Genomic DNA, 72,089 nt, shown 5'->3' on the forward strand with positions numbered 1-72,089 from the left:
TTCAGACACAGTGATTGCTGTACCGTTCATCATCTGCTCACCACATACCCTCCTCATCGTCCTCTCACCGAAGAGACACGTTACTGTGTTTTTGATTCAAAGTAAATAAATAAATAATACACACAGGATTGCAGGGATTGCTAATTAATCCGACGGGAGCCCGGGTGTCGTCCCTCACGAGTGAGTGACAAAAAAAATCCAAAAGACGAGCAAACACATCTACGGATGCCCTTTCTGTTCTTTGCCTCTTAATGAGAAACATTTCATCAGGCAGGATTAACGGGTCGTCTGCTGTGCTGAGTGGTATCTTCATGCTTTATACTTTGATATTGGCCACAGTGCTGTCCAGTGTGTGGGCCGTATACCATCACGCAGAGACAGGGCTCACACTCACAAGTAAATCTTCCTCTTCTATGTCTGGAGCATTCCACTTTCATTACGCGCAGCTCTCGTTCCCCCTGCCCCGTAATCAAATCCTCATTGACCGAGCTAAAATTCTCTTACTAGCGCTGCAAATAGCTCACTAAAAGACATGCACTCAGGCGTGTGTGCATGTGCCTGCACTGTACAATAGGTCACGCAGACGATGGCCTACAAACATAATGGAAAAACATAACCCAGTCCCCAGGATATGTTGGCGTTGTTCATTTCTGGAAATCACAGACACAGATAATGTCATAAAGTCATGTTTTTGTACTTATTTACACTTTTACGCATCAGAATCAGAGTTATTATAACCATTTCCTGGATATGGATGTGATTTGAAAAATGTCTTTTCTGCATCGTCAAGAGCTTCTCCGGTAAAAAAACAAAAAAAAAAACAAAGCATTAAAGGAATCATGTTCTGACAACAGTATAGAAATCAACAAACATCATGTTGGAGCGTGAAAAATAATGGCCATGTTGACGCTTCACATTTTTTATCCCACGTTACGCTCACACTCTCTAAATCAGGGATGTCAAACTCAAATAACCTGGGGGCCAATGAGCATCGAGTACGGTCAAGAGGGTGGGGAAAAAATAACTAGGTAGGCAATATGACCTTAAAATTCTAACGCAACAAAGATATTTATGATTATATTTCACTGAATTTCAAAGTAAAAGTTCTTGTTTTACTCTGGAATGATGCATACTTCATAGTTATGAGATTTATGACGCAAACTAAAACCAAGTCAATAATAATAATGTGGACTGCGAACTGTAAATGAAATGCCAAACAAGCTTGTGTGTGTATAAGTATAATTTCATGCTGAATGCAATACATTTAATAATAAGACAGTTACAACCAAATATCTTTTAAGATAGTAATATTATAAAAAATATATTAAATATCACATTCTGTCTATATTCTATCACTTCACTGTGTTTTAAAGAAAGAGGAGGTCATTATAACAAGATATTAGGGGTGACCGCATGTAATTGATTGGGGGGTTGCCAGTTTGACACCTCTGCTCTAAATACTACCATAATCCCACAAATACGAGAAAAATGTCGCCTCAAAGGTGTGAACACAACTTGCGTGAAACTACTTCCCAGAATGAGACATTCTAACATATTTCTGTAGAGAATTTACAAATGTAACATTTATCACGATTCACAGAAGAGTAAAATAGCAGAGTAGTGTGAAGCAGGTGTTGAGCACATTAAGTCATTATTCTGAAAGGTATTATCATGCTGTTTAAAATGTGAATCTGGCGACGCTTCTCGTTTTCACTTCTCAGTCTGACGTTGCATTATTTCTCTCAAATGCATGGACAAAAAGGCACAATCTGCAAACAGACAAACGAGAGGCCACATTAGAGAACACACATACAAACGGTCTCTGGTACTATAAGTGACGTTTATGCATTTATGCATCTTCTGGCCAACTAAAGAGTGAAAGTCTATCTTCCAGCCACTGAGATAGTGCTGTGTAATGTGGTTTAGACAAAGGCAGAGCAGCTCCAGAACCAGCTGATGACCTAATTAAGAGCCTGTTGTTGACATTTACATTAGTATAAGTACTGAACACAGACATGTAATGCCTGCATAGTATTTCACATAGCTCGAGGCGTAACATATTACACCAACACACACATGCACCAGTTCTCTAATGAGCAGAAACAAATATTGATATTCAATTATTTCCATATCTCAGCAGCTGAAAACTAAAATAAACTGCACAACACAGATGTCCTGTGTCCATCTGCTGCCTGCTGGGATCTTGGCTTCAACTGAAGGTTGGGTACAATGTGAATCATTTGTGAGGAACTTTGAGTGTGTGTGTGTGAGGGGAAAAATATAACAGACATATCTCCTTATTTTATTACATTAGAGAGAGTCATTAATATGAAAGTATCACCATGTAATAATAAGAGCCACACAAATAAAACCAGGTGTAGAACAAGGGTGGGTATTTATAGACTTTGAAAAGTGTTAAAGAACTTCAAAAAAAAGAAAATCAATGCAATGAGGGCACTGATTAGATTCAACGTGAACTTGGATAATAGAAAATGATTGTTTTTTTCCTGCAACTAAGCCATGCCACTCAGAGCAGGGGATTTGCCAGCAACTGCCCGGGGCCCCTGGATCACAGGAAGCACGCACAGTTAATGTATTGTGTCAGTAAACGGCAATGACAGTTTTGTGAAAAGACCCTTCTTATACTTATAACCTAAGGACAGATGAAAACAATGATAAACCCCCTAATTAGGCTAATGCTATTAGCATCAATGTAGGACTTGTAGGACATACAAATACCTTTTTGAAATATCCCAGGCTCAAAAATAAGGATTTGACAAAAAAAAGAGAACAAAATAAGCCTATGTTTATAATAATCCACTACCTTTCCTCTCTTTGTCTTGTTTCCATCCACTTGTTTTGGTCCCAGAGGCCACGAGTCTCAGCAGGCAGGTCCAGACACTTCTCTCCCTGGCCACACTCGCCAACTGCTCCAGGAGAATACTGAGGTGTTCCCAAGCCGGCTGAGACATGTAATCTCTCCAGCATCTGCTCCAGGGCCTCCTCCTGCATCCAAAAGACCAGATGTGAAAACCACCGCATCTGACTCCTCTTGATGCAGCTCTATGGATGTACGAGCTCATCGTCCTGTCTCTAAAGTACAGTTCACGCCACATCAATGGTTGATGAAGTCGTAGTCAATCCAACTTGTTTAAATTCTTTGAGCCCACTCTGGACTCAATCAGGTCGTGTGTACTGATTACCAACCAAACTACAAACACGTGTTTCCAACAGCCAATGAAAAAGAGTAGGTGGGACACAGGAAATGGTGTTGAGGACAACAGGAAGTAGCAGGAATACTAAAACTGTTGCTGTTGTAGACATGGTCACTCTCGCAAGGGTTTGATGTGCTCAATTGGTTTGACATCATGTAATCAGTTGTCAAATGTGTGATCCCCATTCTTACAGTCGTCATAAAAAAATCTGTGGAAAACAGTCGGTTAGTGTGTACTCCTGTGAAAGTTGTGTCGTGTGTCCCCAGCTTAAGAGGAAACTACTTTCCCTACCAGCAGATTGTGGTCGTCCATAAATAAAGTGAACCTGTGAGTAGTATCCAGCAGCAGGTGTTGCACATTCAATGTTTGTTTATCTTGGTTGGTCATCACACAGATGGACTTTGTGTCCGAACTCATGGAAGACGGTTGATATATGAGCTACTGCTTGTCATTTCTGTCTCATCCTGTCTTCTGAGTGGCTTGAACTAAACAAAGCAGCTCACAGGGATATGTTGTCAATTCAATCCAAGTGTCGCGGCAATGTGTTCTGGGCTTCGGGCTGAGTCCAGTCACCCTGCTGAGGGAACTCATTTCAGCTGCTTGCATTCATAATCTTGGTCTTTCAATTCAATTCAATTCAATTGTATTTGTAGTGCGCCAAATCACAACACACAGTATCTCAAGGCGCACTGTCGATGGACAATATTGTTGTTTACAATGAGCAAACACTAGGCATCAGTGGAGAGAAAAAAAACATAAAAGCCATCTGCCTCGTCGAGTTGGGGTGACAGGAAAAATGGGGTCAGAGGGAGAGAGAGAGAGAGACCAGGAGCAGATATACAGCAATTGTATGAAGTTATAAGTTTAGACAAGGCAGTTCTGAGTCAGTTATAGAACTACAATGTAATTTAGACAAGCAGCAGCAGAGACTGTTGATACATTTGTTTTACTGATGGTGATGATGTGATATTAATGATGATGATAAATAATAATAATAATAGCTTCGAATCTGGATCCTGCAGCCTGCAAGTCACCACTCACAGCTTATAACCATAGGTGATGGTCATGATAGAGGTAACCAACTCGCGGCCTGCGGGCCAAATGGGGACCTTTGGTGGATTTCATTTGGCCCATCACATAATATCGACAATAATGAGTTATTTCAGTATATTTCCTTTTTATGAATAGATTTGTTTTGGATCAGCAGATGACATATACATGTGTATGTATATGTATGTAAATATACATATATATGTATTTATATATATGTGTATATATAGATATATGTATGTATGTATGTGTATATATGTATGGATGTATGTATATATATACATTACGCATTCTTTTCGATTATATTATATACTTAAAATATGAATTAAGAAAACATTATTATTAAACAGCTGCTTATTTGTACAAACAGGAAGCACATTCCCCCTCTTGCACAGCAGCCAATTTAAATCTCCCTCTCTCTGCAATGCAACTTCCGTTTTCAGCACCACGGACAGCTCCGTCACTCGTCTTTCTTTTTTTTCCTTTTTTTCTTTTTTCTTCTTCATCGAGAGCTTCCACGGCAGCTTGAGGTGGGGAGGTAAAGTTTTGGCGAAATCACAGTGGAGGTTTATCGCCGCCTGTACGACGCTGTTTGCGCCGCGTCTCGAGCCCGATGCTCCATCACAGTCGGTGGCAGCGATAAACGGCCGCGGAGAGCGCAACGGAGGAGGGAGAGGCAACGAGGAGGAGGAGGAGGAGGAGGAGGACAGAGGCTCCTGATATGAAATGAATATGCACAGAGACGAGTCCATGAAACAGCAGATCTGTCGCTCTGTGCTGCCGAGGGATCAAATCTAACAATCGGACAGAGAATCGAGAGAGACTCGCTACGCGAACACAGAGAGAAGAGCGCCTGGAGGAGAGAGGAGAGAGGAGAGAGGAGAGGAGACTGCTGTGCGGGGGGACGCAACGGGACTGGATCTGCATGTGAGACCGCTGCACGGTCCACACACACCGGAGGCAAGAGATGCAGCCTGCGAGCAAGCTCCTGACTCTCATTCTCCTCATGGTCATGGGCACAGAACTCACCCAAGTAGGTTTTTAAATTGTATTCATTTGCAAAAACAAAAAACAAAAACCTAAAAAAAAAAAAAAACATAAAAACCCGCAATTTGCTACATCTTGTGTGTGCGCGTGTGTGTTTAAAGCTACAATCCGCAGTTAATTGGCCCCAGATCTGTGGAGAGATTTACCTCGTGTAAAGAGCCCTGCTGAATTAACCTTCCAGCACGCTTTAACAGATTAACGGGTGGGATTACATGATGTGAATACGCTGTACTTGATGGATCCAGATGAGCCCTTTTCTGTCTCTTGTGCCGCCGGGGCTGTCAAAAAAAGGGGCCAGAGAGGAATGGCAAAAATATGACTTGATCCGTCTTGTTAATTAGCAAATATTAAGCTTAATGGAGTGTGATGTTACTCCACTACAACAGACTGTCACCGTGGGTTTTTGCTGGTTAAAAAAAGGCCAGTGTTTTCTGCTGATCACTGACTGTGCTGCTCTTCAAAGCTCAATCAGATGCAGTGTCTCAGTGAAGCTGCTGTGAGCATGCTCACTGACCACACTGTTGAATCTATATGAAGCCATGAGGGGATTATATGATTTCATGTCATGATTGTCCTGGCCGTAATTGGGATGCACAATATTATTGTGAAGATTATCATAAAAAGGTTGTTTTTTTGTCAATTCCTACATGTAATCAGGTGCAGCCTCGTGTTTTTTGCACTATACCCTTATTTGTTTTGTTATTTGTAAGTTTTAAGAAGATGCAAACAAATGAAAACTGAAAACTAACAGATACAGAAGAAAATTATTTAATTAATGTCACTAAATAAGTAAAAACTTTACTTTGTTTACCAAAACAATGTTACTACATGTTGAATTGTTGCATAAACCCTCCTGAGATCCACATTTTAGAGAACATTTTATAGTGAAAAAGGATAAGGTGCTTGAGTAATGCAGACTCCCCCTTGTGGCACATCAAAATAAATCACCAGGACTGTATGGTGGCGAGCAAGACGGCCACTGTTTTATTTATTTTCTCCCCATTTGTGACGATCCCGATCATGGAAATTCCATGATCGGGAAATTGACCACGGAAATTTTCCATGGAAATTGACCACGAGTAACAATATTGTACATTGTCTCATACAAATGTTTAAAGGGGAAGAGAGAGCATTTAGTGCAGCCATTTAAAGCCACACAGCTCAGTAGTAAACAGAATTACTAGCCAATAAAAAGCATCCTAGTGATTCTTTGTTGGATCTAGTTATTACTTCCTGCAATCAAAAAAAGCCCATTAGCAGTAATAGTTACTGTTGCATTAAACTTTTGCCTTTTAACAGATCCTCACACAGAGTGAGATGTTGCTGGGAGAAGAGACTTGATTAAGCACAGGAACTGTGCCACTGCCTGGATTGAGGAATTTGATGATTTAATTGCCCTTAGTTGAACACGGCCATATTTCACGTTGGCTCTGCTCGTGTGAATCCATTTGCTGTTTGGTAATTGGGAACAAAAAAAAAATCAAATGTGCCACAAGTTGCTATCAATTAAGTAATCCCTATTCCCAGTGTAGCTATGATATACTCCACTCCAAGTGACAAACTCGATAAAGTGTGTGTGGTGGAAGTGGGCTGCAGCAAACCCTGTTACTGGCCCTGATAGCCAACGCGTTGGAACAATATTGATGTAATATCGCCTTGACAGAAATATGCCAGCAATTGATTCCCACAAATTTATGAGAAATGTCAGTGTGCTGTGAGGAGAACATTTTTTATTCATGGAGCAACAGCTTGGCTTTGACATTCAATGTGGAATTTGATTTGTAAATGGATCAAAGCTGTAACCTTACACACAGTTATTACTGGTGTTTATTTTACAAAATAACACTGCTGTAGCTCTCAAATGGGCACTGGACATGCAGCAGCAGGGTGCACAGAAATGCTGACACAATGAGGCTATTTGCACTGATTGATGGATGCCATCAGTCAGAAGGGAGTGGGGAAGTGGGGAGAGCATGTTATGCTTTGGGTTTCATGAGTCAATCCGGGTCCTGCGCAACATGCACAGGTCAAGGCCCATGTTACAGTCTCTCTGTGTTGGCCTGTGCTGTCTGCTTGAAGGTAAGTCGATATTATCTACAGTTTCCCTGTCTACTCCCCTCCGAGAGGAGAGAAACACACTGACTGCTTCTGTTCTGCTGCTCCTGCTCACGCACTCACACCGCATTTGACTGTAGGAAGACCAGGCCTCTGCACATTTTTTTTTTTATGTTTTTTTTTTGCTGTTTTGAAGGCGGTTATAAAATATGAGAGGTGTTATCTAAAAACAGAAATGGAAAGAGCTTTTTGTTGCAGATGATGCACTAGAAAAAAGAGCCATTCAGGCGGTGTAGTTTTCACCTTTTTGTGCTGAACACTGCCATCCTCCTTAATGACCACATTAACCACCTCACTGCAGAAGTCTCTGTTTCAGACAGTGCAGTGCAGCTGCAGCTCTCTTTCCTTATAACATCTGGCCTAGGGAGGAGGGAGATGGCTGATTAGTAGCTCGCTCTCCTCTTTAATTCTGCCAGCTTTTGTTCACCTGTATCCCTTCGGCTGAAGGATTTGGCGACGGCCTCCGTGTACACACTGAGAAGAATAGCAAGCAGCCAGAGTGGCATCTGCTCCTCACCTAGTGGCTCTCCCATGGCTGCAGGCCCACATCCTCATGCATCTCACTGACACCTCACCAAACAGATGGCACCGGTGTAGCCCCCGCTTTGATACCATATCATACATGCATATCATAACCAATCATACAAGCAACTAGCTGGCACAGAAATTAGGTAAGACATCTGCTGAAACTAAAGCTGTAGAATTGTAATCAGGCAGGCACAGTTACGTTTTGGATTTTTACATTTATAATTTACCACCCAATTCACATAAAAATGATTAAATCTACCTCCCCAACAGGTCCACAGGTCTATGTTCCTCACGCATAAATTGCATGGAGTCCAGTAGGAATGTTTTGAAACTGTTAAGGATTTTTAATGTATGGGGATAAAAATCAATCTGGTTTTACGTGAGAAACTCGGTTGGAGTTGAGCTGAATTGCAATATGCATTGTGTGAGTGGCAGCTGGGGTTGAGGCTATTTATTATTCAGTATGGTAGGTTGAGTGGATGAAGCAGACGTGAGGGAGAGAACCAGAGAGAGGGAAAGAGAGCAGAGAGCGGAGTAGGTGGAAACACAGTGCATTTTATTGTGCACTTGCAAACTGGAAAAGTGATCACCACACATACACCTGTTCACTACATTATAAAAGCCCGGGAAGAAATATTGTCAATGAAGCATGGATGTTGGGGATGTTTACTGCTTTTTTCTCTTAATTATATCATATCATGTTGCTGTTTGTTTGTCCCTCCTCTTATATCTGCACCTTTCACCTGTTAAATCATAATTAGCTTGATATCACCACATGCTAAATTATTTAAATCCCCACTTATTCGATCATTGCACAAGGATTATTTTCTAATAAGAGCACATTACTCCTTTTACAAATAGAGTTACTGGAAGGCTGATGACCGAATGGTTTATTGATGACTAATCCATTCCTTATGTCGCTCACAGTTTCAGAGGCAGGACCCAAACTTAACACAAGTTCTGTCACCTGTACTGAAACTGAACGGGGACCACAGCTGTGAGACTGTAAGGACTGCCTGTGTATCTATAGGAAAACTGTCATTACCGACTGCTGTGCAGAGTTGACCTCACTGATACTTCACTGTAATCTGTGGAGCCATCGCTGCAGAGAGCCCTCACCTCTGAGGTCACAAAATGAGTGTGAGAGGTAAAAAGAGAGAGGAGAAGGTGGAGGAAAGGAGAGTGGAAGTGCCGTGAGCTCCAACTCCCCCCCCGACCCCCATCCTCTTTGGGTTTACCAGAGAAATACATTATGATGCTGACAGAAATAACTGTGGATGCAAGGCCACTCTCGCTATTCTGGGGAGCTCATGTATCATGCAGTGCTGTATCTTAATCCATGAGCCTGAGGACTTGGCTGTGGGCCTGTTGATTTCAAATCAGTCTCTGGACAAATCAGTTTTCTCTTTCAACACTGGTTATTTTTTTCTATTAAGCAAGAGGTGGTTTCAGTCCACAAATATGAACCCAGTTAAAGACACATATGCTGTGCGTATCACAAATGACATCATCCCTTATTAGTCCCATGGTGGGAAATGTTGCAATGTTACAGTTGCACACATGAGTAGGATGTACACAGGCTCTGGACAAATCACTTTTCTCTCCTATTAATGACTAACAAGAGGTCATTCTAATACATAATAAATATGAATCCAATTAAATACTTCTGTAGCGGATGCTGTGCATAAAAATAGAATTTAACTTGTGTATTGTAACATGTTATTGCACATAAGAGAGACTTATGATGGGGCCAATTTTTTTTATGTTATGGCTATGCAGATGGTAAAAGGAGACAAGGAAATATAATATAGTAATGTACATTATAAACATATATATATATATATATATATATATATATATATATATATATATATATATATATAAAATACAATGCAAATAGTATGAGGCCAGGAAATATACAGTAAATAAATATAAATGCATTTAATTCATGAACATATGTAAATATGTGTATATAATATACGAAAGAAAACACAAAGCAGGGGAAATTTGAGACAGAAATGTGCAGGAGGAACCACATCTACGGAATTATTGATGTTATCTGCATCTCCTTTGCATCACAGGAGCCCTCACCTTTTAATTCCAGCAACGCCAAAATCGGCTGCACGATGGCGCCAGAGTCTTACAAATGGAATAAGCTCATCCTGAGTTCTGGCTAAAGCCTCCAGGTCTTCAGTATTACTCCATCAATAAAACATCACAACATTTCCTGAGGTCCTAAAACTGGCTCTGCCATTGCCAAATAATGCAGCGTTTTTTCAGGTGTCGGTTTTGACAAGTGACAGCTTTTGGTTTAAAAATGATGGTGATGATGATGGACGGAGTTAGTTTTTACCATGAATGATCATTGGGGTCAAAAGACGTGTCAGAGTGTGTGGAGTTAAATAATCTCTCTGCATCACTGTCACTGTCCATGGTCATTCTCTGCGTGGACAGCCGCTGACATGTTTGGCACAGAGGATGAGCGCAGAGCGCAGTGCTTGGCATGACATTACCACAACCGGACTCCAACTTGGCTGACATCATTGCGTCTGGCGATATATATGTCCGTAGTACCTCCTCCTTTTCCCCTCTCATCCATTTGGAGGAGCCCGTGTGTGGAGTCTGTGGCACTTAATCAGAGAGCGCACCAAGGCAGGAGGCGGGCCATCGGGCGTGAACGAAATAGTAACAGTGAAGTGGAGAGACAGCAAGCAGTGTGTGGGACAACGCAGCCAGAGGAGCTACATCAACACATTCATCCATTTGGAGGACGTTTCTTTCAGCCTTTTTTTTTTACGCGTTTCTCTCTTGCATCCACTCCTGGATCAAGTGTTACTCTTCCGTCTCCGTCGAACACCTGCCAGTTCCGGCTCGTTTTTTATATGCGTCCGACTCGTTCGCCGCACAACAATTTGTTGGAGATGTCCAAAAAAAGAGCAGCCGAGCCGGGGTCCCGGGTGAAACACCAGCATACTCTGGGCAAGAACATGACGCGCCGCATCCCTCGCTGCTTCTCGCTGGAGCCTGTAGAATGAAGACGGCTTTTTAGCAAATAAAAAAAATCTAAAAGTCCAAGAGCGAGAGCGCAAAGATGTCTGTGCCTTTGCTGAAGATCGGCGTCGTGCTCAGCACCATGGCGATGATCACCAACTGGATGTCGCAGACCCTCCCCTCTCTGGTGGGGCTCAATACCACCAAGCTGACGGCGGCGCAGGGAGGGTATCCAGACCGGAGCACAGGAGTAAGTGCGCGAGTTTTGCATTATTTTTCAACCGATTTGCGGATTTTTTTTAGATTGCGTTTTTCTTTTCGGAATTTACGCAATCGAATTAGCCCCCGTTTCAAATCTAGAGCCGGCGCGAGTGTGATTTGCAGACGGAGCGTTCGTTCAGTCAGCGTGGTGCGCTCGCAGGACGCATGAAAAAAAGACTTGGAGATGCGTCTAAGAAATCCCGCGTTTGATGTTGCTCCAGCTGCCAAGCGCCCCTGTCGATATGCCCTGCACTAAGTGGAAAGTTATCTGTTGCTTTTTATTTTTTTTTTATTGCATTGATCTTAATAATAGATCCACCTGCAGGAAATGAAGGGATCGGCGTGACAAATGTTCAAAGCGCTGGTATTTTTAACCCCCGTGGATCAGCGGGGAGTCCTCCTTCCTTTCCCTGCCTGCGCGAACGAGAGGCATCAAATGAGGCTTTGATGGTCAGGGTTTCTTTGTGCCTCTGTCGGAGTCCCAGCACATTATGGGGCTGCTCCTGAGCCGTGATGGTGGTGATATGAGCGCTCTTGTCTGTCAAACACTTACATGTGGAACAATGGATGCAAAGGCAGGTCCATGATACGTGGTAATGAGAGAGGAGGTTATCCTGATGTGCAGCCTCTTTAGTGATTTTCTTTGGAGGAGATTTAAGCCAGTTTACACCAATGAGTTCTGTGAGGGTTTTATGGATTTTGAGCTTAGATCCCTAGGAAAATGCATCTAGTGCATTAAGATTGATGCTTGACACTCATTCTCTTTGTCCTGTCATCACATCCTGTGGCAGAAAACAATGCAGCCGGAGAACTGCCATTGTGATCCCACCTTCATGACTAATTGAATTAATCTGCAGCTATAATCGTCTTTTTATTGCTGATGCACTGATGAATATCTTTGTCAAAGTCACGGACATAGTCTTATCCAATCAGCAGGTTAGTACCTGGAGTTCACCTCAAGCATCTCTCTCCCTCTCTCTCGCTCCCTCACACACACCACTGAATAATGGAGTAGCTTCAGCTCTCTTGATTGGCTGCATCTTCCCTTTGTGTGGCTTTAAAATATACAGTCAGATGCTGCAGAACGGGTGGAGCCTGGTGGTTTGTGGTGTCCAGATGGTGATAAATGGAATAAATCTCTGGCATTAAGCAGGCACAACACACTCACTCTGGTTTTAAACATGTCCCATTTGAACAAAGGAAGGCAGCAAACCTTTAGTCATTTTCCGCACTTTTTCTTTTTTTGGTCTGAGCTGCTTTCGCCGTTCCCCTCACAGTCTGCAAGCTTCTCTTTTCATGTGCCCTATTTCTCTCTATTCTTCCCAATTCTTCATCTTCAGGTGTTGCCAGCAAACCCAGAGGAATCATGGCAGGTGTACAGTTCAGCCCAGGATAGTGAGGGACGGTGTGTCTGCACCGTGGTGGCGCCCCAGCAGTCCATGTGCTCACGGGATGCCCGCACCAAACAACTGAGGCAGCTGTTAGAGAAGGTAAATACTGCTCAACTCTTCAGCAACACATGACCTCGGCAATCAGAGTCGCACGGCGCGCGGATGAACCACCTGTACTCTTTCTCTGCTTCGCACGCAAAGAGAAAGACATGCACGGCACACACACACACTTACAGTGTAGGCTTAGCCACATTCTGTGGTCTTCATATCACCTCTGCCCGTCGGACAAGAATAGAAATGATGCTCTAATGAGCTCCCTGGAAACCCAACAGGCATCATGGGAGACAGCTATACACAGACTCTGAGTTTCTATTGTGCACACATCCACAGCAACACATCTAATGATGCAACCCAGCTCAACCAGCCACAAACTGGAAGCCAACACTACCTCATTTGCACAAAAAGAATATTTATGCACTTTCACGACAAAACACTTTCCCTCTGATAATCCCCCAAATAATACAGACTGGCTTGGAGATTGACACAAGCTGCCAAAAATTCAGACACGAACAGATTCCTCTTGAATGAATTAGTAAAAGATGAGCTCAATTTGTGGAGTTGTGCCGAAAACCAAATGTCTTCTGCCTCCTGCACTTGCACCATGTGTCTGAGGCCACAGTCTAATTGGGCCAAGAATGCCAAGCCAGAACAACATGACTTTAGAATGTGGTCTCATTTCCATTTGTCCAATCAAAGCACAAGAAACACTGATTTACTTAATGACACTGACCAATCTGTCCACATGGCACTTCAGGTCCAGAACATGACTCAGTCCATCCAAGTGCTGGACCAGCGGACCCAGAGGGACCTGCAGTATGTGGAAAAGATGGAAGTCCAGCTTCGAGGTCTTGAAACTAAGTTCAGGCAGGTGGAGGAGAACCACAAGCAGAACATCGCCAAGCAATACAAGGTGAGGAGAAACATCTCGAGCCATTAACCCAACAACCATCCTTTCAGTAATATCTTATAGCAGCTCCGTAGCCCATTAAATACAGGCATTCTGTGCTAGTTCACAATTACCTAAACCAAATGAATCCATAATGAAAGCATCAGTAAAGAAATCACATTAATATTATGATTCCATCCCAGCTGCTTTTGACTAAATCTTTAATTACAACTTTTTTATTTAGCTTTTTTTAAATTTAAACACAATGAAGTTAAAAATCTAATTTTCAAGTGTGTCCTGGGTGTTTTTTTTGATCACCACATAATAGAGTTTCAAACCTTTACTGTCCAATCAGGTTCAAGTCATTTTGAAACTAACTAAAGTTTAACTTAACTAACTTATTTCACTGTTGATTATCTACAATCAATTCAACATGTCGGCTTTGTATTCTGCAGTGACAGGAAATAAACACATATTCAAATTTCCAATCCAAACATTTTATGAGACATTCAGTGTCATCAAGAACGTTGTCTAGATCGTGCAGGATTGAATAATTTGGATAAAATCAAATTGCAATTTATTACAAAATCAAAAAATCAATCAAGATTTAGATATTTGCTATGTTTAACTTAAATTTTATTACAGTAGATATTGTCTGTCAGTATATTAACTACTACACTGTAATTCAAAGATGCAAACTTGTACCATATATGGTATCATGTACACATATGATACCATATCATTGCATATTTAATGGGCACAGGACATAGAACAAACAAAAAAGCAAACGATTAAATTGCAACATTTGCAAATTTAAATATGACAATTGACAATTATTAAAGTGTTGTCATTTGTGCAGCAACATACATTGTAATCTAATACCCAGCTCTATTTATAGCTCCCAACACAAACACATTATGTCACTGTATCTGTCCTTTCTTACCTTTTATCACTCAATGTTTGTCTCATTTCACCTACACCAGTGCATTTGTGTGATCCTGCCATTGCATGCATGCTGATGTCACCAACGCCACATCCGGTGCACGTGTACAACATTCTGCAACGTGTCATACACAAAGTGTATGTGTGCATTTGTTTGTTTGTTTGTTTGTGTGTCTGTTAGATAGGTTAGCAAGCTCCAGCCCCTGTCAACAGTCTGTCGTTTTCTTGCTTGCAGGGCTAACTTTAAGACATGTAAAGAGAGCCACAGAGAAGAAGAGGCAGGTCTAATCCAGATTCCCCTGAACTGGGCCACAGTACTGAGTGCATTTGGGCATCAAACAGTTAATTTTTCTTTAGCAACCATTAAGACTAAGAAAACCCCACCCCTCTCCCAAATCAACCCACCACTGATCTCTTCCTGCATGTTATTGCTGTCAAAGTTTTCCATCGAAAAGCTTTTTTCTAAAGTAAAAACATTTATTATTACTATTACTTCACTTAATCGTCTTCTTCTTATTATTATTAATTGATGTTATGCATTTTTATTTTCTTTGGCTTTTGTCTATGCATATTTGGTTACTCAACAAATCTATACGTAAAAACTATAGACGTACAATTCGAGACACTTTGTTGTGTGTGACATGTAAAAGCATGTAACCCTTAATACGATGTTGCATTTTAAACGATGATGACCAATAAAGAGCTTTCCCAATTGTTGTCGGTGTACCGAGGGCTTGCTTGCTTTTTAATAGCTGGTCACTGCCGGGGACGGAGCCACCTGCTCTGCTCGTCCAGCGGGGCGGAGAATAATTTCCGGGTTTGTTTTGCTCAGACACACACACCTGCACAGACAACACACAGCTGTTCACACACACACACACACACACACAAACACTCAACACGGACATGAACAGGGGGTCTTCATGTCAGGGAAGAGGCAGTGTAGAGTCAGGGTAGCCAGGTGAGACAGGGCTTTTTTTTTTCTTCCTTCATTTTATTCTTCTTTTATGGACAGCAGGACTCCTATTTGTTGGGCATGACACTCAACCGAGCTTATTCTAATCCTTTCAGGCCATAAAAGCGAAAATGGAGGAGCTTAGACCGTTGATACCAGTGTTGGAGGAGTACAAAGCCGATGCCAAATTGGTATTGCAGTTTAAGGAGGAGGTCCAGAATCTGACGTCAGTTCTAAGCGAACTTCAGGAGGAGATGGGGGCCTATGACTACGAGGAGCTCCACAACAGAGTGTCAAATCTTGAGGAGAGACTCCGAGCATGCATGCAAAAATTAGGTAGGCACAGAGAGTTGTTGGCACACACTACGCTTCAGACACGCATGCTCAAACACCCCCACTGACATACAGTATGTTGTGACTGGCCAGAAAGAGATCCTCAGGCACATTCACATGATACATCACTGAAACAGTATGTGTGTGTCTACAATGATCTCCCACTCGAATGCATAAAACACAGCATTTGACTCATTTATTGTGTTTGTATAATGTGCGCGCCCATTCAAGGACTTCATGGATAATGAAATCCATGGAAGGTCGTTGGATAAACTCATTGAACTGTAGCTGTGTTCTGATAAATGTGAACATTCGGCGTGAAAAAGACACAGAACACACGCTGTGTTAGTTTCCAGTCGGACCAATTTAATCATGAATCAAAGCTGTTTATCAATCGTCATTTCATTTTCTAGCTTCTCGCCTACCAATGTGGTGTTTTTAAGTCATATTTAAAAATAAAATATTCCCCAATTTAGTGGGTAGAAACAACTAAATAAACTAATACATACAGACATGTAATATGGCATAAAAAAGCAAAAACAAGACTAAATAAAGTCCAACAAAAACAAAGGAACAAAACAAAATCATTTGGTCTGTCTGTGTGTTTTTCAGAAACACATTAAACGTAAGAAACAAATATGAACAAAACAAAATTAAAAAGCAAACTGACGTGCTGCTTTTCTCTGTTTCACATATTTGCAAATTAAAATAACTTTGGGGATTTGTATTCATTTTGCAATGATCGGGCCGCCTCAGGCTCGTTGCCCCCTACAACAAAAGGCGGCGCATAGAATAAATGATCACTTGAAAGAGGAATTCACAAAGACTTGGGGCTACAACGATTATTCGATTATTGAATGAATCGTCAACTACCTCAGTTCTTTCAATATTTGATTCAATCGTTCTGATTTTTCAGCTTCTCGAATGTGAATGTTTGCTGGTTTCTTTGCTCCCTATAACAAAGAAATCATTAAAAGTGAATTTTGTTGGTTTATGGACAAAACAAGACGCGATTAATCGATTATGAAAATAATCGTTAGTGGCAGCCCTGCAAGGAATATAATCATTAATGAAAGTCCTGCAGTATCCACTCGTTAACTTTGTTCAAACACGTGCACATTTAGATTTTAAACGCAGTATTTGTTTGGGAGCATGCCCACAAAACGGGCTTGCTGATAGGAGAGTGAAGCGCACGATTAGGGAAGACGTGATCTACAGCGTGTTCCAAAACGAGCCGCTGAAAGTGTCATCAGCGTGCGAGCTCCCGTCACAGTCCTATCTTTGCTTGTATCTCCTGCCTCAGTGTCTTCACACCTCAGTCAGAGCTCACAGTGCTAATAGATGCACACCCACATGACAGTGAATAAGATGTACTGCAACAGCAGTCACTTACATGCCACACGGGTATGTTGTGCCCCGTCCTCCGATTATTCACCGCACAAGATGACAGAGCGACACTGGGGGAAGCGTTTGCGCGCTGCTCATTTTTTGGAGGTTTGGAGGTGATTCATTTTTCTTTGAAATTGAATATACGAGAGTTCAAAAAAGATGTGCAATCTCCGCTCCCTCAGTTATCACGTCAGTCATTCACGGCCCAGTGGAATGAGGCGGGGTATCGTGTCTGTGTTTTCACTCCCAGTTCAGTTCGGTGCACATTTTTCTCTTCACATCTGTGGCCAGACGGGATAGGAAAGCAGGGGACTGCATGTGTGTGTGTGTGTGTGTGTGTGTGTGCATGTGTGCGCGCGCTTGTGTGTGTGTGTGTGTCCGAGATCAAACGAGATAAAGGCGAGGTCACACTGTGTCGGACTGGCTCAGGCGGAACACAGAAAGTGGCGATTCCTTTCATCTTCACACGACTGCAGAGGCACTCGTGCATAGTGCACACACACACACACACACACACACACATACGCTCCTCGTTATTGAGATTAAACCTGCAAAGGTCACCACTCATATTAGCATCCACAGACCGACAGCAGGGGGAAAAATAGACAAAATAGAGAGGGAGGGAGAAATTTAAGTCCTGAATTATAGATAGAGTGACTGGAGAAGCTGGCATAGGGGAAGGAGAAAGGGTGATAAAGTGAAAGCGAGTCGGAAAAGTGAAGGAGAGTAAGTGGGGTCCCTGCAGAACTGTCCTTCAAGCTGTTTTCTGCCGGAGAGACTAACAGCCTGGCCGTTGCTGGGACACAATGGCCATCGATCAAGGGGGGGCATGTCGGCTTGCTGGGGCAATAATCAAATAAATAAATCACTCTGTGTCATGCCCCTGCAATGTGGAGCCACAGAAAGCTTTAGGCAAATCTGAAACCTTCAACCCAAAATACTAATGGGTGGAACAAGGAGGTCATACAGTAACTGCATGCAAAGCCATCTGCCACCTGTTCTGGTACCAACGCTCTCGTATGTGAGGCGTGAGGTGAGTAAAGCCGGGATAAGAGACTATTCAACTACTCAAGAGAACATGATGTTTTCAAATCCCAGTTGTTGTCTGTTAATTATGAATTTATAACATGAATTTATTCATGAAATGTTTAATACTTTACAACAGCCAGCGATGTGGCAGTGGTTTGATCTTATCCGATCAGCAGTGACATACTGTTGCTATTACAGCCTGACTCAAATTTCATTCCATCCTGAACGGTGTAAAAGGAGTATGTGACATTGCAAGTTTAAACTGTGCCCCCGAACCAGGGAAGAGAGTTTAAAAACATAAAACATTAACCTTACATCAGTGTTGTCATGGAGGAGACAATCGCTCTTTGTAACAGGAATGTTCTTTGATTTTCTGACACATAAGAGAAGGCTTCTTGTTTTTATTTTTATCTCCACCTAAATTGGTTTAGGTTTTGTTTCTCACACCTTGGGTCTCCTACACGGTTGACTTACCGTTGCTGCTTTCTCACTTTGCACAGTGTTATCAGTGCTAATATAATATAAACAATATAGCCACCACTTAAAAAAAAGGACATTGCAATAAATCAAAATGATCCTTTCCAATCACATAGTCCTCATCCTCAATATTTCAGTGTTTATTCTGCAGATACAGCCTCATATTTCAGTGTTAATGCCTGCAGTGTTTTCTTTTGTCACATCAGCTCCACTTCCCATTAAGGTTGTCCATTTTCTCTGCCCTTTGCTTTGACCAGACAGATTCAGGCCAGAAGAGGATTAGACTTGTGTGCATCTCCAGAATGCAGATCCATCAGCAGGCTCCGCCATAGTAGTAGCCATCTAAAGATAGAGGCCTGATTAGAGAAAAGAAATAAATAAATCAATGGCCAGTGTATTAATGCGTAATACACTTTAATCCCCACTGAGGATTACGTAAGGGACTCAGCCCCCAGTAGAAATAGTAGGTTACTCATGTGGCCACGTGTTTATCTCGCCGCCGTGGTGTGATGCCGACACACGCTCGCAGCCACGGCATATGTTGCACACAGAGGCACCAAAAACGCTTTAACACAAGTGTCAAACCACAACTTCTACTGCAAGCCCAATCTGGATTTTATGAGCGTAAGGCAACGTGACATTTCGCAACGATGAAGAGCGATGATGTGGGATATGAAGGCAGGAGAAAGCGGAGCGCTGCGGGGAGCGGTTAATGGATGCAGCGCTTGTCATAAAAAACATGCTAATGGTAATCCTGGAATGAGCCCTCGTCACAGTCTCGCTCTTTAAATTAGCATACCAAAACGATTCATTACACTCATAGGGGAACAAAATTAACTCATCAAAAAAAAAAAATCATCCAATTGACCTTTGTCTTAAACTTCCCGTGCAAAATGGGCCCGGTCTGAAATGACTTCAGGACTGAAAAGTTTTCTGATTTTGGTAAAATCACACCTCTAATTTCTGTCCTTTCTCATTAGAAGCGGTGCATTAGTCTGACCAGCTCTCAGTCACAAGGGACACGGAGTCCAGCGCTAGTTTCGTCAAATTCATATTAACACCTCAGTCGGCACTAATTAACACTAGAGCGGCTAACAAGCAGCACACAAAAGCAGAATACACAAAGGCTTCCCCCTTTTTCCGATTCCCTCATCCTCTCACCTTCTCACACATCAGCGCTGAGAGTAAAACAGGCATTAGCATGTGTGAACTGAATAATAAGCAGCTGCTGAACGACTTATGCACAGAGAGAGAGAGAGAGACGTACAGAGCTGCACAGGAGCTCCCTCGTCCCTCATCCAGGCAAACTTATTTGGATTTGAAGTAAAAGGAAGTGAACACCTTGTGAAAGATATTGAATTAATGTAAAGACTCGATGTTCCCATTTCACTTCTTTCTTTGCAGCATGCGGCAAACTTACGGGCATCAGTGATCCCATCACCATCAAGACATCTGGATCCAGGTTTGGATCATGGATGACCGACCCTCTGGCACCTGAAGGAGATACACGGGTATGTGTGACAGTGTGTGACATTTGAAGTCCCTGTAAAGCAACATACATGAGGCAAACCAGTCTTATCCGGCCCGCAACGTCCTCACGCGTTACCTTAGGTTGACTCTCGGTCAGCTCAGCACTGATATTTGTGTTTGTGTTGACAAAACCAGAGCAAAATGTTGCATTTTTAATCAAACTCTTATTAGAGTATAAGAGTCTGTCTGATATGGTGACACATATGAAGAGACATTTCACATTAGCAACTTCATATTAATGACATTTAACTAGTGAAATAGAGCCAGACATTTATTTTGAAGGAACAACGGACTGAGGAATACATGTTTTTCTGACTGCCTTACCAAATTTGAATGATTAAAGTGACTAATAGTTTAAAAAATATATGAGATTTGGTAAAATTGTAAAAATTTAGCAACATTCTCACATACAACATTCTAAGTCCACATGCAAATCGCTGTTCCTCAGTGTTTGTACAGAATATTAATGTAAATGTTTCACTATCAAAACACTTTGAGAAGAAATTGAGAAGAATATATAAACACTACCCTGCTACTGCATGGTGACTTTAGTTCATCAATCATCAATCTGCAAGCACAATTATATACAACTTGTTATTCTTCATCATGAATTTGATCTTTTATCATAAAATGTACAGCTATGCAGTGACAGTACACAGTATATACACAATATTCAATGGCCCACAAACGCAGCAGCCCACTGATTAGGATTTAAGAAATTCTTTAAGATAATGGCAAAGTATTTTATACTTTAATCCCATTTCCTTTTTAGAGATTTTTAAAAAATTTGGTAGCACCCAAACTGGGTAAATACAGCAAATCTGGGATATTGCCATCTTGTGCTTTTCCCATTGCTTTTCATTTAGAATTTGACCCTGCTGTGCACTGATGCACATGAATTATGGTGTTACACATGTTGTTATTCATAATATTATAACTTTTCTCTGATCAAAACACAATAAAAAGTAGCAAAACCAATAATTCAGGCATGCATAAGTAGTGGGAAAATATGACTCCCATCCTTCCGGCTATAAATATCCCAAGAGTCGATGATGACCTTCGTTCATGATCAAGGTCTCTGACTGTGAAAAGTATATCGTCTATGTTAATTTCTTACTTGCCCTTTATCAGCTGGATTGCATCTGGTTCTCTTTTGTGGCGCACAGCCTCTCTTGGCTCAAGAAGTGAAGCCTACTTTCATTACTGAAACCCATTAAATAAGAAATGCAGGGGTTGACGCTGTATGGTTTTAACAGGAAGCTGCCCAGTGGACAGGGAAGGGAGGCAGCTGGAAATAAATAAAGTTTATTTGTCTGCTAAACATGAACACTCACTTTATGAGACACATTAACAAGAGACAGACCTCTCAATGTCACACAGGAGGAGAGAGATAAAAGTGTTTATTACCAGCATGTAGTGCAGTGTAGCTTTGTACATTTACAATTTGCTTCTTGCGGGCTAATTGGCACGACAACATGAACATGGACCACAGATGCAAGAGTGTAGCCTACCTTTGACTTAAGATTTTGTTTAGAATTCACTAAAGTCAACTTTTTTTTTGTAGAAACTAATACATTTTGAAGAGAACACATGAAAGAAGTGATTATCAAAGAGCTGCAGAGGAAGAATGAGTGTAATTGACAAAAGCAGACAGGCCTGCTCCACTTTCTTTTTATCTCTTGGTTTCCTTACCTTGACTTTTTTTTGTTCCCGGTGAGAGTTGCTTTCTTGATGTGATGTCAATCACAGCAGCACATGGAAGCAGGTAAAAGGAGAGTTTCAGGTTCCTCAGTCCCACCGAGACTGAGGAAGTGTTTGAGCCTCCAGCGGCTCTAAGATAAGAGCTCTCTGCCCATACACCACAGGGCCCAACAGGAAGCTGGGTCGCAGCAACTGAGACAGACTTTTATCTGGTATGATGGGCATTATCCCCGTGGGGGCCGGCTCATGCCACCCTGCGGCTATCTTCCAGACTGTTTGTGTTTAGTCTGCCAGATCTCACTTCCGTATGTGCCCTGAGGAAGTCTCAACATTAAATTAATCAAGACGCTTGTTTATTCTGTTAGATTTATTCTGCATGTGATGAATGGAGATAATAACATGTCTCATACAGGTTGACTAGGTTTTAGCTGATTACTGTCGCCAATCCAACATTTTACAACCTGTATCTGTATCCCTGAAAGCGGCCAATGCCTCCACACATCATGTGGGAGACACTGATCACAGCTCTGCATGGAGGCAGCTGTGGTTGCACACATTATGGGTCAAATATTTGCTCATTTTTTACTGAAACTGTTTGCACACGTGTTTTTCTCCTTTATGATTAACAAAATAAAAATCAAACAAAGACAAATACCAGTGCATAAGAACCGCAGAGTGGTGGCTACAGCTTGTTGACGTGAGATGCATTCAATGACCCATGGAATTTCAATAGTTCTGCAAACACAAATGCAATCCACTAACCAAATACTTACACTCTCTGATGCATTCAAGAAACCTTGTAAATGTCAGGATTTGTGCAAATACACATGCAAAAAAAAAAGCTTTGGTACTCATTAGGTCATTTGAGATTTTTTTTTCCATCTCCCTTTATAAATCCAGTATCAGTGAACATAGTCTCTAGATGTGTGCTACTTTTTAGTGTGTATAATCCTAATCATTTTTTTCTTTCTCTGGCTATAATGTTTAGGTGTGGTACATGGATGGTTACCACAACAACCGCTTTGTGCGGGAGTACAAGTCGATGCACGACTTCATGACGTCGGACAACTACACGTCCCACCGCCTGCCCCACCCGTGGTCGGGGACCGGTCAGGTGGTCTACAACGGCTCCATCTACTTCAACAAGTTCCAGAGCCACGTCATCATCAAGTTCGACTTCCGCACCTCCTCCATCAGCAAGTCCCGGCAGCTGGACTATGCGGGCTACAATAACGCATATCACTATGCCTGGGGTGGCCACTCTGATATTGACCTAATGGTGGACGAGGGAGGCCTGTGGGCCGTCTACGCCACCAACCAGAACGCTGGTAATATTGTCATCAGCAAGCTCAACCCCAACACCCTGCAGATCATCAAAACCTGGACCACTAACCACCCAAAAAGGAGTGCTGGTGAGTCTTTTATGATCTGCGGCACGCTTTACGCCACCAACAGCTACTCAGGAGGCACCAAGGTCTACTACGCCTACTCCACCAACTCCTCTACCTACGAGTACATTGACATTGCCTTCCAGAATAAGTACTCGCATATCTCCATGCTGGACTACAACCCACGTGACCGTGCCCTCTATGCTTGGAACAATGGCCACCAGGTCCTTTACAATGTCACACTGTTCCACGTTATCCGCTCAGAGGAACTGTAACCAAGGAAAAATGGATTACATACATTAAATACGTATCGTCTGTGTAGAGAGCTCCCTGTATACAAAAAAATATATCTTCTAAAGAAAAGAGACTCAATGGCGAGGCCATTTTATTTATAATCAAATAACGTCTATGGAGCGACTGAATCAACAGTGAATGCAAAGTGGATTGAATGTGCATATACATGAAAAAAAATCTTAAATTGAAGGGTTTCATTCCAAAATGTGATATTTGTCAAAGAAAAAAAAGAGAGAAAAACTGCTTTGTCCGTTGATGTCAAAGTCACGGATGACGGATCAAAACAAAGCTGTACATAAAAGACTTACAAAGTTACCCATAGTAGACTTTATTTTGATAGCTGCCATCATTTTGTTAGAGGTATTTTATTTTGGAATGAAACTCTTTTTTTCTTTTCTTTTCTTTTTTTTTTGCCGCATAGAAAATGATTGTAGACTACACAGTATATCAGATGTTAGAGAATAAGAGCAGATGCCAAAAAAGAAAATCACACCTTTTTTTTTTACATATATATGTATATATATATATATATATATATATATATATATATATATATATATATATATATATATATATATATATATATACATATATATATTATAGAATATGAAACTAAGTTCATTCCAGTGGCTCTGGTTCTTCTGCAGATAATCCTTCCAGCTGAACTTTTCTTTTGGTCAGTGGGGGTCCTAAAACAAAGACTGTTGCTAATAAACTGTAGGATCCCCGGGTCCCATGGACAAGACAGAAAAGTGTGGAGGTCATTCTCAAGTCAGAAGAGCCTAATGGGCGCAGTCTGTTTTTATCAAGTACAGTAGCAAATTAACAATAACAATAACGACATCCACTAAAAGACCTGAAGGCACTGACTGTTGACGGCACTGTTCATTGAGATGATTTTCCTGTGTTTGTGACTAAGTGTGAAAAAAAAAAAAAGGCTTTCTTTGCATGAGTGTTTTCTATTACTCCGGTATGCTCTACTGAATGTTTTTTTTTTTTGTTTTGTGATACTATTTTTTTTTAAAAAAGTAAAGAGTAAGGAGGGGAGAGGCGAAACAAGGTACAATACCTTCGGGATGCCAAGATATTTACCTGTTCCCCCTGCTTCTTTACATCTAGTTCTCGTTTTCTGTTTCTTTGCGATAATTTTGTTTTTCAAATGTTCTTGTATCCACTCTTAACTAACACCGGCTTTGCTTCTCTGTATTTATTTATTTGGACTACGTGGGAGGAATCTATCCAACTCGCATCTCTCTGAAGAAAAAGCAAACAAACAAACAAACAGAATGTAATAAGTATTGTGTCCTGGGAACCCGGTTCTCGTATCTGCAATTCACACAATGGCACCATGTCGGGAGAGGTTTTTGTTTATTTATTTATTTATTTATTGATTTATTTAAACTTTTTCCTTTCTTTTTCTTTTCCTGGGAGGATTATCCTGTCTCATGTTATGTATCTCCCCCCCCACACACTGCTAGTGACGGATAATGCTGTTTTAATGTATACTCTTGCTGAGGACAAAAGCTTTTCACTCTTTTTGCGCTTTGCTGGACATGTGTTGTATCTGAGCTGAGATAGTTAATGATTCGTGTCAATAAAACAGAGAAATCTGACGCCGGATTGTTGCCTTCAAAAGCTACAAGTTGCCACATGACGGTGCACTTAGTGCAGCGCCGTCCATCTGGTTCAGAGTCTTGTTACATCACTACTTAGGTCCTTACTTTGTGTTATTCATAACGATTACAAAAAGCAGTAACTGAGAGCACTTATGGATATTGTAATATCCCAAAAAGTGTTGAGCTAAGGAGAAAAATATGTTCCCAAAAAAGATGAGATAGATTATTTTCCCTTTTTTTTTTTTTGCATTTATATGCAATAAAATGCAGTTCTCCTACAACGCCCTGGTTGGTTTGGTACGATGAAAGGTACGGGCAAAAAGGAAATCAGTCTGAAAGTAATTATCTTATTATGCTAAATTCAACTTTCGAAAGCAAAAATCAGTTTATTGGGGTTAGAAACTTCGTTATGGGCAGGAAATGTAACAGTAGAACATTTTACATTCAAAGGCAAAACATTCAAAGCAGCTGTAAAAGCTATATCTAGTGCATGAATTGATATTTTGATATTGCCCCAAACTATGCATAACAGTTTATTGCCTAGACCTAACCAATAGCTTGTCACTGTATAGAAAAAGTAGACCTTGTTGGTCGGTTGAAGGCAACTCGGAAATAAGAATACACCAATGGGGAAATCACCTTCTACCTTTACTGGGTTTCTAACTTGAGTTAACATTTTCTTTGACTACTCAATGGTCCCAATTGCTAGTTTCTGTTCTTCTTCAATTAAATGTGTGTTTTGTAAGTGTTGTTCCTATGTAGAGGAAAACAGACACACATGAGTGGAGAAACAACTGGTATTTTCTGTGAATTTCTGCTTACAAACTTCAACATGGTACCGGCCAAATGGCCAGATTCTTTCGCGTGACATCACTGAGGTTTAGTCACAGTGTCTGATCTTCAGTGAGGGTTAGATCACTCTGACTCTACCTGATTTCCAGCCCAGTAATAAGTTTTGCAAGTCATGGCTAACATTTCCAGCAGGCAGGAAAGTCGATTGGTTGGGGTGACATTTAAGACTCTGATCAAAATCCAGGGCAGGTTGACACCAGAGGGAGAGAAGAGAACATCAAGAATGTGACAGTAGATCACAGTCCGCACATCGTTTAGTGTGGAAGTGAACAACGGTCCTCTGAAACCTGTTCAGTGTGAGCTCGGCTTAAAAGTTCCACAAAATTGCTTTCAAGTTCTCAGAAGCACATCAAACATGTACATTTCACAGGGCATCACAGGCTTTATTTTCTTTATTGGTTTCTTTCACTTACCTAATCACGATAGGATAAAAAATACTTGGTTTATCAAGCTTAAAAAGCCTCTGTTTGTATTATTTTGTTTTACCATCACTTGATATTTGTTGTGATTTCGCTCAACGATTTTCTCTCCTTTGATCCCCACCCCGTTTCGCCCATCACCACCAACACCAACCTTCTTTTTCCTCCCTCATCATACAGCCAGTCTTTCTTTCACGCTCTCCGTTGCTCCCACTGCCTCTTAGTCCTCTGATGTTTCAATCGATGAATAAATGATTGCTTCTATTCTCACTCTGTGAGTGCTTGGCCAACACAACCTACTTTGCTCCCCAGAAAGAGTTGGAGAAGGGATTTCGGGAGACTGACTGTCAGAAATAAAAGAGAGGGGGAGAGAGACAGACGGCAAAACACATTCAGCGGAAAGTCTCACGCTCAATGAGCTGTCAGTCAGCAGCAGAATACATTTGCATCTTTAAGCAACAAGAGACACAACAGCTACTCAACTAGTCCCAGCTCCCCTCCCTCACCCCTAACATCAATACACACACATCTGCCTGTGAACCTGACAGTTGCGTTACATTTCATCATGTTGCACATTGGCTCGCTCTCTCCCTCCTTTTATTTCCGCATCAACGTGTTTACCGTAGACTTGAACGAGAGCTGTGGGCCAATTATCCCACACATACTGTACCTTGACCTCTAATTGCCACAACTACTACAGCAGCACTTCTGGGAGTGTGAAGGACGGACTCAGCGAGATGGTTGACCTTGCTCAGGCCAGCTGTAAGGTTCTTTGGTTCCTCCCAAGGACAAAACCACTTATCAGTAATGGGAGGCTATATCGTGCAAACAAGGGATGTGCGAAAAATGCTGCATGGAAAACCTGCTATAGTTTGTCATGAACCACACACCGCGGGGCATATTTCACCTCTGTGGCCTCTTATGTACACTTGGAAGGATGAATCACAGATTGTAACCAAGAAAAGTCAGACTGTTGTTGAAGCGGACACCAAACTTGCTAATTGGTATTCAACCTGCGGCGACTCGTGTGTGCGGCGTCCTTTGCAAATTTCTATCGAAACATGTGGCATTAGAAGTAGAATTATTAGCATGGTGAGGGGGAAACGTCTCGATGATGTCAAGTGACATTGAAAGGAACACAGATCACAGGTTATTTATACAGGTGTTGCATATGAGCACCTCTATAAATATACGTTATACAACCTGAACCCCCCAACCTTCTGCTATTGTGATGAGTCTCATCCAAGATCCAATATGTACTTGTTAAGGTGGGATTAGTTTTATCTGTATTATCCCAGTTGCTGTTCAAAGTGCTCCGCTAAAAAAGAAAGTCTTTTATTTGCTTTATCTCAGGCTCAAATTGGCTTCCCACATAACACCACTTTACGAAATCAGTATCTCACCCCCGAGGTAATCATCAGTAAGGGCTGTCTTCACCAGACGAGCGTTCACAGATGTTTTTGGTCAGTTCAGCCTGAGTTTTTATAATTCATGAATTCTGCAGTATCCCAAAAAAGTTTCTTTTTAAGATAAAAAAAACTGGATTAATCTCTGTAAGCAGAAACAAACAGTTGTAATATTTCTATGGTCACAGATGTACCCCCACTCAAGCAATTACTGTAAACCCTTTTGAATTCAGTGTAAAATGATGCATTGTGGCAGTTTTTCCAAGCACATGCCTTTTTCATAAACTTCCATTGCAACAATTTCCCATTTCTATTCATCACACTGTAGTGCAGCGAGGAAAAAAGAGAAATATAGCTCGGGTTATGTGTTTTCATTGTAGCTGGGGGCAAAAAAAAAGCTATTATAACCCCAGAGAGGACTGGAATAACAGTCAATGATAAATCAATAAAACTATTAAGAAAGGGAAAGAGAGGGAGAAAAACCAACAGCAATGAAGACAATTCATTTTAATTATGGTGCAATAAAAAGGCAAAGTAAAACGAGTTCATATGTCATCAGAGTGCTGGTTCTCTTTGTGGCTGTGTCCTTGTCAGCAAATCCGACACCTGTTTCATGAGAAAATGTCTCCTTAATTAGCATTTTCTTCATAGTATGGCGCTAATCTCCCAAGGGTGCGTGCATGTACACAGATGCATGTAATACAAAGCCAAAACTAGATCTCCTTAAATTTTAAGACTACGCTTGTGTTCACAGCTATAAAAAAAAACATTGACAACATTTGCAGAGAAATGTAAATTCTGCTCATATTAATCCTGAAATCTTGACACTCCTATTTCGCAAAGATGTCCTAAAGGGAGAGGGTAAAGCTGACTGGTCGGGTAAAAAATGCCTTACCATAACTCAAATCTTAACAAATCTTAAGTAAACGTGTAGAATGTGTCTTGTAGAAGTGTTCCAGTTGGTACGTTTGTGCACAAAATTGTTGTTTGAGGGATATTTGTTGGTTGGGAAGACTCAACCAATTTATTTTCTTGCTTTTCCAGTTTTTGTGACTGTTCTCTTGACAATTTAGGGTTACAGTAGGTTTGAATAAATATTAAAAAAAACAGCCACTGTTTTCCACCTTATATTCAAATATATTCTTCTTCTTTTTTTTCAATATTTAAAGCAAGACAATGTAGGATTTTGACCTTCAAATAATGTCTCTCACAACTGCATTGGCACTATGGAACTCTGGATTTTTGGTTTGACACAAAAAGATTCTACTTGATAGTGTATGTCACAGTTCACTGTCTATGGTTTCCACCAACCTTGCAGGAAACTTATGTCTCGCTGAAATAATAATAGCAGCTCTGGTGAAATAGTGATAAAGCTGCAAAGATGCTACACCAGCGAGTAGCTGAGGAGAAATGTAGAGTCAGTGATGATGAACTGGTTCATTTCTGAATACATGTAATACTCTGCATAATTTTTAAGAAAAAGGAAATGCGTTACTTAAATACATTTTGGGTCATTAGAAAAAGTCTGTACTTAGCATTTAGACCAGGGGTGTCAAACTCATTTTTGTTCAGGGGCCACATACAGCACAATTTGATCTCAAGGGGGCCAGACCAGTAAAAATAGTAAAATAATAGAATAATAACCTATGAACAACAAGAACTCCTTTGTTTTTTCTCCTTTGTTTTACATTTAATGAAGGATAATTTTACAAAACATGAAATTTCTTGAGAAATATAAGTGCTATTTCAACAATATCATGCCTAAATGTACTATTTACACAGCACACTGGATCTATAAAGGCACAAACATTTAGTCACGGGTATCTGGAGCACACCAGTTTTAAAACTGTTAAAAATAAACTGTTTTTACTGAAGTGTATTTTCCCATTGTATTCTGTCATGATCTTCCCTCTCAGTCATCTCGTCCCACCAGCCCCTCCTTCTCCTCACCTGCCTGCCAGCCACTCCCCGCTCGTTAGTCCAACTCTCCCCACCTGTTGCACTCAGCTGCCTCTGATCACCAATCAACCCAGGATATAAACTCACCTCTCAGTTCACTCAGTGCCAGATTGTTCTATGTCTTTTGCACGAGTCTCTCCCGCGGTTTTTGGACTGATTTCCCCGGCGGAAGACACGTTTGCGCAAGGCAGTTTTGCATTACCGCAATTACACGACGGTTTGTGCTATCGGGAAAAATTCCAGCGGTTTCTGAAAGATGAGGAGTTGCATGTCAAAGCTAACACGTGGATATTACGGTAATTTCATTTGCAAACATTGACAAAAACTCCAACAACTGTTAATTTAAATATGTGATATACTGTTCTTGTTCCAAATCTAACATGTAAAATCTATGCACGTTTTTTTTTTATTATTATTATTGCACCATTTTCACATGCAATAAAATGTAAATAACTGCCAGATGTTGAAAGTTATTCTGGAAAAATGGGCAAAAGCACTTTCTCACAGGACATGAGTCCTCAGAGCTATAGAGACACAAGTGTGTGTGTGAGTGTTTTTATTTATGTGGTGTATGTGCTAACAATTTTATCTTATCCTCATGTACTCTAGTGTGCAACTAACCATAGTCAATGTGCTCCCCCAAGCATATAGTACACTTGTTTCACACTATAGCAGCCACATCGAGCGATGGCAGTTGTGCTGCATACAACGATTTCCCCGGGCGATATGGGTGCTCTTTTGTCACGGGTCAAGCTTTGTGTGTGTGTGTGTGTGCGCGTGTGTGCGTTCGTGTGTGTGCTTGTGTATTACTAACAAGCTGTGGTGACAAAATGCGTGCCATCTGTGCACACAGGAGATTTCACACTCGTGTTCGTGTTTGAGTTGTGCCAGTATTCTCATCGAGGACACTGGCCAATCATCACAGGAAAGCAAAGAGCAACAAGCGCCAGCCTGTTAGCCAGTTATACGCTCTTACTGCACAGATTTCCAAACATATATGGCCTCCATGCAGAAAGGAAATGTTGTTTGTGTCTAATTCTTGTTGATGCTTGATTTTATTGGGCAAACTCATTCGACAGCTGAGATAATTGACTTTTTCTTCCTCCTAACAATTCGTATTTCTCTTTTTTTTTTTGTATGCATGTGAAGAGAAGTGCATCGATATCTCAATTATAATGTCTATTTCTGAATGTGGAATTGTGGCTTTTATTCTTCTTCAGCGAGTTATAATCCAGTAGAATAACAAGTGAGTGTTGAGTCACGAGTTCTGATTCAGTATGGGCATTTCTAATCCTTGCTTCCACATGATCTGTGACAGAACAATGAATTATTCAGTATCAGCTGTTCACCTGGAATGAAATCAAGGGGCACAGTCAACCCGTTGCGAGAGATTGAAAGCAAAGAGTGGATGGTGACAAAGAACAATCTTCCTTCCTCACTTGTTTTAGAGCCCATTCTAAAGACTTGCACATTTTTTAAAACACCACCTGCCTCTGAGGGGGGGGATTTCCAATGATTCTTCACCTGTAGAGGGACTCATTATGGTTTGTGCAGGTTTTTTTTTTTGTGTCTTCCCTGTTTTGTGACCCAAACACTTCAATATTAGAATTACTTTAATACCGTAAGGGCCTGCTCACATAGTGTGCTGAGTAAATTGTCAAATACCTTCCATTTGGAGACTAATTCAGCACTGTGTCCATCCATTTTACTCAGCTGCTGTTCTGCCGGAGTTCTGCCTGTGCAGCCCAATTACTGTTTCACCTGACACCTCGAGCCTCACAGACGCAGCCGTAACACCATCAGATGTAACCGGATCAATACCTCGCGGCAATTTGGCCCATCAACACATAATTACGGGCTCAACCCCTCCACCTCAATCACATGTTCACTTTGCGACTCGCACTCTAAAGGTTCCGTGGCACCGATCTCCCGTCGCTGCGAGAATTGTAATCATGTTACCTGTCTGTGACGCCGATCCCCCACCCCACGTTTTATCCTCCTCCGCTGCCTCAGTTATCGGGAACGTCAATTAAGATTGCATCGCAGAAAGAAAATCTACGACAAAGCGCTTGTGATTGAACTCTTTGTTTATCCGGGGTTGTGTGTCATTTTGTGTGCCAGTGTGTGCCTGTGGGTGTCAACTATGAATCTCTATAAGCTTCAGACAAGCCTCCAGCATCAGCCCTTGTTCTAACATTATGATACATGATGCACAGTAAATCAACCTGAAATTATACAAAGCAATGTAGGTTTATACTCGTACACACTGAGGCCTTAACACCGATCAACAGTGACTGATAACTAATCCTTAACCAATATTACATTCAGGTCCTAATCCCACTGATCCCTTTGAGAGAAGGCATGACGCATAGACGCCGTTTCGAAACCCAAGCCTATACAGCATCTACACACCGTCTAATGCAGCCATATACAACCCCCCACCACCCCCCGTCCCCATCTCTGCCCCCAGGTGCGTCACGGCAGAGAGCAGAATGGAGCAGAGCCATGTGCGGTGACAGTGACATCCATCGCATGCAATGAATAATCAATGAACACCATCTGGTGCATACAACAGGGGAGCACAGCTCCAATCGTTTACTCCAGGATGGCTCGCTCCCTCCTTCCTTCCCTCTGCATCCCACACACACACACACTGTCTCTCACTCCTTCACCTCCTCTCCTCCCCAACTTTTACCAATTTTCCCACACATATTACCACGCCGCGGCAACTGTCTCCCTCTATCGCGCGGTTCCTCGATCATTCCCTCCATCTACATCTCCCGTGCCCTGTTCTGACCCCACAACCATCCCCGACGCCCCTCACTGTCCTCTCGCGGTATCCTTCATTCTGATTCAGTGGTACTATTTTCTGGTAACTAATAAGGTGACCTGTTGCCCTTTAAAGGACATCTGCATTTATGATTTATAGTGACTGAACAGCTTATTAGAGGGGACTGTACGTATCATAAAAGTACTGCAATTATATAATCTGAAGGACATGTGGTTTAGGAAAACTCTGAACTTACAAAGGTTTGACTATTTCTATTTTAACTGCTTATTTTACACCTTCAGACATTAAGCAATAATACTGTTATTACCAGCATTCAGTGACTCTGTAAATTTGCATTTCACATTTGCATGAGAGCCCGTCGGACCAGACTTATATATGCAGCCACTGTATACTTAGTAGCTGATCTGAGCAGGTCTATAACTCCTTTCTGGCTCGGCTTGACACCTCATTTAGCCTCCTGCATTTCATCCAGAATTGCTTTCCTGACTTGCCATCAGCCTCCCTAAACCATCCATGTCACACATGCCTTTCATTTTCTCCGTGCAGGCGCTTCTATAAAACTCAGAAGCACCTGGGGTGGAGGGGGGGAAACTAATCTATCCGGGAACACATGGTCGTACTTACGGATGTCTAAAGAATTTTAAGCTCAAAAGTTTGTTTTTTTGTTTTGTTTTGTCACAATAGATAAATAAATACAATCAAATCTGTTTTCTCCAGCCGACTTTGTTAAACCTCTGAACTATTGATAATCACAGCTTTAGTGCAAAGATGGATGATAAGCCTACACAGCTTATCTGTACAAAAAAATATTGCAATAACAGCCATGTTCTACTTCCTACAGTAGCTAGTGTTACGTCAGAGGCCAGACAGCACTTTATCTGAACGCTGCTAATCCTGAAAATGTATATAGTTAGCAAACTTTTGGTTGGTTGTTTTAAATTGCTTTGGAGCGCCATGATATTACATATGTGTGTCATTCTGAAAGTATTGTCTTTTGTAACATCAAAAGTGAAAACATAGCTTTTTCAAGAGATAAAACAGCAACATCCAGCTTGCTGGCAAACTGATGTCTTCATTGGATTTCCTCTGCATCATTTGAATGGTTTGGCTTAAGCTATTCTAACCATAGTGTTCTCTTTAACAGGAGATTCTAGAGCGGGTTTTAAATTAGGGGGATGCTATACATCGTCTTCCTTTTAAGTTGCCCTCCTGGGCAGTTTAAGATATTTATCTTAGTTGTTATTCTGTTGCCCAAGATGTCCCACAAGGAGCCATTTAGTCTCCGTGTGTAAAAGAATAGGTAAAAGGCAGAGGATCGAAAACCACTTAGGAAAGGGCCATGTGCATACAAATAAGAAAAAGAAAATTAGAGTTGGCCAGAGATGTCAAACCAGGTGGAAGGATCAGCCTCCCAAATTGAAAGATGTGCAAAATGTGGGAAGGCAAGCAAAGGCTTCATTAGCCACTGGGCTGAGGAGTAACACTCTTCCAGTAACAGGAGAGCACACTGAGAGTTTTGTTTAAGCTCTTCCGGCAAACATGTACAAATTTGATTTACGACATGAATAGAATGTGTTTTGGGCTTGTAAATAGAGAGAGGTAGCAGGGTTGATCAGGACATGAAGGCTGTTAAATGAAAACCTGTACAGTAAAGCAACCTTTTTATTATTGTGGCACTTAAATAATCCTTATTTTTCATTTGAGAAGAACACCTGCGACAGCTGTAGACGAAACTGCACAAATACTGACCCGGAGATAGAATATAAGAACATTTGTTATGATTGTTATTAACAGCATAAATACATGTCGCTGACTTCAGAGGAGCAGGTGTATTGTTGCGATGTTCCCTGAAAAAAAACATGCACATGCAGAATATCTCTGGATTTCACTCACTCATCTTCTACCACATTATCCTCCGGATGAGGGTGGAAAGTCCATCACAGAGCCATAAAGAGACAAACAACCACTCACGCTCACACCCACAGTCAATTAAGAGTGTCCAATTTGCCTAATCCCCAAATCTGCAGGATTTTGGACTGTGGGAGGAAACCTGGAGAAAACCCACACGCACATGGGAAGAACATGCAGAAAGGCCCTTCTTCTGACCTGATTCTGAGTCCTCTTGACGTCTCTCTCTTGCCTAAAATCCCACCACTGGTTGGGCCTGTAACAATTTTTTTAACAAAAATGGGGTGGGTTTGATATAATGACTGAGAGAGTATGGTAAGATCTATATCCTAAACTCTGTGTTATAGTGTCTAATAAGAAGTTGAGGAAACAGCAGGTTACAACCTTGTGGACATTTTGTTGTTGCTGTATTTGCTCTGTGCTACTTCAGATCTTTTGTCTATTTGAGCCATTTTTAATATACATCCACTGATAATGCCCCTGAACTGAGAACATACGTACGATGCTTTGTGCGTTTTGTTGCTTTGTTGTACATTATTATTATTTACTCATTTACAGGTTTCATGTCATATATAAACACGTGTGTGTATGACTTCCGATGATAGATTGCCCACTGGTTGTTGAAATGAGAAACTGAAAGTCTACTGTCTGACACTGAGTGGGTGAGAAAAGCTTTTGTTTGTTTGTTGTGAGATGTTTCGTATGCTTTTAATGAAACTTCACTGAATATATCTTGTTACAAAAAAAAGGCTATTACATGATGCCAAGACTGGTCCCACATCAAGAATAGTCATATCCAACTAGTGTTTGAACTCCACCCTTATTTAGTAGAACAATGATGGCTTCGTTTTAACTTATATTCTTAAATAAACTGCTAAGATAATAACTTTATTTCTCACATAGGAACATTCTACCATAGTTGATGTCTGCTTTGTTTTTGACCCCTGGCTTCTTCACTTCTCCACGGGAGACTAAGCTGAATCAATTCCTTGAATTACAATAATCTGTTAGCTGTGCAGATGAAAACAATAAAAGCAACCAAAGGCAAAGGAATGGGGTTATTTCTTGTGTGAATTAGAACTTGAATCAGCATTTTTACTATCGTAGAATACGTTGTTACCCTTTAACACAGAGTATATCGCAGATGACACGTTTGTGCAAATTATCGTAAATACCCACGTAAATGTGCTATGTGCTATAATACACAAAATCTGGTGTTTGTGTACAACTACAGTGTTACTTTTTGGTTGTATTATTATTATTAGGTTTATTATTATTATTGGGTAAAAATGGACAAAAGCACAGGATCATATTCTGGCCCTTTTATGGTTAAAATAAGCAAAAAAAAAAAAGTCCAGGCAGACATTCTGAGGCTTAGGTGTTAAAGAGTTAGAAAATCCAAACTGTGTGATTTTACAGCAAATATATAGCCAACGGTAAAAGACAGAGCAGGTCTTTGTTGCCTCTGAAGTGTTACCCTGTGGAACATGTCTGTTGTCAGGCAGAACTCCCAGAAAACACCAGGGGGAAACTTCTCTTGCCCCAAAATTCAGTGTGCTGAACTGGCAAGTTGTGCCTCTGTTGGTCTGTGTAGACTGATCTGGCACACAGCCTCTCAAATGCCTGGCACACATGACAAAGTGTGGCTGAAAGATGCACAAAGAAATAAAGTCCTTGGTGTTCGGTTAATCCCAAATGTCCCATTGGTCTGAAATGATTTCACTTTGTGGTTCTTGGCTTGAGATTATGAGAAAGGGATTTATAACTCCCTCACCATCTGATTGCTTTTGTTCTCAATGGATTGGAGCGATGCGCATGCCACCAGCTATACAAACACTTACATCCCAGTTGATCAGCAATTAAAGAAAAAAGAAAAACGAAACCTACGGCGGACAGAATCGGTTGAAATGTCTTTTCATTCAAGAAAAGATGAAGATACTTACCGTGTACCCTTTCTTTCAATATCCAGTTCCACATCCTCTCTCTGTTTCTGGTGGTGCACTTTTATCCTTCTTTAATTAAAGCAAGTGAAGAGACACCCCCCACTGCTCTCTGGGCTGAGAGCTGCCACTGCTGCCGACCTCTCTGTATAAGGAGGGAAAGGGGGTGGCAAGAGGGTGGAAGGTTGCTTTTAATTAGCTGGTTAGCACTACAAATCTTTTTATTTTAATATAAAAGTCCTGGCAAACCTGAGAATTGTCTTTTAAAGTCATTGAAGTGAAGCAATCGGCGGCAATTATAACCTCCATTACACTACACTGGCTAACACGCAGGGCCAGCAGAAATGATATCGCTGTGAAAAATGGACAGAGATATCTTAAATGCACCATGGTCAGAATTCCCTTGGGAATAAAAAGTGAAAACAAGTCATGTTTGATGTCATCATACACACACACCATGTACTTTCACAAATTAAATTGCAAAATACGCTTTTTCTAACTGTCCTTCAGAATGATACATCAGTTTTTCCAGGGCCGTTCAGTACACTCTTTTTTCTTCTCTAACACAGCTGTGGTCAAGGTTTAGCCACAAAAATATATTTCTCTAACCTCAGCAGAGCTCTGTCACTGTGGGTAGAATAATAATTGAACAATCACAGTTCACAGAGATTAGTGTTTGTGCTCTGTGGAAAAAAAGAAGAAGAGGTAAAACTTGGTTTGTACTTGCTGTAGCTCTGCAGGTGCGAGGGTGAGCGTGTCTGAAATGACATCTCAACCGTTGCTGCATTGCTTTGTCATACACCTACGGTGGCCCAGAAGACTCAACACGAATGCAAAAGCCACAAAGTAAAAATACTTCACACTACTTGTGCATGTAGCATAACTAAGTGCAATAAAACTGAAAGCATAAACTACTCATAAAAATGCTAATTATTTTCAAGGCAAAAATAAGGAAATATGAGTATTAAATATGTGCAAGACGAACAATATGAAAACAAGATGAATGGCTATAGCTCCAACATACAATAGATTTTTTATTTTATTTTATATTTTCAGTACATTGGCTTCGCTATTGATAAAACTTTGTTTTGAAAACTGTAAATAGAGATATCGACACACTTCACGTTTAGGAGTGGCTGAACCAAAACCAAATGATCAGCAGATTCCTCTGCTTCCTAATAGTGAAGTAATAGTGAATACTGTAAAAAAAATTTGTGCATTCTTGTTTTTGCTTTTGCATTGGTGTTGAGTCTTCTGGGCCACCGTATACACCTATGATTTGCTGCAACTACATGCACACCACACGTACAATAAAGGCTTTAAATGGGAAAACTGGCCAAACAGATTTGTCATCATTGGCAGATGTTTGGACCATAGAGATGATCACATATCTTGGAGATATGCCTGCATGTTGTGCACCGATCATAAACACCGCTGTGGCAGCTCATAGGTCCATACCGCGGTGCCTCATGTGAGTATAAACAAGGTTCAACGACTGCCCAAGTTTAACTACCTCAATCTGTTTCCTCTGTGGACTGTGCTCTCGCACAATCTCACACCATTTCCTCTTTTGACTCTGCAATTACAATTAGTCACCGAAGGTCTTTGTCACTATTTAAAAACCATCTGCAATAAACAGCGTCTATTATATCCGTAACATTTGCTCATCATGAGGCTTTTTCAGACACTTTGTTCCATTCTGATTGCCAAGTGAGACGCATCAGTTCTTTCAGACATAATTAGCACTTTGTTGACATGAATGCAATTCACACGTTGGGGAACTGTTATTTATGATATTGTTGCTATACTAGCGCCATCATTATATGGCACTTTGGTCAAAACCTTTAACCAAACATTGTGCCAATCAAATCAAGTCCAATTCTTGTTTTCCCCATAAGCTGAGAAGACAGTGACAGTGTCGCACAGGTACAGCAGGTAGCCCACAGTACACAGTGGAGAGGTGCGATCCAGTATCACCCATATTTGGATCCTTGGTGGTGGTAAATCAACAACTCTGAAAAAGTGAAACATGTTATAAATAGAATGTGTGAATGTGAAAAACGAACTTTGAAACTTTCCATGGATTGAGTCACATTGCTATGGTGTGAAGGACTTGTTATATTGTATTTATATGCTGGGCCTGTGAGTGTATCTGTGTGGATTCTTCTTTGTATTCATCTGTGGATTTCTTCCTGCTATTGGTAGTGCAAGCGATTACAATTATAGCATAGAGCGAGATGCCTGTTTGTGCAGTTTAAATTAAAGATCTACAATTACTTTTGGAGGATTGATTTTTGGGTGCCTGGTCCCAGTTTTAACCACAACTGAGCGCCGCAGTAACACTGGAAAAGCACAGAAGCATCAGTGAATGTGGAGCTGATGTGTAAAAACCGAGGGAGCCCTCAGAGGACTCGCACAGAAAATGAACTGCACTAAAATCCACTGTAACTACGTTTGGCTGCTTTTTGATTAGTTCTCACTTTTCATGAACGCTACAAACCCACAAATATACGAAAAGATGAACGGTGGGTTTAGCTTTTAATGTGAAACTGGCCATTTATAGGTTTTTTTAACTCTCTGATCTACATTTGCCCATCTCTACTGTAGGGAAATGGCACCAGCAACTGGTGTAATTCCAAAGGGAGAACCATTATGCAACATAGCTTGGAGGAGGAGGAATTTCAGCTGAAACCTCGAACGGCCGGAAATTGGCAGGACCCTTTCATGGCCTCATCTAGATCAGACATCAAACCAAAGGCAATACACTGCAGCTACTGTGTTTAATGGAATCAGGTTTCAAGATAATGTAGGTCACATCCAACACACTTGCACAAAGAGAACAAACTGAATGCATCTATTATTGTAACACAAGTTTTTCTGAGTATTATTTTTAATGCCGTACAAAGTCTAACAAAGCAAAATGAGCACAAATGGCGTTTATTTCCCCCCCTTTCTCCCACAGATTTACTTTCCTTGCCTCATTTCTTCCTTTCATTTCATACCCTTCTAATCGCAACACAGTAATCCTGGAATCTTCATTTCATCTCGGCATTAATGGACAGCAGCTCTGCTCTGGTATGCAAACTCGCAACAAAGAGCTGTGGATAATCTAAATTAGCCAATTATTTTGCGATTTTTCACATGATTCGAGGCGAATTATTCAAATGGTGAAACAGAGGAGCAGATGGGATTGCAAGTTCAATTTTCACTCTCTAACTCTCTCTGCCCTGCTTACTGAGAGTGTAACTGTGTTGTCTACACAAGTAATGGCAAAGCATCACTATATTGTACGTCAAAGAAATCAAGTCTCATTCTTTCCCTCTCTGGAATAATGCTGTCATCTGCAACGTCAAGGTTTGGACTTCTGAGTCAGGGTCCTCTAATATCACAGCAAAGTGATATAAACTGTACAGTACACAAAATAGCTGACAAAGAGAGTGATGACAAGACAAGGTCGTGTCCAGAAATAGGAGGTGTCTCTCTCTTTTACACAGAGAAACGAGAGTCCTAGACGGACAGGGCGGAGCAGAACTGTGGACGCACCGTATTTCACAATATTGCTGAGATTTTAAATGTCAGACTTGTCGCAGTGAAGACAGTGGAACTGATCAAAGTGCGCAGTTGCAGCAAAGCACAAATCTCACTGAAGCAGGTTGTGAATCCATAGCTGCCAAGTGAATTCCTTCTCTGATGCCTGACATGAAGACCCAGAACATTAGGTAAAGGTACTGATGAAGACAAAAGTGTCAAGCAAAGAATGGTTCCATCAGCCAAATTACAAGTAAACATTGTTTTTCCAACAATTTTATGTTCTTTTCTCTGAAATATTTTCACCATGGAAACTTCCAACATGGCACTACATTGGTATAGAAAGAAGATTTTGTACTTTAGGTGAACCAATCCTTTTAATGTTATACATGTATTGACTTTAATGACCACTAACTAGAAATGAATAACCTCGTTAACAGATAAACCATTACACTGAATATAATTATGCCCAATATGAAAAACCAGTGCTTTGCAGAAAACCTTTATGTGCACTATATAAAAGATAATATACCACTTTAGTCCATTTTTAACGGTCAACTACCCATTATAATTTAATATCAAATTGTGAGTTAAATGTTAGTAACTAGCTCATAATCAATATTGAACAATGTGTGGAGACTTGAGGAGGTGTTCATGTTCATTTTCCTACTCCAACATGACACAAATGCACAGTAAATCTCTGTGATTGACTGTATTATGGGTAATGTGGGCACCAGGCTTTAACAAAAGAAATAAAATGCATGAATAAACAAAGTGCTTTATCTGTTTCTGCTGCATTAGTTTAGATACTGTCATTTGGGAGTCCGAGACAGGTGAAACTGAAAAGTAGTTTTTAACGATCACACCACATTTCGTGCATTTGTGTCGTATAGAGCAGACGACCCCAACCACATAGACTGAATTAAAAAGACATTTTATTTATTATGAGAGTCTGAAAAAAAAAATGCTTGTCTTGGTCACGTGACATGCTACATCAAAAATTTAGCTTACAAGCTAGCAAAAATGTGCTTCTTTGGAAAGGGAAAAGGGCCCAAGGGGGAGACGGAAGAAGAAGAGCCTTCGACTTCCAAGAAAAAGAAAGCTGCATTTAATAGATAATATACAGGTGATTCTCACGCACCAAGCCCGCTCTACATGTGGGAACAGGCTCGCAAATGAAGCTATGAAGCGTCATGAAACAAGCTCGGGACTCCCACACATTCAGCGGGATGGTGAATTGTGTTTTTAGTTGTTTCTATACCGGTCCGTGAAAATATTGTATAGACTATATAGTGGACGACGTTTTGTGTAAATCCAACATACAAGCTCACAGATTTGCAAATAATACACATAAAATGAAGGCCACGTTCCTCTCCTCCCCTCTGAACTCTCATCATAATCACTAATTAGTCAGTTCATACATTTTATCCCAGAATCATCAATACTGACGTTCTGTCTTTCCTCATCCAACAACATATTTTCTTCCCAGGCACACCAAATACATTCAGAGGCAGATATTCTGTGTGCACAGAGAACATCAATTTCAACACCGTGCCTGCATCAGAAGACAAAATTCATAGGGGATTAGAAAGTAAGGTCAACACTCCCAATCTCATTTGTTTGCTGTATTTCATTTCCAGAAAGACACATCTCCTTCCCACTTAATAGTGTAGGATGGTAGAGAAGGAGAAGGTGTGTGTGTGTGTGTGTGGGGGGTGTCTGATCAAATGCACAGTGTCTTAAATAGCTCATGGAGCTGTTTCATCATCTCATGATCCTCCTCCGACACCTCACATGATGGAGCATGTGGCTGTGCGGTGAGTGAGTGTGTGTGTGTGTGTGTGTGTGTGCAATGACAATGAAGCAGAGCCCATACAAATGTCATTTCTCTTGGTGATCTTTAGCACCTGACATTTGTTCAGTGTGATGATTTCTTTCATCCCTGGAGCAGTCCACTAATTTCTTTTTCCTCTTGGTGATGGGCTGTGTTGCACTACACAAGGCAGGTTCACTGTGTACGCAGTCAGGCCATAACAACGTTGTTACAGTGTAATAAAACTTTCATGACCTCATCATCACTGTCATTTATATCACCTGATGGCGAATGACTGACTGCGTCTCTAACCGTATCGGTTACAATAGTGATTGCCGTACGTTTCAATGTGATTATCAACAATTTTTCAAGCTACTCTATAAAGGTTTTAGGTTGTGATTTCTGTATTTTCTGACGTCTTTGTGATTTTATTCTTTTGGGTTTGGGTGAGAGCCAAAAGCAGACAAGAGGCACTTGACATGTCACCAGTGATACACTATAATTCACACTCACATCTACTGTGCATCTGTATTCAAACTGCAGGCATATCAGATTCCCGCTCTGTTGATTGTAAGTAATCATATCAGATGCGGTTTGGCTTTTAAACACGGAGGCAAGAAAAATGGAGGTGCGTAATAAAAGTCACTATGCAGAACTCTTCCGTTACAGAAGAGAAAACTTGATGGAGGAGACTGGTATATATTGCCATGTAGTAGGAGTTATGGCCCGACGTCACTGTGCAGTGAGAGATGCAGCACGTCCATCACCGGTTTTGACATTGTTGTGTCAAAACATACAGTATATTATTTGAACAGCATTATTTGCATATAATATTTTGCAGATACAAGATTGTTGAAAACCTGGACACTGACCACCTCTAAGTTGTATTATTTGTGCTGCTACCTTGACCAGGACTCTTCAGAAAAAGATATCTTGTATCTCAATAGGACCTTCCTGGCTAAATAAAGGATGAATAAAAATAGTCGGTCACTTACACAGCATGAATGAGCAGATGTATTTATTTTCACTTGGGTTTTTTAGCATTTTTTTTTTTTGCTCTTTGCTCGAGCTCACTGTTCCCACCTCAGATTCAAATTGCCCCCACATGACATAAACAATTACTGCAGTCCAGTTATTATCTGATCATCAACCTCACGCTATACTCTAATAATTGGTTCATAAACAACTTTCTATCTGATTTATTTAAATAATCTGGTGTCTGTCGCCCTCACAATACAGTGATAACCTGCTTTTAGTCTTTTCTTGCAGGTGAGTCAGACACGATGTTGTCAGGACAAACAAAGCTGTCCTAGCTGAGCTGTTCCTGTGACTGGGCTTCAGGCCATGTGTGTTGTGAGTGTTTTGAGGCTGGAGCTTTGACGAGAAGACATGGGATGTAACCATTGCATCAGGAGCCTGCTATTTCAAAACTTTTCAAGACTCCTACTTAGGGCAAGGAATTCAACTAACTATGTTTTGTATATCACCTAATAATAAAAGAAGTGTTGTCATTTGATATAAAATGTTGGGGCTTCACCAGAATGAGTGAGCCAATCGGCATGCAGCATAATGTTTGAATGCGATCTAACAGTGTAAGTGATTGAGTGTCTCAGAGGAAGCAGGAAGGTACAATCAAAGAGGGACCAGTTCCAATTCTTTTACCTCCTTCAAATCCCACCTCAAAACTTAACTTTTCATAAACATTCATTAATCCTGTGACCTCACGGTTGCAATTGACTGCTGTTTTAATATGTGACCCATAAACTTTGTCTTTGAATTAGGACTTTCCAGTGCTGCGCCACAGAGGAAACACATGGCTACTTAATATGCAGCTGTGGAGGCTCCTCCTTCCTGTGACTGCTTCTTCCGGACACTGCGTGTGTGTCGAATGAAGATGGACAAGGAAATACACATTGCAGAAGAACTCAATCATGGCTGTCACAACGCAAATATTTGGCTGCACTTCTTAACGAAGGCAGAGGCTTCTGGTCATGCCGACGCCGATCTCACTTCCGCTATGCTAGTAGACTTTATGCTAACGCGTTAGCATTTAAGCTAGCGAACTTTCTCCAGAGTTTATACACAAAGGGATGGATTATGTAGCGGCCGAAAGAGAGTGGCAGGACATGAGGATCAGTGGACAACTTGAGGAGAACAGACACAGTACTTCTGAGATGAGGACATGACACCAGCGATGAAAATGAAGGACCTCGAACCTCTTATTAACCTCCTAGCTTCTTATGGGGTGAGTTTTCATTCACGTTGTTAATTCTAAATTATGTTAGTGTTCATCTGAAATCACATACAGGGATTAAATCCTGATGCTGATGAAATGCACATACTGGACACTGTCTTTTAATAATCCACTGTGCATTTCAGAACGTTATGTGGCTATGTTGGTATTAGTTAGCTCAGTATTGTTGTTTTTAAATGCAAATGATATGCACGTAGAAACTTTGTGTTGATCAGATGATGGTATCCTAAACTGTAACAGGGGCATGCGAGCGTCTGATATTAATATGAATAACAAACCAACTTGATGTGCAGGGCCGCTGCTAAGCTTTTGGGGGCCCAAGGATAATTGGTCAGCGGTATAGGGAGCGGCTCTGCTGATGTGCTTGAATAATGTGTGAATGACACAACTTTGTGTATGAAGTATTGACTGTGATGCTAATTATTTAGCAACTCTCTGAGCACATCATCATCATTCAGCTCCTTCAGTAACAGACTGAACCATCCACACATATTAGAAATATGTATCTTTGATCCTTCTAACTCTTAAGTATATTACCTTTTTATTCTTTTATGCAATTATTATTCATATTTCATTTTATTTTTCTCTGGGACATCTTCATAGAACGCTTGGGGTCCCTAGACCTAACCCCCGCGACCCTCTGGTTGAGGATAAAGCGGTGGATGATGGATGGATGTTCTGTGTAGCAGTGTAGCTCACAAAATAGTAGCTGTGCTCCAGTTTCTGTGATGAGAAGTAGCACATACAGAGAGGTGTGGTTTCACTGACAGCTAGACCAGGAGGGGGTTGGGCTATGTAAATGTGATGGTACTGTCTCTTGGCTCCCAGAAGGTGTAAATCTTTGAGGCTAAAATTCTCCCTAAAGCAATTTGAGGAGTGCTTACATTCAAATGGCCAAATCTTCAAATATTTTTAGATTTCCATTGATGGAAAACTTAGAAATCGTACTTTCAGAATCTGCAAGTAACTCAAAATGTCCCTCAGCCTACTTGTTCCTGGTTTTCCATGGCTGGTCACATATGATTTATTACATTTTACTATTTTGACTGTTTTGTTTAACTCTTCATAGATTTCTAATCTTGTCTTTTTGTGTGCGATCACCTTGAGTGACCTGAAAGACGCCTTAAAATAAAATGGATTATTATTATTATTCACAAAAGCTTGTACTATATTTTCATATTGTGTAATTTAAATTTGTATAAATGGATAAATAAAATTTGCATCAAAAAAACACATCATTCAGGAATAAGTATCAAACTGCAGCTTTGTTCCTACTGCATTGGATTTTTTTCTGTTCCGATAACATTGTTTCTTAATGGCTTACTGAATGTGAGGATCATTTCCTCAAATGACAAAGTGTTTTTGGTAAACAAATCACAAACTGAAAGTACTCAAAAGTACGACTAATGCAATCGTTTCTAATAGTTTTTAATGTCCACAGCACATCTATTAGCTTTTACTGTAAAGCAGTCGGTGGAAACTGGAAATGGATTTGTCACACAGAGCGGGAAATATCTACAGAACATGAACAATGTCTTGTCAGCTGAATAGTTTTGAATATTGCACCGAGAAACAGGAATGAGAGAGTGAGGGAGCAGCCACTGTAAGCTGTTAATGAAGATTTGCAGATGACAGACCAAATCCTCATCCTACTGAGCTCCACTGTTGTGTTGAGCACGACTGTTTCCTCTGGCGTCATAGAACACGACCAGTCATTTACAGCACGGATGTCATTATTAAAACAAATGTGTTACACTCGAAACAGATTTGTAAGCCATTTATGTTCTTGAAAAGTAGCTACTCGGCGAGTGTAATATTGCGCTGCACTTCCTGTTACCATGGTAACCATGAGTGTGATTGAGTAGGGAATGATGTCATCCACTGTAGTATGGAAAACAGAGATGAGATTTGTGAGCGATTTCACCGACAAACACACAGACTACAATCAAAATGACAAATTACATTTTGTCAAGTTTAATTGTGGTTGAGATGATGACTGTTGTCCATCCAACTGTGTTGGATAGTGATAGTGATAGTGTCACAGACAAATAAATATAGAATGGAACAGAGAATGACATATGGGTTATAGTTTAATTCTAGCAGAACCAGTGTGCAACAAATGATGTGTAAAATCAGCACTTATGTTCACTCTGGTCTTGGATCGCTCAACATTAGATACATTACATATTTTCTTGGCTGTAACTTTCCCAAAAAATGTCTTTTCTTTGCGACCAAAACCTGTTGGCACTTTTTCTGCCGAAACGTTGCTGCAACTGTCTCATTTATTTTTTTAGCAAGCTAGCATAAGTTCTGGTGTTGTCTTCTGAGCATGCACGAGTGCATGAAGTGGGGTACGCGCATGGGGGGGAGGGAGGTCAGATGGCAGGTTGACTGACGCATCACAATCTAATTAATTTGGTAAGGCTGTTTGTGACGGCCTACTTTTCTCTCTGACTGTGCTCCCTCCCTCAAGCCTGTGTTCAGGTGTGCTTGTGGGCGGGGCGATTAACAGCTGAGAGTCTCCTTTTGTTCTTCATTTGTTTTTTTGACTTGAAAGAGGTCACACACTCACTTTGATTTGTAATAAAACTGACATTTTGACCGCATTCTGCTCGCCTCTCCTCCCTTTTATTATTTTGGCTACCCTAGGCTTCAACACTGTTCAATATGATTGGATGGTGTTTTTACAGACCTGTCCGCTCCACAGGTGACTGACATTTTTCATTTTTGTGACAAGGCATTCATTAATTGGTTACAATTGGGATGCTCCAGAAAATGATCTCTGACCCTACCTTCAAATAAACTGAAAGATAAATAGATAGAAAACCCTCTCATCCCGGAGCATTCTTTTCTTTTTCGAGGGAACCTGTATACTAGAGCACATGGTTACTGTACCCTGTGTTGTCTGACTTAGGACCATGCAGCTCAGCTCAACTGTGGCAACAGTGTTGGCAGCGGCTTTTTCTATAACTACAGTAAATCAAAGGATCAGATATCTCTGACTTTAAGTGCATTATAGTTTGCCTCCCAGTGAGTTTAGAGGACGTTATTGATCACTTGCAATAAGTGGCCTCAGTCCATCTTATATTGCAAAGCTTAAGACTCAGCTTGGAAATCATTATGTACAGAGAACTGCAGTGAGTTCCATAAGCAGAAGAATCACTTTGCCATTCTGGACAACTGGAAAAACATGTTTTGCAGAAACTTCCAGTCAACAAACACAACAAACAAATCTGATAGGAAAAAAACATGCATCATAAATATACATGGTATGCTTCATTAAACAGTTTGATTTGTTATCTTGTTATAAGGCTGGTCTGCAGAATCACATGAGCTGTGTGAATAAAGTCCCGAGTGTCAGCGCAGTGGCAAATAAATCCTACTTGCATGCATATATGTGCTCATACAAAAATATCTGCACTCACGTGAAATTGAAAATATACATATGCAGTTAATTTATCAGTCCAATTTCACGGTTTTGTCACATTACAGTGGCAAATAACAAGACACCCTGATGGTCCCAGTTTGACTCAAGTTCAATGAACCTCCTACATTTCCCATGATGCTTTAATGTTTTCATTAGGTCCTTCCCCTCAGGTACATTTGCTTCTTTAATGCATTGCTCTGCAAACTAAGCCTCTGTTTTTTTTCTGTTTATCTTGATTTCTTTTACAGTCACATTCTAATTTGGCTCGCCTTGCTCCATCACGATGCAATGATGAGAATCTCCATTTCTAATGACTGTGAAGGATTCACTCCCACCACAAGAAAGTCTATTTTCAGAATAACAAGGGGGAGGAGGAAAAGAATCTGATTCTTCTCCCAGTTATTGAATAATTTACAGCTCTTGCCAGTGTACTCATTAAGGCTCTACAGTAGGCAGACACGGATTGGGAGGGGGTGGTGGGTAAGGGTTGGCGATGGGGGGATGCTGTCAAATGGAGAGGGTAAAAAAGAATAAGATCGGCTTCTCTGAAGACGGCCATGAGGAGAGGGAAGCAGAGACAGCAGGGGAGGATGTTAAATACACGAGAAGAAAGGAAAGGAGAACTTAAAATGCCAGGATATCAAGGGAAATAGAAGGGGAAACCTGTTTCTGTCAGTGTCATGATTAAAAGATTTATGGGAGTTGAAGTGGTGGGGGTCTGCCTTTTCCCACAGCTACTCTTCCTTTTGTCTTCTTTGAACTTGGGATGTGTCGACAGGCTAAGGGAGTTTGGTTAAACCCGAATGATTGCAGATATGAGGTGCCGCTTGGTCTTTGAATTAGTGGATTCCAGAGCTCACTCAAGAGAAAGATTGGGCACAGGACGGCATAAAAAAGCAGGGTGGAGTCACAGTGAAGGCATGGAGATTATGTCGATGTTATGGTACAGATGATAGAGACAGCATCTCAACCAAACTGCAATTCTCAAGTCTCAAGCAAGGTTTTTGTTCGATTTTCTCTATGATTCCGTCACAATAGTGATGAATTTCCCGTAGTTCCACCTGCATGTTTTGACTTAAATACTTTTAAGTATTCGAGGCTGATGGACTAGATGGTGGTGATGTGTGACAAAGTCAGTGAGAATAAAATGTCTGCCACCGAGCATGAGACCACAGTTTAAGGCAAGGGTGGGACAAACCTTCTGTGAGTTTTTGTGGATTTTTACAGTGCCATGGAGACATCTGATGTGATTTATCCATAAAAACCACACTGATGTTTCCTGCTCTAACCAAGTGCTTTTTGCGAGTCTTAAGCTAACCACATTATTTATGTCCAGGAAACGGTTACTATTACCCTCATTTCCTCAAAAGGCCAAGTGCCACAAAATGTGAAAACACTATTAAGTTGATGTGCACGTCTGCAAAAGTTTACTTTAAGTGGCTATATGTGTATGTACATTAAATCGTTTACTGGGCATGGTATGGTCAGTAAATATATTAAGGAAACCGGTTAAACTGAAAAACTGCCTTTACTGATGACAATTTCAATTTCTATTTGCAGGCTGCAAACATGAACTGTGTTCATGTTTTGTTTCACACTGGGGTTGCCAGCAGAGTGAACTGCAGCCATGGGTCAGTAATGCCAAATGTTACCAATCTTATAAAGCCTCACTACCACACTTAAATACGCCTTGACCAGAGGAGAAGAAAGTTAAAGGTGGAGATGCATTCAAATATTGATTGCTGAAAGCATAGTGGAAGTTGACGACACAGACATGCCGGGTACATAATTTTCTCCCAGACCACGAAAACAAAACTGACAGCTTTCTCTAAGGTTAGCCAACAGTCTCTATCGCTCTATGTGTTGCTGACACGAAAAATTAATACAAATTGGTTTAATCTTTATAACGTTAAAACAGATGGTAAGACAGTTATGTAGGTGTACGTGCACGGATACAGTGTGACTGGATATAAGTGCAGCTTTGTGTGTGTGTGTTTCGGAAACTTTGGCAACCACACGGTACAAAGTTTGACTGTTTTTAATACAGATGGACTTCTCTTTGCAGCACTATTGTCCACTTAGCAGCCAGGCGATGGAGAGGACTGGAAGGCTATAACAGAAAAGGCACTTTTTCCAGACACCTTTTTTATTTCAGCGGTCTGATTTTACTGTTATGGCACAGTCATTAACGGACTCCACATAAAAACACAGATGAAAATACCGACACTCTTGGCCTAAATTACCTCAGAGTTTAGTGTTTACTGTCACTGTTTCTGCAGCTCTACCTTCACGCCGGTGTTTAGTGTGTCCTCTCCTTTTCCCTCAGTGGCCCTTTGTTCATGCTCTCTTTCACAGTATACTATATAGTGTAAAATATGGAGCACACAGACCGTGACAAACTACCACGTATCGCCCTTTCTCTGCGTGTATCCTTGAATATTTCATAAACAGTGCGCAGCAGATGTTGTTATAAAGTGCATCAATATTTCATGTATTCACTGTCTCCCCTTTTCCGATATTTTGCATTCCTGTGACACTGGGCGACAGCGTTCACGTTGGCCTAACAGCCACTGCGGCTCTGTCTATTATGAGACTTATTAGGTGTGAGCCGTGTTCTGCTCAACGGTTAATGGAGCAAAACAAGCCACAACAATGCAAACGATAGCGAAATCATCATTGTGCTTGTTTGCAGGTGGCTAATTAGCCAGGCCTTCCCATCTCCCCACGATCCCTCATTTCAGTGTGTCATAATTCTCAATGAGTTCCTGTCGTCCATACCCTTACAGTGTTGATTAATTTCAGAATGAATGCCGAGGTTGCATTAGCATAATACACAAAATCATACAGATCCCTTTGAGTCAGTTGGCAGAGCGACTGAATGAACATGAAACATATTTCCAAATGTCAATCTATTCAGATTTTCTCAGAGTGCCTCCACATGACGCAGACGCTATATTTGTCAACACAATCACATGCGCCTTTGCATGGTTTTACACCGCATACTACTTGTTTAGGATGAATACAGATTAGGAAGGTGGGTGGGGGGGCACACCAATATAATCTGGATTACCAGAAGCCTCATCCCCCTCAGGCTGTGGCAATTCACTGGAGAGAGTGCAATGGCATTTTCTTTGACCCATTTGCAACAGTGGCGGTATTGCAGGATGAAAAGTAGAATATGAATGAGAGCCTCCTCCCATAAGAGCTTCCATTAGAGATCACTTAAGGGGCTCTGGTCCATTATTGAGAGGATGCAGAGGGTGTGAAGTTGCTCTCTTTGAAGACTGAAGTGATGCTACAGTACGGCATGTACATTAGTTGGCATGTGGTTTCCCAGTGTCATTATAATCAATGTCTATCTAAAAATGGGAATGGCTTACAATAACAATCATTTAGAGAGTGTTTCTAATATTACATTGACTTGCATGAGGCGGGCGTTGTGCAGAGATGCTCAGACAGATGGAAACATGCTGGATGTATTGGATAGTTTAAATGTTTATCTGTAAAATAATGTATGTCTGTATTTCCTGCTGTAATGATATATGCATTTGTGCTCTGACCACATTCTCTTGTCTTTCCTTCTCTCTCTCTCTTTCGCACACGCACACACACATGAGTTGCACTGGTAGCCTTTTTCTCATGGGAGGAGCTGTTACATACCATCTAAGAGGTTATTAAGGCTACTGTGTCTGGGGGAGGATGAGCTGAAAGTGCAAAGAGGTCCAGCAGGCAGCAGCAAAATGGCTTCTTTTGAAAGGGTGCTGCTCCTAGAGCACATCAAATCTGGCTTCAGGTGCATCGTGGTCCCTAATAGTTGTAACCAATAAGCCAGTAAATTGCACTGTAAATACTGTATATGTGTGAATGTGTGTGGGATTTGAATGTGGGCAGCAGGATTTCGGTTCGCTATTTTATGTCCATGCCTGTGATCATTACTTTCCTTGTTGGTGGGCTTAGTCAGATTAATCCCTCCCCCGGTGCACAAGTCATTCTGTCACAGTGATTTAAATACTGTCATTTTATTTATCAGACTGGAGATGACGCAAGCTGTGTCTCAGAACAACAATGTCAGATTTCCATCTCTGCCAAGACAACATTAAGACAAAAAATATGATTATTTCAGTGATTAGCGTGACTCACATCCAGAATTGTGGATTTAAAGATGATTACTGTTGGGTATGAGATCATCAATTACATTAGCTAGACCATCTGCATTTAACGTTGCTGTCAATCATTGCACTCTTGAACGAAATTGGCAAAAGATCCATTTTAAATGTGTTTTTTTTTTTGTAATTAACAAAGAAAACTAATAAACGATTTGCAGTTTGACCTTCAGTGCCCTTTAAACTAATTTGATCAGGTTTCCCTGCAGCAGTAGATATCTTTGATTAGTAACAAACCTCAATCCAGCAGGTGAGTGGTACTGGCCACAGCAACTGTATAGCCTTCAGCACACCACTTCAATAATATTGAGAGCTAAATGGTTTATATGGCTCCAGTGTCAATATGTCTGTGTGCTGCAATACAATATCTCAATCCTGAGTTTCAAGTTTATTTTCCTTTTCTCACATTCATTTCAACTGTTCAACTTCTCCCTGCTTCTTCTGATGTTTCTGACACGTTTGGTGTTTTTTTTCTACCTTTTTCTAATGTTTATCGCTTTCGCCTTTCTCAGTTCTGTCCCTTTTTTGTTTGCTGTTGTTTATTCTGTCCAGTGTACACCATTCACCTGTGCTCATAAAAGGATTAATTGCTCTCACTGGTCTACAATAAAAGGTCAAATTAAAATTAGAAATATATATTTTGGGAGATGAAACATACTTCCCTGTCAGAAATGAGACGACAACGTTAATATAGGCCTAGTAAATATGAAGCTATTAAACCAGAAGGTGGTTTGCTTAGCTCTGTCACCTCTTCTGGCCTAAAAATAGCTACCCCTAAATACATAACCCCGTCAAAACTTCTTGTTTTCACACCACCACTTTTATTAAAAAGAGAGATTTAAAATGAGACTTGCCCTCGTCACTGCCTCCAATCTTTATGCCAATTACATTCATTTCTCAGAATGTTCATTCATTTGTGGTTATCCTCTTATTTGCAAAAAAACAAACTATCAAAGATACTGTTCATCATCGTGGTCTTAAGTCATTTTCCACACAACTTTTTTGTCTTGTATATCTCACTAATTTATAATATGCATAAGTCAGTCTCACAGTTACTGTATATGTATAGTATTTATTGCCAATTGCATTGCATATAATATCTATTATGTATGTTTGTGTTTTCCTTGGAACAGCTTGATTTGAAAAATGTGCACTAAAATCAGAATAATGAGCATAAATCAAAAACATAAGTCGGGTGTAGAAAGGATTTTGTCAGTTTATTTTATGTTTACACCTTAATAATTGCCCTCAGGCGTTTGAATGAAGAACATAAAACACATCTTAAGTAGCCTTGACAGATTTACAGAATATTTATGGCAATATGTATAATGACCTTAGCTCACAGCCATTAGTGGACACAATGACAGTTCAGTTGCCTACAGTAGCTACACTTTTGAAAGTACTATGACCTGAATGAGTGAAACCCTTCACAGGCACCATATGACAACTCTCCATCCGTGGAAGAAAAATCTATAGCTCAGTAGAAACAATTCACTCAAGTACTATCGATCAGTTTCTAGTTTGCTCTCATTGGGCCACTGCGGGTTTGAAAGGTCAGAGAACCTCCCACTGTTTGGGTGTTGTGCCACTTTGAGAAAATAAAAATAGGAAACCATCAGTCAACTCTGTCACTGGAATGAGTCGCTGATTTTTGTGACAAAAACACCACAAGGCGAGTAGCTGACTTAGCAGCCGAGTGGCATTCAAATACAAAACTAATCGACATCATATAAGGAAATCAACCACCCACATGGCAAATGTCGGGCAACTTTTTCTCTGACAGTGCATGAAAAATATTCCCATTCCCACTCACTGACTACTTTTTCCTCACTCCCTTCTCAAACTGCAAAGTAAATAGGACATTTGCTGTGCAAACTATGAAAGTTGTATTTGTATACTGACTGTGCTAACATAAAGTAATTGCTTTATTAAAAACAAGGGTGGGGGAAAAATCATCTAATGATGGCAGCTAGATATCGGGTGATTTATTATTCATCACGAAGCTGTTATTTGCAGAACCAGAAATGGATCAGCTTCAGAGAGGAAGCTCCTACACTGATGCACAATGTGTACAAACCACATACATCCCCAACACTGTAGATTAACTCAAACTGTTCAATTAACTATAGTAGACTAAATATATTAATATTTTTAAATAAATATATTGTCTGCTCACAGTGCAAGATGTATTTATTTATATTTGTTTTTTTTCCTTGAGCCTATACTTCTCACTTGCTTAATAATAATTTTCCTGAGGCGTTAACAGTGGAATATAAGTTATGTTCCCACTTAGAGGAAAATACATAATAAAGCAGGACTCATATGAGTGGACACCGCAGCGATTGGTGCCTGTCTGTAAATTTCTCTCTTTTTTTGCATAAATTGATATGGCGTTAGTCAGATTGTGAATGTCCAGGCCTCAGATTGGTGTTTTTATGGGTCACATCTCGAGCAGTTGCCACTTGGTGCCGATCCATCAGGTAGACAATGACATATTTGACCGGTGGTGTTAGGAGTAAAGCACTCACCGAAGCCAACTTATCTTCTCTGCACCATAAATGACTTTACAGAGTGCACTTGCCATCCATTTGATAGAAGCTACAATAATTCACCTTAAAGAAGCCAAAATCAATTGCATTGTCTGGGGATAGGGTTTCTTTTCTTTTCACATGACACTCCATAAATAATTTTAGTTTGGAGTTCAGGTCCTTCTATGCTTTACACGTTCCCTGTTGGCAGAAAGGCACCTATACATTCCAGTCACATGTACATTCATGATTACATACAAATTTAAATGAGGGTCCATGTCTGTCTGGTGTTCCAGGCTTCAAAACTACACCTTTCAGAAGAACATCAACCAATGCCCCTCCTATAAACTCCCCGCCACAAAGACCAACCTCTCACTGTGTCTTCATCGATGAGCCGGTGGTCCCTTGTGAGAATGCTATCGAAGAAGCATTTTGAAAGGAAGAAGCTGTGGTACGCTAGTCTGTCAGAGGCGGAACAGGCGAGGTTGGAATGTGAGTGTGCATCCAGTGGGAGCGGGTTGCAGGGGCTTTGTGGCCTTGTCCACTTCCAGGCTACTAAAGGAGTTTAGAGGGCAGACACAGCACAAATTAACCAAATAACTCTCCACAGAGGCTGAACGAATCGGTCACTGGCTGTGGCTAAAATGAAAAGACTCAGTATGGACTGCCAAAGACCACTCAACAGGCAACACACTCCCAGGTCAGCCTGTGGTGGGTCTTCCCCAGCTGAGGGTGTCTAAATACCCCAATATAATCTCATCCACTCTATTCCCACCTAGTGATGGGAGTAGTGGGAGGCAGAGTGTACAGCCCAGCATGGCAAGGGAATGGGTAGTCCTGTCCGGCACCACTCCCAGACCCTGCCTTCCCCACCCCATCTTTCTCCTAAAAGACATCTCATAGCATAGGGGGTGGAGTGGCTCAGTGTTTAAGACCCTACCCTGTGTGCGAAAGACATCATGGTCGCAAGTTCGATTCCACCCCTGGCTGATTGTACTCAATTCCATTGTAAGTCGCTTTGGATAAAAGCGTCTGCTAAATGACATGTAATGTAATGTAATCGCAAGTTTAGGGATTGAAACACCTAGTCCTACTAGCAGAAATACTATACTACCTAACCATGCACAGTCTGCACAGTCATGAATTATGGGCTGCACATGGAGCTTTGACAATGAGTGTACCAGATGCAGAAACTATGATGGACCAAGCAAGAGCGCCTGTATTTAAATCTGTACAAGCAACAGAAGGAGATCCTTGTTAGTGTTGCAGCATCAAGAAAGAAACATTTCTGTGGAAGGATGACAACTAGGATATGTTTTATTTAATGAGAGCCCTCACCGTTTTAGTTCACCCCCATTTATCTCCCAAACTGTCATGTCTTTGGGTAAATATTTGTGGTACCTGCTAAAGGCTTGGCAAAACTGGAGCACAAAATATTGATTCCAGTGGCATCTTGGTTTTGTATCTTGTTGTCAGCTGGGGACTTTTTTCTCCATCAGTACTCTGCAACCTGATAATTGATGCTGTTGTGGGGCAGCATGTGTTGATGCAGGTTCTTTGAGATTTTCAGTGACTCTTACTGTCACAAACCGGCTGTTTTGCTGAAACTTTTCACACATTAAATATAGCCTACTGTACATACAAAAAGTACATTCTGCTCTAACACTTTTTGGAATGTATTTGTGTACATCTCTCCCTGATGAATCAATTTGGTTTGATTCAATTAAATTAGACTTGATGCAATACAATTATTTGTTTAATGTAGGCACTCATTTTCAATTACAGTTAGAATAAGTATTATATATAGAAATATTACTTCAATGTCTATGATTATTTCATAAAAGTAATAGTATATTAAGTAGCCACGAGGGGATGACTGGAAAATAACTGGAAGTTGGTGGGAAAATTTGCAGACTTGTCACCTGATTCATAACATCAGGAAATACTGTATCTTCCTTGGAGTAGAATACAAGTTATGTTCCCATTTAGATGAAAATCCACAATGATACATGACTCATGAGTGGACACCAGTATGATTGGAATTTTCCAATGGATGTCTAGTTGTGTCAAGTTGTTATCTGCAACATCTGGTTGCAAAACAGAAAAGATGACAAAACATGACACCATTGTATCTTCTTTGGTTGTCGGACAACTGGACTTGCTTAAGTCAATCTGAGGACATTTCACCTCTCGTCCAAGAGGCTTCTCCCGGTGCTGACTAATCGGTGGAAAAAACTACAGAGACTAAAAGTATTTAGCCTCTGTAGGCTGGATACCGGTCTAGAGAAGCGTTACATTAAACAATAATGGTTGTCAAGTTGAATAATGCAGGTTATTCAGCCTCTGACCCAGTTTCAAGGTGAGAATGAGGCTCGATACTGTAGGTTCACTTGTTTTAGAGAGAGAAAAACAATATTCTCAGAGGAGAAAAAAAGTCATCATTGTCATCACTAATGCCCTTTTTAATTATATGAAATGTGGCGGTATAGAGTGTGGGGTATAGATTGGGCTGAAATTCCCCAAGGAATGAGTTGACTGTCCTCTTGCATCAGGTCTGACTCTTTCTTCACCTGTGCAACTTTACTGAACAGCTGTGGCTTGCAGGCATATGTGGGTCCAATGTGTGCAGAGAGTCTGCTGCTGTGCGTCGACTGTGAGCCTTGTCTTTCTACACCGAGTTTGACTTAGATAACATTCATTAATAATAACAATCATCCATTCTTGATGAGAGGTTGGGGAAGTAGAGAGTTGGAGGCTGAAAGTAGTCACGAAACAGATAAGGGGGAGAGAAACATAGTAATTCTGTCTCTCGATCTCTCTGCCTTTTACCAAATATTTTCAACATAAATATGATTTCTATAATACAAATGTAGCCTTCACCTTCTCCTGCATACATACAAGTTATATTAACAAACACAACTGGCCTTCAAAATCATTGGTGTGGTGGTTTATGTGAGCTATCTGGGATGTAGCCATCCTCCACTGCAGCTTATACTACTGCTTTGACCTCAGCTGAATGTGAAAGAACAAAACTGTTGTATCACCATTTTGCACTCAGCAAAAAAACAGCTAATATGTCTTCTTTATTGTTTATCAGTATAAGGGGCCAACCAACAAAGCGTGTTAGGATGTGGGTCAAGAACAGGGGGCCAGCAGAGCGTGTAGAGACAGACAGGAAAGACAGAGACATAAGAGGACGGAGATTAAGTTTCTTAAAACTTGAAAATGGTGATTGCTCGAAAACGGCAAGAGAAGTCTAGTTGTTAGTCTGCAGAATTTATGTAAGAATGTATGTATAAATAACTGGACCTGAAATGAGCTTCCCTCGTTTCTAAGACAAGCAACCACCACTGGTCTCTAACACAAATGTTATGAATCCCATTCAAAGCTAATGAGGTGAGGTAGTGTGATGTGGAAGGCTGGACTGAACACATAGGAGTATGGCATAACCATGTTGTGGTATAGCGAGGCCAGACTCCAGGCCTTCATTGATGTTGACCTCCTTTTTTTCTGGTGAGCTCAAGCTGTGCGTTGCTTCTTCACTTGGGGTCAACATTAAAGTCGTGGCTCCGGTGACCCTCATGTGGACGATAAAGTGGTAGAAGATGAATGAATAAAGTTCAAAACTGAATTCAGCAAAACAGCAGGGAGACAATTTAGCGGCAACATCTAGTATTTCCTTTGACTCGTGTGTCAAATTTCTCCTTCACAACCACAAACCCCACCCTCATACAGTCCAGCCAATAAATGAAGTGCATGACATACACATGAGCAGGATTGTGTTGAATGTTTGCCTCGTCTGTAGTTAAGCAAATAAAAAAAAAACATGTGTCTCAATCATAGCAAAGTTCTGTTTCTCTGTGTCTTGGTCAGTCCTATTTGCAAGTTAATGAAAAAAGAAATGTCTACAACAAGTTTGCCACTTCACATAAGGCAGGCCTTATCACTTCCTGTTTGTAAGTCTGTCTTAAAAACCCTTCTTTTCTCTTTGGCAATCAACTGAGTGCAAGTTATACTGTGAATGTCCAATGTTTTTACCTCTCATTTGGCCTGTGCTTGGCTATGTTTGGGTTGTTCAGGGATGTTTTAAAATGTTTGCTTTATTACTATACAGCACATTGGTCAAATGTTGTCTACAAATACCAGTTAGCCCGTGGTAATGCTTAAGACCCTCATTTGTGGTGTGTGTGTGTGTGTCTCATACTCAGGGGACTCTCTGTCTCCTGGGAAAGTGGTCAATGTCACTTCCTCTGGCAGTTTTTGACAGTAAGCATTATAAGAAAGTTTTTTGAGCTGATCTCTGACACCCTTAACATTTGTCTGTTGGACAGGTATGTTTGGGAACTCAGTGACTGACTCTGAAAGACAAACTACACCTGGTAGCAGAGCTAAATTTAGGCTACAGAAATTTAGGCTACGGTCTAGAGGGTGTCACTGAATTTAAAAAGGCAACTCGATCTCAACTTAAGCTTGATGTAGTTAACATATGCAGTACAAGTTAACATTTCGCCCTGGTGACAGGTAATTGTCACCAGGGCTTTTGCTCATTTTCTCTGATTATGAACATAAATGACAATTAATATGAAGACAGCAGTGGCGGTTGGTGGTCTTTGAAACAGGGGAAGCTCATTTTAGACCCAGTTATTTATATATAAAATAAGGAGACATGATAATTATGTAAAACTAAATTCTATAGTGTATATATTTACAGTGTATGAACAAAAATGGGGGTTATTGCCGAGCAAATAACGCAAAACAATCAGCTATTTGTGTACAGACTTTCCTTGCAAAATCCACACAGGACTGAGGCAGGAAAGGCTTGGCTGTCATGTATGTTTCTGCAATGCTGTCAATCAAAAACTGGGTCCGTCTCCGTGCCCGCCCACTGCTCCATTGACTCAGTAAGAAGCTGAGCTTCCCTGGAAGTGACAACTTTGCCGTATTTCTCTAATCACCGTCGAGCTCACTGCAGTGAAAGAAAAACCTATTCTGTGCCGTCCCATAGCAATTAGTTGAAGCTGAGCTTCAAGTTGTTTTTATGCTGCTACAGGAAAATGAAATATTCAGCTGATTCTGAATGAACTAGTGACATGCTCTGCTAGAGTGCTGCTAAAATAACACACAAAAGTAAAATTAATAGACAAATATTGTAGTAATGATTGGCAAACAGTGACTTGTGCTGTGTGCCTTTCCTTTTGCCTAGGGCAGATTCAGGATGCACTCTGCTTTCCTTTCCCCACCTTCATGACCCTGTATATGAATAGGTGAGGTATACATAATGGATGCCATAACAGAGCTGGGATTCGCCACAGGGTAAAGGCTAGCATCAATAATGTGGCTGGACTCTGGATTACCCACCAGCTGGTTCTCCACAAAAATGTTACCCCCTCAAGAGTCTAGGACCCTAGTTGTACTTTATTTTGTAAAGTGCCCACAAACACAGTTTACTCTGCTTTTTGCATGTTTATAGTCAACTGGCTTAGCAATTTGTTACGTATACATATAGCACATATAAGTGCACCCTTAGAACACAGAGCATTTAGGCTGCTTTGTCCCATTACTATGTTAAAACATACACAGAGACAATAAAAATGTGCAATATAGAGCATCTTATATCCTCTTTTTCAGCACAACCGATGCAACATGACACGATTTTTCTTCCCATTTTCACCAACTATATAAATCACACCTGAGCAAAAAGTACTCGCATTCGATTTGTGAAACGTGGTAATATGTCTAATTTGTCACATCTGCACAAATAAATCATAACTTTCATTCATCAACACATAACACAGAAAAAAACATTTTGTAAACATTTGTTCCATATAAGGACTTGTGTAGTATTCCCACTGCAATTTGTCAAGGGTGCACTCATGGTAAGTGCACCGTGAGCACTAAGGGTTAAAATATCCAGGTGTGCAAAATGGCAGAAATTGAATAAAGTACACATAAGTAAGTTTGTAAAGTGTATGATCACTGTAAAACAACAATACTATGGTTTCATTAAGTTAGAATATTCTTTGATATACATAAGGCAAAGGCCTTGCTTTATGGAGGCAGCTATCTTCCGCCAAATTGGCCCCACCCACATAAACCTAATGAACCAATGAATACTTGGGAAAGGGAGGTGTGAGTGGAGGGGTCCTCTGTTGGCTACAGTCTGCAGTCATTCATTCATCTTCTACCGCTTTATCCTCCACTTGAGGGTTGCACGGTTGCTGGCGCCAATCCCAGCTGACACAGGGCAAAAGGTGTACAGGTCGCCAGTCCTTCACATATGGAGACAAACAACCATCCATTCTGTAGTCTCACACACATTACACACTGGATCTTTAACAGGAGGCGATTACTCCATGAGGGCAAGGGCAGCTCTGCTTCCTCTGAAATGTCATAATATAAATGGCCAAATATGTACTATTGTTTATTTTTCATTAAAATCAATAACTATACGACTAGTTTGCTCAGAATCAACTGTTTATCACTGATTGTCTGAGAATTTATGTACAAATAACTGGGCCTGGAATGAGTTTCAAAGACCAGCAACCGCCACTGCCTTTAACAGATCCTCATGAGTTGAAATGTAGATTTTTTTTCGTTGTAAACAAACAAAACTAATTTCATGGCCCTTTAGTGCATTATAAAGATTTTGCAGAACTGTTCCCTGACTATTTTAAAACCTACATTGTTTACTCTTCCCTCACTTCATTTATGGCTACACTGCTACCTTTTACAGCACATTACCACTAACAACTCAACCTTAAAAAGGGGTTTACGACACCTCCATGCTCGTGATGTGCATGCGTGTTTTTGAGCACAAACAGTAAAGCACAGTAAATGGAGATAAAGACCCCAGGTCGTCAAAACATTGCTCTACAATTCAGGAGATCAAAGTCTCTACACGGTGCTGGAAATGTACAAAGACAAAGCAACCGTGTGTCTTTACTCTGCTGTCTGCTCCATTCCATTTAAAGTGAATGGTTGCCTGGTTTAAAAAACCCCAAAAAAAACGAGTCAGCAGGTCAGAACTGTAAAGCAGAGGATTTTAGCGTTGAGCACAGCAACAGATTCCTCCTATGTGTTGTATGTATAATTTTAAACTGAGTTTGCCGCGTGGATGAAACGGGAGCTACTGCTTCTATTTGTGAGCCGGGCCGATGCTTTGTAGGATGCTCAGCAGAGCAGGAAGCCTCAGTCAGCAGGGTTCTCCTGCATGGTGCTCCTCTCAGCATCCACGCCTTCTCTTCTCTCCTTCCTACCAGACTGACACCTAAAGTGGCACTAATTGGCATGGGCTCTGACAGCTATCCAGTGTGCCTGTGAAACTTTTAATGACACGTCGTACGCCCAGCAGCATCCAGACTATCTGCCTGTAAAAATATACTCAAGCTGTGCACTGGCAGTATGCTCCCTCATGCTTTCCCCTTCTACTGCTCTTCCCGTCTCCCTCATGCACAAATACAGACATGCCAACCTACACTACCGCACACACTCACTAATGTGGAGTTACCCATCAATGCACAGATGGGTGCTGTCTGGCAGAGATTATGCATAAACGCAGTCAGTTATTTCTCTAACTTCTGCACTGATTTTGAATTATGCATGTATAAAAGCAACTAAAGCGCAACACTTACACACACACAATGCAATTAAACTCTAATTTTGCAGAGCATGCAATCATATCTGCATTACTTTTTTTTTCTGTCAGCCACAAAGCACTAATATGTCCTTTTGTTCCCGTTAAAGCCTTATTCCATATTCTAATCTGCCTTTCCTAAAAATGATATGTGCACAGCAGAGGCGACGGTCACATTTATCTTCTGGTATATTACATTTAAAAGATGTTGCGGTGCAAAACACCGATTGCGTTCATCATCAATCATGTGCCGGCTCACTTAGACATGCATGTGCATATACAGGCACACTGACACACAAACTGGGACACACGGATGCAGACTCACGCGCACAAATACACGCTGCATATGCTCCAGCACATACAAGTCAGGACACAGAGGAGGGGAACATGAAAAGGAGACTTGTCCTAATTATTTCTTGTTCTTTCTTTCTGTGTCAGCTCTTCCTCCAACACCCTTGTTGCATTTAATCTCACATTCTTACTCCCACATTCTCAATATCACATTCAGAGTGTTCGCACTCAGCAGCAGTATCTGTGTCAGTCACTTAAGCCTCTCACAGCTCCTCACACATTTTCTTTTTGTATGACACCACAACAGTGGAGCAGAAAGCAAATTTTTTTTGGGGGGGGGAATAGATATTAAATCCAGTCAGCAAAAGGCTGTGGCTGTGTCACAGCCTCCCCTTAGACAAAAGCTGTGTGGCATATAGTATTTTTCCCACCCTGGGACTGACTTTCTATTTACTGTATATGAAGGCACACACATAATTTCAGCTCGTGTGATGGGGATGGCTGCAGGGGAAAATATAGACAGAAAGAGCGGCAACACAAAAGGGAGAGGATGATGGAAGAGAAGCAAGAGGTCGTCAATCCACCACAGGTGCTTAAATAACCTCCTCTCTCTCTCACACAGCTGGCCTTGGCTCAATCTGCAGCAAATAAGAGCAGCTGGAAATTGTGAGGGAACACCATCTTTCTTTCTCTGGCTCAGGCCTTTACATTAAACCTTCTCTCATGTGTTAGTGCCATGAAGTCCCTGAAGACGGTAATCGAAGGCAAAAAGCTGTCGAAGCAGGGTCACCTTGCGGCTGCTTTGAAGCAGCTGGTGGTAAACAAGCCAGCGAGCAATTATGGGATGGTACTGATGGGCTGAGCATGCAGATCTATTACTAAAGGTATATGCAACTAGCAGTTCCACTGAGTACTTAATATAAAATTGTCCATGAAAGTATGTTATAATGTCAACTACTTTAAATAATCTACAACAAATGCAGTCATTTTTTTCTTTCGCTATTACACAGAAAAATGACCCCTGACCCTTAGACTTATATTGATATTAAGTTTCTGAAATACTGGTACGGTTGCTTCCGTTTGTGAGCAGTTTTTTTTAATTTATAATTATTATTATTTTTATTAAGCTTAGTTCAGGTAGAGCTTATTTTAACTGTGATGTACTGTTGCATATGCTAATTTACAGCATTGTGTACTATGTTATATTCTGCAGGAGTGGGTATGTAAGTGTTTTAATTTATGTTTAATTTATGAGTTAGTTGTAGATTTTCATTTAAAAACATAAGGGTATGTCACAGGATTATGGTCTTAAAGAACACTAATGGCATAAAACATTTTTAACCGTGCACTTTTCTTCATTTGGTCTTGTAATTTCCTCTTGTGGCTATAAAGGTGCTGTTGCTGCAGCTTAGTTAAAGTTAAAGTAAATATATTTGTAACAACCAGGCAAAGTCGATTGTTTCTGCTACTCAAATACAAATGTAAAAACTATAACCTACACGTGTTGCATATGACAGTTTTCTTGGAGGTTATGTCCAACTCGGTCTCATGGGAAATATGTCAGGCTTTTGCTGCGAGTAGTAGGATTGACTCGAGTTTGGCTCTGCTGCTCTTCATGATTTATTAACGACAAGGAAGATATACATATGATGGGATTCAATATGTTTTATCAAATCTCGGGTTGGAGATCATAAAAAGAAAAAAACTCAAATCCAGTGTGATGAAAAATACTTAAATAGTGTACAGACAGTAAAAATGGGAAAGCAGCGACAGCATTTTTGGTATTAAAGATGTAAAGTATTGGACATATTGGTATTGGACACAAGAATGGCATCGACCGTCCCTAATACAGGTACATTGCCTCCCTTTTGTCTGTAATCTCGGGTGTATTTTCTTCCAAAAGAAATGTCCATGAAACATATAGAAAAATAATATTATCTAGTGTATGTGTTTGCATGTGTACCACCCAGCCGTACCCATCATGTTAGTAGATTAGGGATCATCATCATCATGTACATGAGGTAAAAGTGAGACTCGCAGAAATATTAGGTCTTATATCTCTCTAAAACCCACCTTAGACAGTTTCTAAATCCCCCCTGGACCACAAACACCCCAAATCTCATTGTCTTTGTCCTTTAGCAAGGACAAGAGATATTGATTGTCATGGGCTTCATTTACAGGATTTCAGATTTCATTCCAAAAGTCGTCAGATAAATCTGTAGCTGGACCTGCATGCATTATTCTCCGTCTCCTTTCTTCTTCCAGTGCCTACGATTTAAAGATATTCATAGACTGAATATCGTTTGTGTGTAACGCGGCAGCTGTGAAGGGACTGAGCCGTCTGGGGGGACCTCCAGGCGAGGATGAAGGTGAGTCGTTAAACTCCTCACAACAATCTATATCCATACGTGATAGCAGTGAGACACTCCCTCTGGCCTTGCTGTCAACATCCAGAAAGGCACTTATTATCAATTTAATGTATTCATGTTTATTTACACCAAGATCAAACTAAGATATAAAATGTGTAAAATAAACTGTGTGTGTGTGTGTGGGGGTGTGTATCTGTGAAATGGAAAGGTCTGGGGCCACAGGGACCTTCATCTTCGGGACCAGCAGTGAAGCTCACAACCTTGAATCCGACATCAAACGGTTTCTCAGTACACACGGCGAAAACAGGTCTGCAGCCTTCCAGCCCAGCTCGCCAACCCACCAAAGCAACAAGCACACTCGTCTGTCAGTAAACACGCAGACGTGGTGAGAGGATAGAGCAACACGCATCTCTCACATTCCCAGCAGACCTCGAAAATGTTCTTATCTCCAAAGATCATTCTGGGTTACTCACTGAGCTGTCAACTGGTCGTATTTTGGCTGAGCGAGAACACAAACACGAGTGTTTACATGTAGTTAGGCAAGACTTAATCTTGCAGAGCTAAGGCCATGTTTCCACCGTCTGCACCCAGTAAGCGTTTGATCTGACTCCAAAGTTCCAGCTGGCTTTGAGCATTGAGGTCTCCCTTTTCTTGGCCAACCTTTAAAGCCTCATGCTTGCTAATTAACACGAAGCGCCGGCCTGCATCCTTCTACCTCACATCATTTCAGATGTGGAAAAATCCGAAAGTTAATAACACACAAAGCTGGCAAAACTGGCACCAAGAGAAGCACCGCATCGCTAAAACAGTCAGTGTGGTAACAGCTGTGAGCGACATGGTTAAAGCGTTCGGATTTCACCGAAGTGTGGTTTGCTTAGTCCCCGTGTTCATTGTCATTATGGTGGGATCAGAATTGCATTTTGTGCTCGAGATGGAACATAATGTGTTTATCTGAGATCGATTGTGAGGTGAGGTCTAATATACAGTCCCCTGTGTGTGTGTGTGTGTGTGTGTGCTGGAGGGGCAGTAATGATACTGGAGAGAGGGGGAGAAAAAAAAGTACTGATTTTCGAGGGTGGAAGAGAGGAATGTGAGGGAGGAGGACAGAGAATGCTGAAATCTAAAGGAATGAACATATAGGGCAGAAACACCCTTATACACTGTATAGTCCAACATATTCACCACATGCAGCATCATCTTTGTTTTCCTAGCATGCATTGCTCCCCTATATTTTTTCCTCATATTTGCTTGTTGATCTTTGACCTGGTTTGTAGTATTGTTGGTTTGGGGATTTTTTGCCTTTCTCTTGCCTGATTTGTTTGCCTGGTTTGGACTATGTTGCTGTGTATGACTTTGCCTGCCTGTCTGGATTCAAATGTTTGGGTTTTGCACTGGACTTTGACCTTTATTAAGTCCACATTCACAATGTGAAGCAAACCAGGGCGTCTTGTTATGGATCCCCTGTGAATGCAAAGAAAGTTTCTTCATGAACTTGACTTTTAGATGTGTTTAATTATATTCAAATCCAAAGAAGTTCAATGAGCCTGAGGTAACACGTTGTCTTCACTTCATTATGTATTTTCAGTTATCGTCTTGTTTTATACTGGCAGAGTGACTGTACCATAAAAAGAGTCACATGGTGAGACAAGTATGACGTGACATATGACAATGGAGGTTTTTTTGTATCTTCTCGCTCATGATTTAGTTTTACAGCCCACAAATGTATTGTTATAGTTCAATCACACTGCTCTCACAAACCTTCAACCGGCAGCAGCAAGCTGTTCTTGATGCATCTCGGCATTCCTCTTAAGGTCATGTTTTGTTTCTTTCTTTTATCTTTCCTGTTTTATTGTGAAATGTACCTCTCCTCCCGTTTCACACCACTTCACTTCCTGCCCCTGTGTGTTTTTCCCCTCCGGTCTTGATTGTCTGCCCCGCCCTCATTAGATTCCCCTGTGTCTCGTTGTCTCCCTCCACCTCATGTGTAGAAGCTGTGTTCCCTTTCCCTTCAGTGCCAGTTCGTGTTTGTACGGCCGTGTCATATGTTGCAGCTTTCGTGTAAATCATCGTGATCTGTTTTAAGTTTTTTGGACCGTCACCTGGTTACTGACCTCTGCTTTTGCCTTGCCCTTTTTGGATTTGTTTTCCCTGTACTGACTGATTGCTGTGTACCGAACCACCCTTTGTGACAAGTAAAGTGAGTTTTGTTTGAAAGTCGTGCTTTTTGTGGAGTACCAGTCTTAACAATTCTCAGCTAAAAAGCTCTGATATGCCTATTTTATGCTACATACCCTCACACTAAGAAAGAAAACGTCAGTCAGGATATAGCTGGTGATCATAGTGGAGCATTTAGCAACTAAAAAAACAGACATTTCCCTCAGGAGTTGGTGGAGACCAAAAAGGAGATATTGGATTTGTAATTGTGAGCGTGGCAGGAACACAACTCTAAATGGACATTAATGTTGCACAGCGTCATGTTTTATTTCAGCCAATTATGTACAAATGAGTGAATGCAAGCTGATTTAATTTTGAACATATTGTACATGGGAGGTGATCAAATTATACAGAGCAGCTCAGAGATCAAATCATGTAATGACTAAGGTGCTAGTCTGTCAAAATTCACCTGCTAACCAATGAGACAACTCAGTTTTAGAGGAGACACAACATCCTTTGTTTACTAAAATCGGTTTTATGAAGAGGGAAAACGTTTCCATGTACAATGAGGGAGCAGATTTGTTTCTTTATTTGAAAATGAACATGATGAAATTGGTTCCGTTTTTATATGAATAACACACGAATGACCATCTTGACTTTTTACTGTTGAATATTAAGAAAAAGAAAAATTTGAATAAATATGCAGTGATGGAATTTATTGACCCTACCCTCTAGTTTCTATCTGGCACTGTCAATGGGGACATTCAAATTCATTGTACTTTTTATTTCATTTAACCTCAGGATTTAAGAAGCCACAAAAAAGCTGCTGCTCTCAACCATGACACCTCCCCCCCATCCCCCCCACACACACACACACACACACAGCTACAACAATTTCTCTCAGATCATCCTCCCAGCTGCTGATGAAAAGCGTGTACATGCTGCGTGTAGGCTTGCATTCACAAACACATCATTTTCTCAGCAGCACCAAATCACATTTTATATTTAATCACATGGCAAACTGCTCTAATTAGAAAATTGGCTGCTTTGACAGTGCACGAGTACAAGAGCTACATGGAGAAATTCATTCCTCGTAATGCAATTTGCTGCCTTAGTTCTGTCTTTTGTTTCTTGTTTCGAATGCACAGCGCATCCTACAAATGCACCACGCCTCCACCAGTGGAGTCTCACAGAACTCGCATCTCGCTTTCTCCACAGTGTGATATTTACAGTATCTACCCATGAGCCGAGCCCCGCCCCCACGCGTAACGTTATTTCTCTCCCAGAGAAAGTTGAGACCTGCCAAACGGCTCCTTGTGTGTGTCTTTGGGCAGAGTTATAGTTGGCCATGAGGAAGAGCACTGGACCAAATGAAAATGTGTTCCTCCACCCCCTTGTCTGTCTGTGTGCTGGCAGTCCATTAGTGAATGAGTAGATGACCATTAGTTTCCTCTAAATAGAATATAATGGTTTCTCCTGGAGGTTCCCCAAGAATTTGACCCATTGATGCCAAAGCTTCACACTCCATTTACATTCTCTGCAGTGTTTACTTCATCTACCTTTTCTTTGCATTTGTGTGGCCTGTTCAATTTGTTTTAATGATTGTCTTGTCCTATACCAAAGACTTCTTTTATTATTGCTGTTTTTTTGCTTTTTTTTATTTTTATTGTTCATGCACTACTTGGAATCATTTGTGTGTTGCTTCAAAATCCTCTTTGTTGCCGCTTCCTCATCTTTGCGTTTTAAATCTCTCTCTCGTTTACACCATGTCCGTCTCCTTTGTGCCTTGACGCCATCTATAAACATCCGCCAAACTGCGCCGCGGATCAGCGCGTCCTGATTGAAAGCACACAACGAGGCAGTAACGGCTCATGCATATCAAAGCAACAACAGTGAACGTGAAAGACTGCTATTCATAATGAACCTATAAATCAGCGCCTGTATGGGAACTTCATTTTGACATTTTGCTGTTGTCGTTGTACAAATTGTGTTTTATGTCCTCAAGTGGTCTATTCTCTTATTAATTATCAGTGCTATTTTTATTATCCTTTAAATATTCATATGGATGTGTGTGCATACACTGCCCTGCCAATAAAGTCATACACATTGTTGTTGGACTACATTAGCTCTGATTACAGCGTGCACTCCCTGTGACATCACTTTGAAAAGCTTATGCAATGTCATAACACTTATTTCAGCACTAAGATCTTTTAATTATGATGGAGTTGCATCGCTGTGTTAAGTCGACTCGAGCACAACGATTCTCAGTGGGGTTATGGTGGTGTTTTGGTTTTCGCATGCTCTCTAAAACCAGGGGATACTTTCTGACACTGTTATTTTGTAATATGCCCAAAAATAACATTCAGTATGTTCATGTGGTCAGGTGACTTTGTTCTTTGAGGGGATTTGTTACTTTGCTGAGTCAACTGGCTGCAAGTTACTGAGTAAGTGTAATAACTGCTCATTAATAAATAACTCCAAGTTAAAAACACTGTTTTTCTCATTTGTATGATTTTACATTTTAATTCTTCAGCACTTTCCATTCTTTTTGAGTAAAATTATTGTTTTATGCTGCACTGTATTTTTTACTCCTTTTTTTTAAAAAAAGTTATCACTTGTTATATTACATTACTTATGTAAACGCATAATTACAAAGTGACGTGCAACATGCAACAAGTTTCTTTTGGAATTGACTCCACTTTTTTGACCGAAAAAATTAGCAGTCAGATTGCAGTTTTACCGTTTTCTGCATATTCCTAGTTCTAGTATTGCAGAAACTCAGCTTTACTTTGCTAATATTAATGATTTTTTAAAACGGTAATCCCTTACGGTACTTGTTACTGGGTAAAATAAGTTGTTCGGATGTTTTTTTGCTCGTCTGTCTGGCATCTTTTCAGCTAAAAGTTTAACCTACAAAAGCGTTTATCTGCTCACCACTGTTAGAATTTTCCTTCGCTGCAGATTGACAGACTCAGGCAGGTGTTTTTCTACAATCTCCCTTGCCAGGGAAGATGCTTTCAAAAGGTTATTATAGCTATTCTCTGATCGATGCAGAGAGCACTGTGGACAACTCAATGATCCAGCTGTTACTCTCCCCTGACCCTCTCCTGCTGAAGGACTATATGCTGGAAGGGTCAGGAGGTTAAGAAGGGCTGTTAGCCATAAATCTACACTGGATTTTAAAGTCAAGAAATACTGTTGTATTATATAAGCAAGGGACGTGATCAACATAAATCCTAGGCTCAGAACACGTGTGTGATTTCCTTTATTTTTATTGGTCCGAAAGGAGCTGACGTGACAAAATGTTGACGGCACAACCACAATAGGGTGTAAATCCTATACACAGGATTGTTGTTATTGCAACAGATAAACATTGGATGAGAGATGTTTGGCTGACCGCGGGGAGCCGAATATGGACCGTGTGGATCTGAATGACTGAATATCCTCATTTTCAGAATAGCACATACCTTGTGCATTACCTATTTTCCCATATCCCCCTCCCCACCCCCCCAAAAAAGGCATATTCTCATGACATTCAATATAACAAGTCTGAGCTCTATCACGCACATCTGCACAACCTCTATCAGTGCACACACACGGGGGTCCTTCACAGGCCTGGTGTGTGTCCTGATGGCTGAAATGTTTAAGGCCTCTGAGAACTGATATTGTATCAGCCTGTAACAGCCACATTACTTTAATGTAATTATGACAAATCTCCCATATGGAACACCTGCTTATTTATGCAGCTGATAAATGACTTGGCTTTAATTAGTTCTTGAAATAGAGCATTTTTGGCATGTACGAATATTGAAAAAAAGAAAGCGCCAGCGCAGACACAAAAAAGGCGGATAATATACTAGAAGGAGAACCAGTGGGTGGTATGTTTTACAGCTACTTTATGTTATCTTTCCAAAAAAACAAAACAATCCACCTTATACATTTGGAGTCATAATTCTTTTTCTAATTCTCTTTATTTTTTAAAAATGTGACTGTGCAGTTGTTCTCATATACCGACTAAATGTACAGTGCTCTTATCTCCATTCACTTCTCTCTAAGGCTGTGAAACAGCATCATCTGCAGAGCTGGCTCCTGAACAAAATCTCTAGTAATTTGTTTACAATAGATGGCAGGAAAGCAGAAAGCCAAAATCCAAAACACTTATTACCAACTGGGACCTATACTGTAAGGTCAATTACAATGCATGAAAGTCAAACTGTGCTTTATTCAGCGCAAGAACGCCATCATGGTAAACAACATTTTGTAGATAATTGAATCACACTGCAAAATGCAATACTACAGGACAGGAAACTGTTAAAATGGTGAATAGTGCCACCAAATTGTGTCGATAGCAGACTGTGTGTGTGTGTGTGTGTGTGCATAGGAATGTGTGATTGCTGGTATTCACACAGACACAATAAAGCCACACAATACATATTAAATGTCTGAAAGTTTACAGCAGGATTGAAACAATACACCCATCATCTATGAATGCCTTTCTGCTTTGCACCCAAAACAGTAAAAGTCATATAAGCTGCCAGTAGCTGCTGGTAGCCCTCGTGGTATTATAATTTTATTAGGCAACTTTTATTTGTGACGCTTCTGCAAACAAATATTTCAAAGCCCAAATTGACAATGTTTTGCCTTAAAATTGTAAAATTGTCACTATGGTGTTAAAACTGATTTAACAGCGCAGTGGTGACAGAAAAATGACAGTAATATTGTTTATACTCGCTTTCAGACAACTCAGTTTATGACACAATAAACTGCATTATTATATATCCAAAACAACGAAGGGAATCGAGTTCACACAGCACCTTTTGTATTATTTTTCACAAAGGGGTGTTTATTATGATAACACTGCCGACTCTCAGAAAAAGAAAAAAATACAGTTTGTCCTTATCGGCCTCTTGCTGCTGATATATCTTTACAGCAGTCACCAAACAGGAACCGATAGGGACACAAAAGCTGTCTGTTGCCCCTTTAAACCTGAACAGCTTGTGCTGCATCCACAATATCTGCTGGTAAACTTGTTGTAGCCTCCGCCTACAAATGAATCTGCTCAGCACAAAGTATCTATGTTCATCCATAGATTGATTGAATACAGTTTGTCCATGGAATTGTCAAATACTGCATGTGCATTAAGTGTGGTGGCTTTTTTGCCTTTTTCTCTACAGGGCCCCCCCTACAGTTTTGGAGTACATATTTTTACGGCACCACCATAAACATCCATCTATCATCTATCACTTTATCCACACTGCTGGAAAAAAAAAATCGGTTAGTTAGTTAGTTGTGGGTTAGTTTTAATTGAACAAACGGTTAGCCGGAGATCTATTAGTAATTATTCTGTGTGCTTGGCCTTTTTTTGTTTGTAGTATAGGTGATAATTGCTTTGGTGTATGAACTTTGGCTTTTTTTATTGAGCGTAGATCTTTTGGCTTTTATTTTGAAGGGTAAGA

At 40.8% G+C, this 72,089-nt stretch overlaps 1 protein-coding gene across 3 annotated transcripts; it reads left to right on the forward strand.

Annotated features, from left to right (window-relative positions):
- Nucleotides 1-4,719: 4,719 nt before the first annotated feature.
- olfm1b (olfactomedin 1b) lies at nt 4,720-24,090 on the forward strand. 3 transcript variants are annotated; one of them, XM_044012479.1, is made up of 6 exons: nt 4,720-5,298; nt 12,548-12,697; nt 13,413-13,568; nt 15,558-15,777; nt 20,074-20,180; nt 22,889-24,090. In XM_044012479.1, exons 1-6 carry the CDS (start codon nt 5,233-5,235, stop codon nt 23,561-23,563), a joined length of 1,374 nt encoding a protein of 457 aa, XP_043868414.1. In that variant the 5' UTR covers nt 4,720-5,232; the 3' UTR covers nt 23,564-24,090. The 3 variants fall into 3 exon arrangements, with proteins under 3 accessions (XP_043868414.1, XP_043868415.1, XP_043868412.1); XM_044012477.1 differs by lacking the exon at nt 4,720-5,298 and adding an exon at nt 10,325-11,196; XM_044012480.1 differs by lacking the exons at nt 15,558-15,777; nt 20,074-20,180; nt 22,889-24,090 and adding an exon at nt 14,722-15,203 and having other exon boundaries at nt 4,721-5,298.
- The last annotated feature ends 47,999 nt before the right edge of the window (nt 24,091-72,089 follow it).

The sequence above is a fragment of the Solea senegalensis genome, linkage group LG21 (genome assembly GCF_019176455.1).
Source record: "Solea senegalensis isolate Sse05_10M linkage group LG21, IFAPA_SoseM_1, whole genome shotgun sequence".
NCBI lineage: Eukaryota > Metazoa > Chordata > Actinopteri > Pleuronectiformes > Soleidae > Solea > Solea senegalensis.

Bases quoted from the DNA above. Each gene is read 5' to 3' on its own strand.
- olfm1b (XM_044012477.1), top strand. From the start codon at position 11,047: ATGTCTGTGCCTTTGCTGAAGATCGGCGTCGTGCTCAGCACCATGGCG. The intron at 13,569-15,557 runs GTGAGGAGAAAC...TAATCCTTTCAG, and splicing joins ACATCGCCAAGCAATACAAG to GCCATAAAAGCGAAAATGGA. The intron at 15,778-20,073 runs GTAGGCACAGAG...CTTTCTTTGCAG, and splicing joins AGCATGCATGCAAAAATTAG to CATGCGGCAAACTTACGGGC.